The sequence below is a fragment of the Cimex lectularius genome, unplaced genomic scaffold (genome assembly GCF_000648675.2).
Source record: "Cimex lectularius strain Harlan isolate CLEC.00 unplaced genomic scaffold, Clec_2.1 scaffold42, whole genome shotgun sequence".
Taxonomy (NCBI): domain Eukaryota; kingdom Metazoa; phylum Arthropoda; class Insecta; order Hemiptera; family Cimicidae; genus Cimex; species Cimex lectularius.
Genome location: NW_019392754.1, coordinates 2,319,577 through 2,391,665, shown reverse-complemented (window position 1 = coordinate 2,391,665; position 72,089 = coordinate 2,319,577). Strand labels below are relative to the sequence as shown.

Below are 72,089 nucleotides of genomic sequence, written 5' to 3'. Positions count from 1 at the left end.
GAAAGAATTGTTAAAATCCTCATCCAACTCCCCCCAAAACCTTTAAAAAATGTACATCGTGTCCCGTGATCAGATATCAATACTTCAGGAGGATATCGTATATGTCACATTGGAATACAAAGCCTGTTTCTTGACTGTATCAGAGTTATTTTACTTTTCAACTACAGCAGCGGTTTATGACTTTATTTAAAGTGCCCTGTATTTCATAAAATGTTTTTCCTACTATAAATTGGACTTCAACAATGCAAAGTGCAATGAAATAGCATTCATTTGTGCTTTTTCTTGTAACCTTAAGCAAACACAATACAAAATCACTAAGAAGATAAACGTTTCCGAGTTTCAAAAGTTCCTGACTAAAGTTTAAGTAAGGTTTTTTCGGTTCTTTAAATACTGAGATATATTACAAAAACGTTTCCCCCACTCGTGAGCTTGAACCTCGTGTATTTAATTTCTAAAAGGTCAGTTATAACCAGTTTAAACTTAAAGTTTAATTGCTAAAAATTTGATTCGGTTATAAATGGTTTAAAACTTAAGTATTTAAAATGTTGAAACTTTTATTAACTAATAGTAAGTACCAGTATAAATATATAATATTATATAAGCAATAATCACTTTTTGGTACATAAGAAAAAACAATAAGATGAGATTGATCCCCCATGAAAATCACATGGTGAGCTGTAATAAATGAAGCCTATTCGGTACATGTCACAACTAAGGACGAACGCATAGAAAGGATTCAGGACTGCTGTGCTTTTACGAGAAAGAAGCAGGATCAAATTTTGAGAGCAGTAAAATCTGTCAGAAAACGATGTCAAACTTTTTTCCTTTAAGAAGGTAAACATTTTGAACAGTCAATTTTTAGAAGCTGCTTGTTTTTTGTTATATTCAATATTGTACACAGAGCCTTTTTTTATTACATTCATTATTTATTAATATTTATTTAGAAATCATGAGATGCGGTCTGGTGTGATGTAGGTTTCAGAAAAACATTTTCTTTATCGTGCCACCGTTTCGAAAAGGTTTTTCTGAAACCTACATCACACCAGACCGCATCTCACAATTTTTAAATAAATATCGATTAACGGTCACTAATCACCATATAGTTATTTATTAATAGAAGATTCAACATCCTACATTTTTAAACCATTTGTGATAAGATCTAATCAAATTTTTAGCAATCAAACTTGAATTTTACAGTTGTGATAACTGACAATTGTAAAATTTACATGGTTTTAAAAGTCATTAGTTGAGGCAACTTTTCTGTAAGCGCCATATCTCTCATTATTTAAAGTACCAAGGAAATCTTAGGTAAACTTTAGACAAGAACTTTGGAATCTCGTAAAAGTTTATGTTCTAACTAATGTTGCACTTTGATTGGTTAAGACAATAAACAAATGAATCTTACAGGATTTTTAATGTTCTTTTCATTGTCGTAATCAAAATTTACGGTATGATTAATATTTTAAGAGATTCGAGGACTTTATAGGGAAAAGTTGTGACAGGTTTGAGTAATCTGAAAATTGAAATTTATTCGAATAAAATTGAGAGACCGTCCGGTCAATAGGGAACTTTTAGTCCTATTTGATATGTAGTTTAACCTCCTGAATTAATGAAATCTCTTCATGAAACACCCCGTATAGGATGTTTTCAATGAAAGTTGCACAACGGTAGATTGCATGTTAGACTAAAACGACCGTTCTAAAATACAAAAAGTTGATGAAAGTTACTCAATTCATCATGTATTTACTATGGACATGATGGATGGTCATGATTTGATAACAGCTGAAGTTCTTCAAGAACTTCTCAAAAAAGTTCAGACTTTTTTATTTGACGCAATTTTGGGAACTATGATGGAAACTTTCTTATACTAAATTGATCCTAAAGCCCCATAAAAATTTAAGCTCCCCATCATCTTATCGTCTTATTAGTTTGTAACCCATTACTTCTAAATTATTCGAAAAATTAATTTACTCTCTATTACTACTTCAAACAACATCTTACCAGACCATCAATTTGGCTTTCGTACCCACATTCCAGAACTCATCAACTTCAAAGAGTTACAGCTTTCATTACTTCATTAGCAGAAACTGTACGCGACTGGAATGTTTCTGGATGTTTCTTAGCCCTTCGACAATGTATGTATGACATGAGATATTATTATACAAATTAAAATTTTACCCCAGGCCTATTATCTAATTACACAGTCATACCTTAAGGAGAGATTTTTCGCGGTAAACTGGGTTAAATAGACTTCCGATATGGAAGAAGTGCGTGCAGGTGTGCCACAAGGATCAACACTCGCTCCGCTGTTGTTCACAATTTCTAATTTTGATATGCTCACAAATAAGAATGCATATACCGCCACATACGCAGATGACACCGTCATATTAACAAGTCTCTTCTACACAAGCTTCACTTATGTTAAAAACCATGTACAAAAATTAAAAATGGAGCATTCTTTGGAAAAGTTTATCCCCTCAAAGTAACAACGTACCAGCTGTACACTCCTTCGTGAGATTTATAGCACATACTTGTGCTATGAACCTGTTCCTCAAGCCGACAGAGGTAACTAACTATTTAGGACGTAAATTTGATAGGAGACTAACTTCGAATCCACACACACGATAAAAAAAAGACAATCAACAAATGATTTAAAATGTACGACCTACTCAACCGACAATCGAAATTACTATTAAAATCAAAACTTTCGACACACACGCCTACCCAAACCTATTTGGATATACGGGTACCAAGGTTATGGATCGGTCAAGATTCCAATATTCAAAGATTACAAAGTTTTCAATTCAAAATTTTAAGACTAATTGTTTCTGCCCCTTTTTACGCAAACAAACACACACTTCACAGAGATCTTCGCGTACCAACAGATGTTAACTCGTGTTAACTCGAAGAGAAATGTCCAGTAAGATCGCGAATGTCTCCTTCTTTTCTTAGCATGTTAAACGTTAATTTTTTCTCAATGCTGCGCTTGACGATTGGTAGAACCAAAAATTAAGCTATAAGGCTTGTTGTTTATTTCGGTTTTCTTTTGTGCTAAATTGTAAGTTGCCAGAAGTTAATAAAAAAGGAAAATTAATCAACTCTTTCATTCAAAATGCACTCGAAAAGTACTAACAAATGACACCTTCAATTCGAGCCGACATACCTAACTTGTATCATGAAGTCTAACAGCCTACAACTTTATAGGATAGGGGATGTATCTATTATGAATGAGAGAGAGGGTGATAACAGGGTTAACACAAAGATCGTGAATATCGAAACATAATACAGACGTTTTCATACCAAATTCGAAAATCACACTAACACACAAATACTAGGGGTATTCACCCCCCTCACACTTTCTGTTAACTCTGTTACTCTGTCAGGTCCTGTTAGGTCGAGAAAAATGATGACGTAGACTTGTAAGAATCGGCTAGTTAACTTGATCTAACAGGCCAGGGCTGATGTTAGTTGTTACGTCAAAATGTAGTCACACTCCTATCCGTTAGGGCGTAGGTAACAAACATGGCAGCCATTTAACAGCTGTTTTTTGTCTACACGTATTTTTATTCTTAAATACGCATTAATTAAATCAGACTAATACATTTCTTTAGTTAATTTCTAACCTGTCCTTACACTCTCATTCATAATAGATACATCCCCTATCCTATAAAGTTGAAGGCTGTTTAGACATTAGGTACAAGTCAAGTATGTCGGCACGAATTGAAGCGTATCATTTGTTACTCCTTCTCGAGTTCATAGATAGCCTTTTGAATGAAAGAGTTGATTAATTTTCCTTTTTTACTAACTTCTGGCATCTTACAATTTAACGCAAAAGAACACCAAAACAAACAACAACAAGCCTTTAAGGACTATTATAGCTTTATTTTTGGTTCTACCAATCGCCAACCACAGCATTGCGGAAAAATTAACGTTTAACATGTCTAGAAAATAAGGGGGCGTTCACGATACATTTCTCTGTTCGAGTTAACACGAGTTAACATCTTACAAACATTGTGATCACCCCTAATATCAAAAATCCCCTTTCCTATAAAGTAGTAGTCTGTTAGACGTGAAGATACAAGCGAGGTAGGTCGGCATGAATTGAAGCGTGTCATTTGTTACTAATTTTCGAGTGCATTTTGAATGAAAGAGTTGATCAATTTTCCTGTTTTATTAACTTCTGGCATCTTACAATTTAACACAATACAAAACCATAACAAACAACAACAAGCCTTCAAGGATATAGCTTTATTTTTAGATCTACCAATCGCCACGCGCAGCATTACGGAAAAATTAACATTTAACATGCTAAGAAAAGAAAGGGGCGTTCACGATACATTTCTCTATTCGAGTTAACATCTAACAAACATCGTGAATACCCCTGCTATTACTCTTCCCCACAATTACCACGTAAACGTCTGAAAAGAATATAGATAAGAGACTTCTTAAATGATTAATATGATTGTATTAATCTAGAGCCCCTTTCTCTACAACGCCCAAAATGCCAAAATCATAAATTGAAATCCGATCTGCTGGTTGTCTATAAAAATAAATTAAGTAAAAAAATTAATATCCTGCAAAGGTAAAATATTTAAAAGCTTTTTATATTTAGAAAATTGCCAATTAGCAAACTAAAAAAAGTGTGAAAAGAAAGAGAGCGATGTTCGGTTTAGATGAAGATTGCAGGTCAAAAGGTATAATTGAGTGGTTTGGATGACTTAGTAACGAATACAGAGCCGGGGATAACAGGGGTTGGTGTAAGTGGTGCAATCAATTCATTAGGGCAGGCTCCCTAATGGGCGAAGGGAAACGCCAAGACCACTGCCCGTCATCCAACATCCAAAAGGGCCGCCCTTATTTACGCTCTCCCTTCTATTACCGATAGGAGACGAAGGCAACCTTTCAGAGAGATCATTGGCGTCGGACGTGACACGATTTTTGCATTAACAGCTTTTTGTTTTTATTTTGATTGATTGAGTTTCGGAGAAATTTTTATATCGCTGTTGCAGACGTATGTGGGAATGTTCCGCACGGGGTACACATAGAATAATGATGGTGGTTCCTACCTCCGGAGGGAATCTCGTCTTTCACGGACGGATCCGGGAGGAATTCAATTACTGACGAGCGAGGTGACAATTTATGAGTTGTATTGAGCGACTCTGATTGAGCCCGCACAAGAATGCAATAACCCCAGGGACCAGACATATCGGCATTTTATTTATGGCCGCCCCCGGAAATCCAGGGGTCGCCTCTATTGTTCGGATTTAAACGACTTTGAAATTTAGATTTTGGCTTCAATCCTCGCTCCTCTGCGGAATGACAAATCGTTTGAGGACAGAGAAGACTTTCACCGAGTGAATTATTAATTTCATTTCCATGGGATTTTCACTTAGCCCGATTGAATTCCTGGGAAAACACACCTTACATTATAATGAAACCCAATTGGGATTGAATTGAAACGAGTTATCTGATTTGCACACCTTACTTTGTCCTTTCTAAAAGAATGCAATGAGAAGCAAATATTACCCAACCAATTACAATTTGCAAAAATATTACCTGATATTTATTTCGCCATTTAATAACATAATTACAACCCAGTTTGTTCTGTGCAAGGAATTTAACGTTTTTAAATATGAATTATCTTCTCCTTACCAGTGGTGCTATTAGAATTTTAGTAAGTTGGCGCGTTAAGACAACCATTTTATTACACATTTTGAAATTCCTTTCTCTTCTAACAAATAATAGGAGAAACTCAAAAATTTCATCGGTCGGGAAATATTCCGAAAAATATAGGAAAAGTAGATTTCCTTCACAAGTCGATCATTTCAATTCATGCTGTAACTGATTGTTGTTGTTTAGTCAGTTTTAAAAAAATTTGCATATTTTATTATTCAATTAAATTTTATATTTTCTCCTTTTTTAGCCAGATACACGATAAACTGAAGGAAAATTTCAATATTTTCAGAAGGAATCGATAAATTTTGAGGATTAATTTTTTCACACATTTTGTAATTCCTTTCCAATCTAAAAAAAATTAAATCAGAAACTCAAAAATTGTTTAAAATTTCGTTTAAAAAAATTCATCGGTTCGGCCTGGAAATATTTTTGAAAAATGCAAGAAAAAGAGTTTTCCTTCAGAAATCGATCATTTCAATGTTTGTTGTGACTGATTGTTGTTGTTTAAAGTACGGTTTTAAAAAGATCAACACAAAATAAATTTTCATATTTTATGCAATTAAATTTTAAATTTTCTCCTTTTTAGCCAGTCTCACGATGAATTGAAATTATCTAGTTTTGAAGGAAAATTTCAATATTTTCAGATCGAATCGATAAATTTTGAGGATTATTTTTTTCACACATTTTGTAATTTCTTTCCAATCTAAAAAGATAAAGCAGAAACTCAAAAATTATTTAAAATTAGGTGTAAAAAATTCATCGATTCGGTCTGGAAATATTCTGGAATAATGCAGGAAAAAGAGTTTTCCTTCAGAAGTCAATTCAGAATTCAATTTATGTTGTAACCGGTGTCTAAAGTCAGTTTTTAAAAACATCAATACAAAATAAATTTGCATATTTTATTCAATTAAATTTTAAATTTTTTCTATTTTTAGCCAGGTATACGATAAATTAAAATTATCTAGTTTTGAAGGAAAATTTCAATATTTTCAGAACGAATCAATAAATTTTGAAAATTAATTTTTTTCACATATTTTGTAATTCCTTTCCACTCTAAAAAAAATAAAGCAGAAACCAATTTTTTTTTAATTAGGTTTAAAAAAATCAACAGAAATTAAATTTTGATTTTTCTCGTTTTTTCAATCCAGTTACACGATAAGTTGAAATTATGAGTTCTGAAGGAAAATTTCAATATTTCCAAAGGAATCGATGTATATTGAGTATGATTTTTTCACACATTTTGAAAGTCCTTTCCATTCTGAAAAAAATTAATCCAGAAATGCAAAAGTTCAATCATTTAATATATTAATAAATGATATTAAATATATATGTTAAATATATATGATTAATATATTAAAGTTTCAATTCAGAACTCGATAATTTCGATTCATCCTGAAACTGATTGTTAATTAAATAATAATAAATTTAAATTACATTCACACAACAGATTTAGTTTAGTCAAACCCAGAGTAATCGAATTTCCTCGAAGTTATTGGAGTTAAGTCCCTTTATTCACGCTAATAAATTACTTTCACACTAACCCATTCACGCTGATAAATTACGTGCACACATCACAAGTCATTCACATTACTCCACAGTACTCGATATTCCTCGGGGTTATTGGGCATAAGCCCCTTTATTCGCGCTAATAAATTACTTTCGTACTAGCCCAGAGTACTAGAATATTCCTCGGAATGATTGGGGATAAGCTCCTCCATTCACGCTAATAAATTCCATTCACGTACTCAGACCCTCTAGTCCAGAGCATTCGATATTCCTCGACGTAATTGTGAAAAAACATCTCCATTCACGCAAATAAATACATTCGTTCCAATAAATAGCACGTATCACAACATCGAGACTTATATGCAATTAAAAATATTTAGGGTATTGAATCAGCGATCTGTGCTTACTACAAGGCAGACTTAGTTCTTTGCATTCTGTTCTTATGAGTTCTACCATGACAAGTTCTCTACAATGGACACATGCGTTGTCTCACGCCCTTCCGGAAATGTACGTGTGAATAATTGTGGGAATAAACACCTCCATTCAAGCTAATAAATTCGCTAATTTCGTGGTCCGCTTGACCAATTAATATATTACAATTAATTAAGGTTTTTAGTGGAGATGAAAAAAGTCAATGGCACGAGCGGGATTTGAATTTAGCTCAACTAAAAACCTTAATTAATTGTAATATATTAATTGGTCAAGCGGACCACGAAATTAGTGAATTTAATGAATTAAAATGAAGTATACATCACTATAGCTCTCCGTGGCCATTTCATTTGTCGCCGAGAATCCAATCCGATTACACGACATTTGAAAAATGGCAAAAAGGAGGGAAAACTCAAAAGGTGGGGTTGAGATAGGAAGTGTCCGAATGGATCGAGGTCACGATAGCTCAAGTGGTAGAGCAGCGGCGTATTTAGCCGAAGATCGTGGGTTCGAATCCCGCTCGTGCCATTGACTTTTTTATCTCAACTAAAAACCTTAATTAATTCTAATAAATTACATTCACACATTCAGTCACACTAGCCCAGAGGACTCGATATTCTTCGAGGTAATTGGGAATAATCACCTCCATTTTCTCTACTAACTAGAATTACTACTATAGAATTACTAGAGTACCGCTACACATTACGTAAATAATTAATTTAATTATCATAGAATTTTATAATCTAGGCTAACCTTGAGGACGATGCAAAAAAGATAATTCATACGATGCAGATTTTTTTAAATTTAAAACATTAATTAGTAAATTTAATGAAATTTAACATTCGATTATTGCAATATTAATGTTAATTAATATAAAGCACTCGTGCTTCAAATATTCCTCGCGTCTAGCTAATTATTTATGCAAAAGCTTCATACGTAAGCGCCAGATTTTTTTTAATATTTTAAATCGTGACTGAAAATAAAGTGGCTTTATTTGTTAACTTTAACAGATAAAATGAAAATGCAGTTAAAAGTTTGGTAGATGGATGTCGATAAATTAAAGCGACAGATTGTTATATTTTTACGGGTTTTTCTCATCCGAAGAGGGTGAATATAACATCATTTTTTCCTCTTCTCTCTCAGTTTTACTAAGGGAACTTATGGCCTTTTGTGCCGCTAATACAAAAGTCGTGTACTCCCTTGTTCTGCTCCTGCCCCTCCGCCGGGCCACGGATCCGTTAGTAAATACAATTAATACACCGCCTACTCCGTGACAAGTAAGGCAACGGCAGAAAGTGTCTGACCATTTAAAATTCAAATTTTGTTTTTGACGTGGCATGTGTAGAGAAAGCTTTCAAACCGTCAGCCCACCGGTGACTAATGACTGAGCAGACGGTGTCACACAGCTTTTTGACATTCCCTCGGCCCCTGGTTCGGGTTTTACGGACAAAAACCTTTTTGTTGCTTGACTCTTTAGTACGGAAGAAATCATTATAAATAGTGCTCCTGACCGGAAAGTTTAAAGGGGAGACTTTTGTTTTTACTTTTCACCGATATTTGCTCCCAACCATTCCCCATCCAGGGTTTACCATTTCTCTTTTGTCAATAGAATTTTTTTTACATTCATTTTTACACTAGGATAAAATAATTCACTCTACCATATTTTACCCGAAAATGCCTAGAAATATTAACAAAAGTAACTATATGCAAAAAAAACTTTGTTTTATTTAAACAGAGAGTAAAAAGTCAAATTATATAAATTTAAATAAATAAATCAAAATATATAAATTAAATAAAAATTCATTATTATTTTTTATCTTACAGACCGATTTTGCTGAGTCCGTCCGGAAACTCAATTCTCACGTTATATACGCGTTAGAGGTGTTTCTCAGGGTAGCATACTTGGCCCATTTCTTTTTTCAATATACAATACAAATATTGTTACACATTCGCCGATGTTCCAGCGATTCTTACACGTAACTTGGACCCCTCAATTAACACTCAACATTTTCAACAGCTAAATGGGTCCGTAAAGTGGAGAATGGAAATAAACGTAACGAAAAGCGTACAGATAAATTTTATCATACGAAAAAATAAGGGGGAAGCACGTCCTTTAAGAATGGCTCCATCCTTTGGTACACAGGTGAATCTAGAACACAAGAAGGTACAGGGGCAGGTATATTCGGCCCTGGAACCAAATACTCAGAACCCATGAGAAAATACACCAGTATCTTCTAAGCTGAGATCAAGCAATCGAGAGATGTACTCAACTCAACCTGAATAAAGGGTACAAAAACAAGAACATAGCTATCATGTCAGATAGCCAAGCAGCCATCAAAGCATCAAACTCGAATATCATTAGTTCAAGGATGATGCAGAACTGCAAAACCAAATTAAACATATTAGTTACGCAGAACAAGGTCAGCCTCTGCTGGGTCCCAGGACACATGAGAGTGGAAGTTGCCCCCCCCCCACATTATAAATATTTGCCCCATCTTCCATTTCGTCATGTTTATCGACGTAAACCACTATGTGTGGTGTTTAGTGACCATTAGTCGATGATTATTTGGAGATCGTGAGGTGCGGTCTAGTGTGACGTATGTTTCAGAAAAACATTTTCTTTATCATGCCAACGTTCCGATCTTTATTGAGAAGGCCCTGAATATGATCTCAATAAAGATCGAAACGTTGGCATGATAAAGAAAATGTTTTTCTAAAATCTACGACCTAAAAAAACCTTTTTTCTAAAACCTCCCGAACTCCAAATAACCGTAAACCACTATTTTGTCATAGTTTCATAATTATGTAGAGATCCTGCGTCGTAGGGACTCCTTATGTGTTATTATCTTTGTGCAAATAATGAATATGTATATATTGACATTAAGTATTCTATGAAAGATGTTCAGATGTATTATTTCTATCATTTTTTGACTGAATCATTCTAAATGAACAACTTGGAAAATATGATTGATATAGATGATATCTTTTGCGTCCTAACCACACGGATACTATTTGTGAAAATGTATTAATCTATAAGAATATAATAAAGAGAGAAACGTGGTTTATGGCCAACAGGAAATCTACATCAACAATTTTTTTAGAGGCGTTCCTCATGATCATAGGAATACTAGTTTTGTTATGTTATTTTTTTCTTTTTTCGAGGGTTCACAACAGCAGAGGTTATATCAACCCTCGGGGTGCCCGTGAAAAAAATCCCATTTGTAAGTATGTCGAGTTCGAATGCAGAGCCACTGGATTCGAACGCGGGACCTTTACCTTACAGTGATGAGCGCCGTGTTAACGCCTAAATCGTTGCGGCCACCGAGGCCCCTATGTTATTATTACAATATCAAGTAAAGATGTGAACTTTTTAAGCATTCATCTGCATATGTCTTTACGTCGCGCCGGCTCGGTTGGCTGTGCCGGCTTGACAGGATACTGTACAGTAGTAGAAGTACCACAATAGCTGGAATAATGAAACAATTTTCCGAAGGAACTGGGGGACAGGATGTAATCGGATATTCCAACAAAAATAAGGACAATGGACTTGGAAGAAAGAGAATGTAACGTTTACCCAAATCGACCAAAGTGTTTCCATCTTAGAATGCTCTTACATTCCTGGGTCTCCTGTTTTTCAGTATCTGCGAACGATAAATGGTGAAGAAAAGGAAACAAATACAGCCTTTTGCAAGGTGATGAGAATTGGGAAAATAACGTTACGGGTTCCGTGAGTTCTCAATCAGCCTTTCAATTGAGAGGATTATTAGCATTGTCTTTCGTGTAACGATTAACGACAAACATATACAAATATACATATAGAATACGTATACATATATGTATATACGAATATGTGGGGTTACATTTGCGAAAAGAATGTTTCTTACAGGAAGTGGATTTCTCAAGAACCGGAAGTTCCGATAATCAATTTATCTTGATACACACAGAGACAAAACAGAAAGTGTGGTATATTCAGGGGCGTTGTAAAAATAAAAATAATGAAAATCAATCGATAATGTTTCTGTACGAATAAAAATTTCGCAATTATTCAAATTTTCATACTACCCGAGAGATTGTTAGTTTTTTCATATATTAGTATACTCATTAAAGATATACAAGATACCGTAAGCAAGACGGAAACGGGTGTCTGTCAGGATCGAAATATCTATAATTATTTGAAAGAGGCTTTCTGGATTAAAAGAACCAACTGACATTCTGTCACTGGCGAAAACCCCTTAAAGCAGGTGATCAAGCAGATGGTTTGATATGAGATTACCACCTCGTCTTTACCTGTTATAAGATTTTGTTAAGTTAACAGAACAGACTAAAACTCCGATCTGAATAAATAATATATTGTCGAGACAGTGAAAGAGTTGGGAAAAAAAAATTATGCTGCAACGGAGGTAATTAATTCCTTTGATAATCAGACAACCTAGCTACGAGGAGCATTCTGCTTCCATTTAACATTTAATTAATATTAATTATGTTAAAAGCAACTAAGGAGGCTGTGTAAAAAAAATAATATAACTACCGGAGAAATAACGTCTAAGTAGTTCTCATGGTACCTTCTAATACCGTTATTTCTTCCGGATGTTTCACACAAAATAAAGAATGAAAATATATTTGAATAAAAATATTTACACCACGGTTTGTGTATTTATTATGTAGCAGTAGGTTGATGTGTATTGTTCAACATCAGTTTATGAACTTAATTGTCCTACTTTATCATTAGAGCAAAAAGAGATTTTTCCGTGATACTGATATCTGACCAACGAAAATGAGCACTAGCTTTTTTTTTAACTTTTGCATAATGCAATTTCATTAAGGGTGTTGGAGAAAAATTTCCCCTAGCTAATGGTCGGTCAGCTTTCTCGCCCCCGTTCACGTCGACTTAACATCCACGACAATTTTTTTCCCAGCTTCCAATGAATATTTAATAGTCCAAGAAGTGTCGTCGCTCGTCCGATTCCATATTCCTAAGTGCATACTCAGAAATGCATGAAATAAAAATGAACCTGTGAAGTCTTCGGACACAACCCCTACCCAATTTTGGGTTTAAAAAAATATCTCCTGCTCAGCAATGCAGCAATGCTCTGACACATAGTTATATAGTGAAATCTCGATACTTCGTATCCCGATACATCGTATGAAAGTACTGGTTCGTTGAAAAAATTTCGTTAAATCGTATAAAACCAATGCATTTCAAAGTCTACAAAACGTCTTATAATTCGTATTTTATCATTGGGATCCCGATAAAAGTATGAATAATAAATGGTAGGGTTTCCTTATAAGGATGGACCGAGCACCTTGTCACCTAGGCCACAACGGTCTGTTGTGACCAGTTGAGGGTGTTTTCGTGATTTTGTTTGTAACATCCGATACTACTGTCTCAACTAAACAATGTAAGCATCTTGTTACTGCCATGAATATTGCTGACGAAACATAGAAGAAGGTAACGACCACAATAAAAATTGCTTCGGCACTTATGGTTTCCTTAAGGAGGATACATCGCCCATGCGAAATGAAATCCAAGACCCCCATCGGATGTCATCTCCTGTCACAAAATGAAGAAAATCCCGCAATTCTTCAGGACTTGGTTAACGACGTAGATGGTGAAGAAGAGGAAGAAACAGAAAAAAATTTGTGAGTATCAGTCATCAAGAAATGAATGGACCAATCGCACACGTCATTTTTTAATGAAAACGCGATTGTCACTATTAAATTGCCAATAGACAGCACATATTTACACATTTTTTGGGAAAGAAAAATTGATCAAAAATAATAAATATGTATATATAAAATAAAAACTTTATGTGTGGTGTTTAATGACTGTTACTTAATGATAATTTGGAGGTCGTGAGATGCTACCTGGTGTGACATAGGTTTTAGAAAAACATTTTCTTTATCTTACCACGTTTCGATCTTTATTGACATCATCTCAGGGCCTGGGATTTGCATACATTGTTGTATTTTGCAAATACATATAGGATGTGAAAAAAATGAATTTATCCAATGCTTGAATATTTTAGATTAAAAAAATGAATTTATGCAATGCTAGAAAATTTTAGATTAAAAAAAAATAATTTACCCAATGCTAGAAAATTTTAGATTAAAGAAAATTAATTTTCTAGCATTGTATAAATTCATTTTTTCATCTCAAATTTTCTAGCATTGTATAAATTCATCAATGCTAGAAAATTTTAGATTTAAAAAAATTAAATTATACAATGCTAGAATATTTTAGGTTAAAAAAATTTATTTATACAGCACTAGAAAATGTTTAGAATTTCTAGCAAATTTCTAAACATTTTCTAGCATTGTATAAATTCATTTTTTCATATCAAATTTTCTAGCACTGTATAAATTCATTTTTTTAATCTAAAATTTTCTAGCATTACATAAATTCATTTTTTTCACATCCTACATGTATTTGTAAAATTTAAACAATGTTTATAAATCCCAGGGACTGAAGATGATCTCAATAAAGATCGAAACGTTGGCACGATAAAGAAAATGGTTTTCTAAAACCTAAGTCACACCAGACCGCATCTCACGGCCTCCAAATAATTAATAAATACTTTACTTGCATGCATACATGCAATATACTAAAAAAATCAAAACTTTCTTTATAACGCATTTTTCATGTTTACCCTCCATACACCATAATCTCGGTATCCTCCGTCCCTTGAACAAACGATGAATCGGAATTTAACTGTATATGAATAATTGAGGGAAATAAAATAAGGAATTCATCGTCTTTTAAGTTTTTACTTTTAAGATTTTGGACGACTGTAAAATATTTAATATTAATAACTCCCAGAAATCTAATAAAACTTCTTGTTTGTTTTTGGATAAAAGTGAACGGTTTACCTTTACTTATAGAAATAATACCTCTAGTACTACTATAGTACTCTCTAGTAACTTAATAGTAACTCTCAACCGTACTCCACAGCAGCTACTGTCCACTAATAGACCACGGCCACGTATGGTTGTACGCCATCTTCAATGTTTTCGTTCTAATAATTTTTTAAACATTTATCAATTTATTTATTTTTAATAAAATGTTCTTAAAATGTTCTTCGATGTACACCAAGACTTCGAGAGGGTATATTACTGGAGATTCATTGATATCGTACCAGCTACCCTAAAATCCTGTCTTAACAATCCTTACTTCTAAATATCCTAAAAAACTTACTACTAACAACTATCATACAGGGCAGCGTGCTCGCTCCACTGCTTTACTCACTTTAACATCCGACATGCCTTTTGACAAAGAACCCGACACATCTTTTCGTAAGCGAGCCAAAACGTCTACATGGCAGTTAACAAACGAGAATTATTTTAGAGGTATTTTAAATTATCGATAAATTTTTAACGAATTTTTCAAAAATTCTTCTGTTGGTTGCGATTAAAGCTTGAAGATATCACACGTCCAAACACAAGAACCTTTGAAAATTAGACATTTGATAGAAAAAGATCTGGGTGATATATTATATTACAATTTTCCCAAGAATTGCCAACCACTGTTACAAATCAAGGCGAAATTTCAACAATCCCGATCGCTAAGGACCAGTGGTGAAGGCGTCAGACTGTCGGCATGATCCCGCATCGTAGGTTCGATTCCCACCGTCGCGTCTGGATTTTTCTGACGTATAAGATGAGAGATGGCCAAAACGAAAGTTGATACGCAACTCATCCACTATAATTATTTTAAAAATAAATTCACTAGTTTTCGTGGTCGACGTGACCAATTAATATCTTTCAATTAATTAAGGTTTTTAGTCGAGATAAAAAAGTCAGTGTCACGAGCGGGATTCGAACCCACGACCTTCGGCTAAATACGCCGCTGCTCTACCACTTGAACTATAGTGACTTCGATCCACTCGGACACTAACTTCCCATCTCAACCCCTCCTTTTTAATTTTCCCTTCCATTTTGCCATCTTTCAAATGTCGTGTAATCTATTTGATTCGGCGACAAATGAGATGGCCACGGAGAGCTTTGGTGAAGATTTAAAAATAAAGATCCGGATCTGGTATCAGAGACTCAGAATTCGGTCCTATTTTATTTTCAAAACGATACTGTCAACTCCCCAATAAGTCCTCATCTTCGAAGGACCCAGTAAAAAGTGCAATCAACATAAGATTTATTGCATGAAGCACTAATTTCATTTGTGGTGATTAGTGATCGTTAATCGATAATTATTCAGAAATCGTGAGATGCGGTCTGGTGTGATGTAGGTTTCAGAGTGAGTAGAAATATTTTGATTGAATATAAAAAATATATTTTGCATTGTATAAATTCACTTTTCCACATCCTAAATGTATTTGTTAAATGTAAACAATGTTTAAAAATCACAGGCCCTGAAGATGATCTCAATAAAGATCGAAACGTTGGCATGATAAAGAAAATGTTTTTCTGAAACCTACATCACACCAGACCGCATCTCACTGAATAACTAATTTCATTGTAAAGTTCCACCCATTAGGACTACTGACAATAAAACAGTGCCATTGGAGCATTTTTTCTTTATATTTATGTGAAGTGGATGATTTCAGTTCCATAGTTATTTCAAAAATGAATAGTTCAGTCATATAACTAAATTACTATTGCAAGCATTGCCTTACGTTCTGACAGAAAGTATATTTGATTTTTAAAATTGTCTAAAGCGATAAATTTCTTTCGAGCACCTGGATTTAACCAATAGCGCACCGCCATTTATCCGAAGACCTGTTTGGACTCTTCCAAATATAAATGAGTTCCCGAGGGAATAAATGAGACCTGGGATTGACTCAGATAGAATCTAAGTGAGAGGGCGGACCTCAACTGTGATCAATTACTTGTATTTATAACGGGCTTGTCAACGGGATCTGTTAATCATACTAATGATTAATGCAACCACGCCGACGGATAAAGAAAAATCGTTCGAGCCACCGTGTCATATTTGGTATTTTTAAATAACGCCCTTTTAAATTAGTATCGCTAAATTCGAAAGGTGGAAAAGTTGTTATTTTCAAAACACAAACGCATCATAATTGACAGACTATAAAATTAAGTTAGAGAAGAACATTTTAACTCGGCTTAACAAAATGGCCGCACAAAGCTAGTAGCTACAGTCATTCATTTTTGTTATGTAGTTTTGTCATTGATTATTTTATCAGGTTACAACTCATCGCATATCTTTATTTCCTTTAGAGTTGAGCTTATTGATTAGGATGGTTGTGCTTTTTGATATTACTGCATCATTATTATGCTATGTTGCTATTCCTCGACACTTTTCAGTAAGAAAACGTAATTTGTAGCCCTAAGGCGTTCTAAAACATTAATGCTTTCAGCTGAAATATCGATCGAAACAGTCCGAAGATAATAAACAAAATTAAAGGAGCTGTTTCGTTCTTTCCTATTTACTCGGTAATTAGTAGTACAAATTGGAGCAAGTGCTATGGAGGACTGTTCCTGAGAACTGAACATGAAATAAAAACCTGGAAACAATAACCAACGCTCAGTTGTTCACTGGATGTATCACTCCTGTGGTACAAAAGTTTGGTCACCTGTCATAAAAAGTGGTTTTATAAGAAAACAGGAGGGGACATGGACGGTGGTTGGACAAGGAAGACATACCTCACATACGCCCAAACCAAACCTACAGTCAAAAAAGGGAATTTCGTTGGAACACGTCTTAAATATTCCAATATTATTTTTAGCTAGCCAATTTTGTTATCATATTAGACGTTACAGTTTGGTACAAGTACAATTACCATAGTAAGCAAACAAAAACTGATTGACCCTACACAACCCCTAACATCGAAATTGGATAATTCATAAAGATTTTAGATTAGATCAATTTCAAAATTATTAATAAACGCCACAACAGAAAATATAAACCCTGAGGGTCTTTACACACTGAGAGGGAAAAAGTGGCATATAATATTTTTAATTGTCCCTTAGACAATCTTCCATTGATTATCTTACAATATTTGGTCCGTTTTAAAGGATTAGAAGTAAATAACACTGATAAATTTCAACTGGATTTTGTAAATAAATCTTTTATTACTCAATCTCTTCTTTATTGATTCTGTAAAGCTTCTTTCTAACAGTTAATTAATCTTTTTATGTAAGGTTTTGGTTGAAATGAAAAAGTTAATGTCACGAGCAGGATTCTAACCACTTGAGCTATCGAGCTGAAGGCCGAGGGTTCGAACCCCACTCGTGACATTAACTTTTTCATTTCAACCAAAACCTAAAATAAAAAGATTATTAATTGAAAAAAGTAATTTGGTCAATAAACAACTAAATATAATGGGTTCTTTCTAACGTTCCGGTGGTTTGATTATCTTAGGTTATACCATTTTTAAGTTTCAAATTTGTTGGAATGATGGTTTTAAGTAGTACAGATTCGACTAGAAACATAAAATTGTTGGACGATGGTGAAGTGTGTGTGGCCAGAGTGCATAACATTTCCAGAAAAACTGTCTTCCATCGCTACCAAGATACTGGAGGTTGCTCAAGAAGGCATGGTGAAGATCAGTTCTCCAGCGTTTCACATATCATACGTAGTACTTTGTTTCGAATACTACGTAATCACATTCTACCGCGGTTGAGATCAAACAGGACTTCAACATGTTAGAAATGTTAATGTCAGTTTACGCACAGTAAGGCGAAGACTTTCAGAAACAGGATCACTTGCCAGAAGGACTGCCACTGGTCCAGAACTTCTGACAAGACACAGAACAACTCGGTTAAGACGAGGTCTCAAAGACCTCTTGTGTTCGGATGAGTCAGTTTGAGGTCTTTTGACGGTTGAGAGAGAGTTTGGAAAACAGGAGAGGTATACATCCCCGCAGCTTTCACTCTGGAGAAGCTATGGATGTGGTGGTGTTAAGGTTAGGGCAGGCACTTAGTGGCTCCTCGGAAGGGGCGTCAATGTTTTGAATGGCCTGCATGTGGTCCCGATATAAACCAATCAATCGTACATCTTTCGGACAAGTTGTCAAAGAGAGTAAAAAGTCAAAAGAGAATTTCCATGAATAAAGAATGGAGCTGTAGGAGGAGTATGAAAATATTCCACAATACTACATTCAAAACCTCATAAAATCTATCCTACGTTGAATGCAAGCAGTTATTAAGACAAGACGAGGAAATACTCCGTAATGAATTGGATCATTTCTTTTCATTTTTTCCATAACAACGTTTTTGGTAAAATTGCTTTTCTTTTTTTTTATTAAGCTATATCTTACATTTTTCTTTAAAATTATCCAATAAAAATTATTAGTATTGCAAGTATTTTCTTTAAAAAACGAGGACTAAGTAAGACGAAGACTTTCAAAGGCCTGCCACTGGTCCAGAACTTCTGACAAGGCTCGGTGAAGTTTCGCATCAATTGGTATTAGCAAGATTGGACTAAAATCTTGTTAAAAATGATAAATGATGGAGTGAGTGTGGTGTTCAATCCTTTTTAAAAAGATAGTTCCTACTCACAGTAAGTTGTTTTGCAACGATCCGGATTTCGAGCCTTTTAGCTCATCATCAGGTTGAAGGACTTCTACAACCTGATGATGAGCTAAAAGGCTCGAAATCCGGATCGTTGAAACAACTTACTGTGAGTAGGAACTATCTTTTTAAAAAGGATTTAAAATCTCGTTTTTGGATGAGTCAAGTTTTTTTTACGTCTTCTGAGCCGAGAGAAGGTTTGGAGAACAGGAGAGCGATATTCCCCGCAGCATTTTCACTCCGGAATTATGGAGCAGTGGTGTTATGGTTTTGGTAAGTATTTCTATGGAAGGTCGCACAAACTTGATCTTCATCGAGGGTTCCCTAACAGCTGCACGATATATTGAAGATTTGTCATCAGGAGAAGTTGTTCCTTATAGGCTACCAATTGGCGACGGTTTTGACGGTTTTATTTTTATGTATGACACTGGAAGGCCCCACAAAGCTAGGATCGTTGGTGACTTCTTGGGACGAGTTGTCGAAGGAGGTAAAAGTTGCCCAGTGATGCCAGAGAATTTGCAGGAATTAAGAGACGCTGTTGGAGGTGAATGAAAATATTCCTCAGCACTACATTCAAAACCTCATAAAATCGAACCTACGTTGAATGCAAGATGTGATTAAGACAAGAAGAGGAAATACTCCGTAGTGAATTGAATATTTTCTTTTCATTGTTTCCACAGCAACATTTTTTTTATTATTTTTTGTATTTAGCTATAGCTCACATTTTTTAAAAAGTATCGGTAAACAATAAAAACTAAAAATTTTAGCGATTGAAAGTAGTTACTTAAAAACGAGGTTGGCCATTTTTATTTTGCCTCTCATTGTATTTAGAAATTGTATGAAGTTAAAGAAGAAAAAAACTTCCTTGGACAATGATTTCCGTAATGCTCGGAATCTAACATCATCACGGGAAATCCCCCTTTTTGGGTTATCACCGTCTCCAAAGTGCTCGACCGGAAAATGAGCTGGTTTCAGATGATGGAGACACCCTGCTGAGAGGGCTGCCGTGATCTTATTACGGGTAGCTCGAAGGGGGCGGGGATTAAAGGGAAAATAAAACTTGAGGGGCGGTTCATCAGTGGGGCTGCCCTATTTAAAGCCTCCGACAATAAGGAAAAAAAGGAGACTTTAAACACTTTCAAATACAAATGTTCCGTTGCTGGTCGCACCCAGCCAGAAATCGTGGCAGTTATCAAAATCTTCGGCGACTGTTATTCCTAACCAAAAAAAAAAATAAAACCGAACCATAGTTTTATGGAAAATGAATTAAAAAAGTAGACATACATGTTTATCTAATTATATTTTTTTATACAGTGAAATTCGCTCGTTGGACATAAACAATCCAAGAACCTCCTAGCGAGTTTCGAAATGAAAGAACAACAGAATGCATCAAAGGATGCAGAAATGAACTTCCAATTTCAACAGGATTTCTAACAGGATACTGCGGACTGAACGGCTTTTGAGGAAGATAGTTATAAACCAACAAGGTATTTGCAGATTCTGCAAGGAAAGAGAAAAGGCACCAATTCACCTACTACCAAATTGTAGAGCTATACTTACAGGAGGAAGTACTTAGTTATAAACCAACACGGTATTTGCAGATTCTGCAAAAAAAAAAACGGAAAAGGCGCCAATACTACCAAACTATGGCGCTATACTTACAGGAGGAAGTACTTAGTTACAAACCAACACGGTATTTGCAGATTCTGCAAAAAAACAGAAAAGGCGCCAATGCATCTACTACCAAACTGTGGAGCTATACTTAAGGAAGAAGTGCTTTGCTATGTACAACGTAACCGTAGAAGAAATTCAACCACTGAAACCTCGCCTATTGATCAAATTTCTTGATAAACTAGGACTCCCCGATGTGTTACATGTACAGATCGGGGGATAAAAAAAGCTTAATATTACATCTACATTTATTCATATGAGATGCACTTATGTGCTAACAAGATAAAGTTTTTTTTTTACTTCTTCCCTGAATAATTTGCTAAACACAAAGTGTCTCCCTTAAAAAGACCTTTCTAAACCTACAAATATTTATGATCTATGCAAGATGTTATCCCAAATAAAGTTGATTATACGCTGACAGGCAAACAATTCCACCCAATTCATTTTTTTATTTTCTCGATAAAAGAAAATTCTGCGCTTAATTTGTCTCGTTGTTTTTACCGATAAATATTTGTTTATGCAATGTTTTAAATTGGGAATATCAATTAAAGGTAAACCCACTTAATCCTTAATCCAAACAAGGATAAAGGATTTTTCAATTTTTACTTTTTACGAAATTTAAAATCTTTATTCAATCTCATTTGAATTCTGAAGCAATAAACTGTTTAGTTTTCATCTATGTTTTCTTAATTTCGATTTTTAAACTTAGAAATGCCACTTAGTGCTGAGGATGTTCCGCGTGGTGTGGCACTTATTGATGATAGACGTTCCATTATTGCGATTATTGCCATCGAAGTTCCCCACGAAATACTGTGAGACGTCGTTAGATGTTTTCAAGAAACTGGGTCCTACCATAGAAGACCCGGTTCTTGACGTCCTAGGGTAACAGAACCATAGGATGACCGTTGTTTGACTTTGAGAATTTTGCGAAACTGCACCTTAGGTGTTGTTCAAGCGATTCAGCTCCAGGAAGTTCGAGGTGTTCAAATTTCGGAACGCACTGCTCGAAGAAGATTAAATCAATATGGACTAATGGTTTTGCACCCTGTAAGAGGACCAGAATTGACCAGAACACACAGGGTTGCACGGTTGGCATTTGCTGGAGAACACAGCCATTGGTCTTTGAATGATTGGTCTGCTGTACTTATTACAGATGAGTGTAGATTTGCTCTATGATTTCCAGATGGGCGTGAAAGAGGGAGGAGAAGGCGAAATGAATGATATGAAGGCTGTAATTTTTCCCAGAGCCAACCTTTTACATGTAGCTCACTGATGGTTGGGCGGGATTTTCAATAGACAGTCGCACAGAGTTGGCTGTTGTTCATGGAGGGTCTTTGACGGCCACTCGCCGTGTGGATGAAATTTTGGAACATCATGCGTTGACTATCCACGATGAAATCAACGACAATCCTGTTCTAATGCACAATAATGCCCGTCCACGTGTCGCTCGCAGAGTACAATCAGCAGCGTAACATCAGGATCTTAGCCTGGCCAGCCCGTTGCCCAGACTTGAACCCCACCGAACAATATACGGTATAACCTCAAAAAACGAATAAGCGCACGTCCATCACTTCCTGATACACTCCACGATTTAGTAAGATTTCTTCGTGAAAATTGGCTAACCTCCAGCAAAGAGACATTTCCAGAGCCGAGGCGTTTTCGTGAGGAGGAAATTCGCGATATTGAAATGTTAATTAAAAATCTAAAAGAAATTTTATCTGTTCGTATTTTTTTATTTTTTTATACAAATCAAGTTATATTACAAGTGGGTGGTGTTTTTTGCCTGTCAGTGTATGTGAGACTTTCTCTACGATCATCGAACAACTCGTGTCTTCGTTCCAAAGATTTAACAAATTTCCTTCGTCCTTGGGCTGTTCTTAGTTGTTAACAGTTTTGCTCATAATGACAGGATAAATATCATGGTTTAAAACATGGTTAGCTGAAGAAAGAAGGAAACGAAGAGAAAGAAAAAAAGAGAAGAGAGGAACTTCTTTTCATTAAGAATTAAATCACTCTATTTTGTCACTTATTATCCCACGGGGTGAAAGTGAAAAGTTAATCCACCCTTCGAATTCCCAGGGTTGTTTTCAAGAATGCTAAATCATGTTTTAATTCCTGTTGAAAAGGAAGAAGGCCTTCCGTTGGCCCGGGGCGGCTGCGGGGGTTCGGCCGGTGGAAGGGAAAAGAGGACGGTTTGAAAAGGCATTATACTCCCAACACTCCTATAATTTATTGCAGTTTCCAGCGGTCCATAAAAATCCTTTTCGGTTTCATCCAGGGGCCGAGGGGGTTGAGACAACTTTTTCTTACCCCATTTTCCGTGTCTCCCAGTCATTCGCACCCCTTCCCGCCACCCCCGCAGCAACACTCGCTATCGGATTTTTCCTAAATGGCCTTCCCCTCGGCCCCACTGAGGAAAAGAAAAGAAGAAAAAAACAGTGAAAAATGATTTCCTTCATCTAACTGAAAGCCGTGAAATTATGAAGTCTACAGTGGCTTCCCCTGTTCTTACATCTGTATGACATCTGATATAGAGCGAAATACCAACCAGTACTCTATTTGAATAAATAAATGTAAATTCTTACAGTATTTTTAATTATTAAAAACCAAACATTTGCTCATTGATAATAAACAACAATAATTACAATGAAATAAATAAAGGAATCCACTTCGACAATTTGATCATTTATACACACAAATTTCAGGGACTTCATCTCTTCATGGATTGCCCTTAAGTCATTTCTCAATGATGTCAATCTTAGGACAAAATAAGGGAATTAGTGAGTCTTTTTCCAATAAACTTCGACATTCGGTTATTATAAAAGGTACCAGGGTTAAAAGGAAAGGCTCTGAGCCCTTTTCCGTCGCCTCATTAGCTTTGTTCAGGATTGGTTAGTCGTCAGTGTAACAAGTCCCGGGAACCGATATCCCTTCGACAAAAGCTCCTAATTAAGAAAAGCTCTAATCCGATCGAAAGGGAGAAGCTCAATTAAAGATATGCAGATTCCCCCTCCCCCACCCATGGCCACTGTTATACTTTTCTCAATTAATTACAGAACTTCTTTGCTCCGTCTTACCCCGCCCACACTAATGGAATATTTTAACATAATTAAAGCCCTCTCAATTATTGTCTCAAAGCAAAGAAAAATGATTAATGCCCCTCTGGAAAACCACTTTTCTCATTCAGTTTTAAGAAGTTCTTCTTAAAATATTTGTCCATCTCCCTTCCGCAGAGGAAACCGAGACATTTAATTCAACTTATACTAATTGTGTTTCGTTTTGGATTAAAAGTACTCTCTGGGATAAAGTTAAATCGGATTAATAATAATTAATTCTGTTGAACGGTAGGCGAGGTCAGAAAGCGTGCAATCAAAACTGCTCGAGATACTTTCCGAACGGCATTTTACTTAGATTTACTAATTCTAAAGATTATAAAATCAGAATTTAAAAAAAAGGGAGGTTACTACTAAACAACAGATCTAAACTCCCTTGACAACAAAATACTCATATTCAAATGCTGAAACCAATATGGACATGTGGCATAGGATTAGTATACAACCAAACATTACAATCTCAGAATTCCGACCCTACTACGTATCCTTAGATCCATCCACCCATTCTATAATTCCAAACACATCATGCATAACGACCGAAATGTTCCCCATATAAAATAAGTGGCGACATCCAGCTACAAACAATTGAACCTCCAATCCCACTCTATCGTTCAAAAATGGCGGATCGAAGTTGACACGACAAAGTCTCAAAACATAATCCTTAGATCCATCCACCCATTCTATAATTCCAAACACACCATGCATAACGAACAAAATGTTCCCTTTATAAAATAAGTGGCGACATCCAGCTACAAACAATTGAACCTCCAATCCGACTCTATCGTTCAAAAATAGCAGATCGAACCAGACACGGTAAAGTTTCAAAACATAACCTTCAGCCTCCGCCCCATCGCTCTACCTCCAATCGAATATAACTTCACCCCATTCCTACGCAAACGGCATCCGTTACCTTGGGCTGTACTAGACGACTATCCTGTAATTCCTATGCACGACTTAGAATAGAACAGAACCGACGATACCGATTAATTAAACGACTACAGGGCAAAATAAATAAACTCTCCCTACAAATCAACACTGAAACCAATAGGGACATACATCATGAACCTCAATCCCAATCTACCATTCAAAAATTACGGATCGAACTAGACACGACAAAGTCTCAAAACATAATCCTTAGATCCATCCACCCATTCTATAATTCCAAACACACCATGAATAACGACCAAAATGTTCCCTATATAAAATAAGTGGCGACATCCAGCTACAAACAATTGTACCTCCAATCCCACTCTATGGTTCAAAAATGGCGGATCAAACTAGACATGACAAAGTCTCAAAACATAATCCTTAGATCCATCCACCCACTCTATATTTCCAATTACACCATCCATAACGACCAAAATATTCCCTATATAAAATAAGTGGCGATATCCAGCTACAAACAACTGAACCTCCAATCCCACTCAATCGTTCAAAAATGGCGGATCGACCTAGACACGACAAAGTCTCAAAACATAATCCTTAGATCAATCCACCCACTCTATATTTCCAATTACACCATCCATAACGACCAAAATGTTCCCTATATAAAATAAGTGGCGACATCCAGCTACAAACAATTGTACCTCCAATCCCACTCTATCGTTCCAAAATGGCGGATCGAAGTTGACACGACAAAGTCTCAAAACACAATCCTTAGATCCATCCACCCATTCTATATTTCCAATTACACCATCCATAACGATCAAAATGTTCCCTATATAAAATAAGTGGCGACATCCATCTACCAACAATTGAACTTCCAATCCCACTCTACGGTACAAAAATGGCAGATCGACCTAGACACGATAAAGTCTCAAAACATAATCCTTAGATCAATCCACCCACTCTATATTTCCAATTACACCATCCATAACGACCAAAATGTTCCCGATATAAAATAAGTAGCGCCATCCAGCTACAAACAATTGAATCTCCAATCCCACTCTACGGTTCAAAAATGGCGGATCGAACCAGACACGATAAAGTCTCAAAACATAGCCTTCACCTCCGCCCCATCGCACTACCTCCAATCGAATATAACTTCACCCCATTCCTACCGAAAACGTCATCCGTTGGGCTGTACTAGACGACTATCCTGGAATCCCCATGCACGACTTAGAATAGAACAGAACCGACGATACCGATTAATTAAACGACTACAGGGCAAAAAAACTAAACTCTCCCTACAAATCAACACTGAAACCAATAGGGACATACATCATGAACCTCCAATCCCAATCTACCGTTCAAAAATTACGGATCGAACTAGACATGACAAAGTCTTGTTCCAGTCCACAAGTCTTGTTTCCATGGCAAAGACCTGTGGGGTTCAAATAGGTCAAATAAACCTTCCAATCCCCGTAGAATCCTAACCCTTTAATCACGGACCTATAGACCTATAGACACAACCATCGTCAACGTCCTGTTTCAACCGCCCCGCACATAACGGCCTGTTCAACCTAAAAAAGGATACGACATCCAGCTATCAAAAATTGAACCTTAACCCATCTATTCACACGTACAACACTCACATAAATACTCCAGATCTCTTCCCAACAATACTGCTTCTCGATTTCCTAAACGGCAGTGACCCCTTATAACCAGAGAGTGCGACTGATGATTTCTGATTTAAGATAGCTTTGCCGCTCGATGTATTTTTGTTTTTTCCCCTTTTATTTTGCATTATACCGTTATCTATGAACTCTTTGCGCTTCGATCAGATTGTTGCTCATTTACTCAATAACAATAATAATACAAACATTTTATAAAAAGTTTTGTCTGTATGTGGTACAGAATGTGAGGCTTTTATGACGGATCAACTTTGGATGAATGGCAAATAGTCACAACATAAAACACCATTTCTTTACGGATCGCGTGAAAATGTTAAATGATTATAGAAAAATCATAACTGTTCGAATTCTTGTACGAAATAAATGTTAATTGATTATGCTAGAAGTAGGAGAAATTTCTTCGAAAATGTGTAATTTCTATTAATTCTTCTTTTTATGTAAGGTCTTGGTTAAGATGAAAGGGTCAGTGTCACGAGCGGGATTTGAAAAAAACGACCTTCGGCTCAATACGCCCTGCTCTAACCACTCGAGCTATTGCCGTGGTTAGAGCAGCGGCGTATTGAGACGAAGGTCATGGGTTCGAGGCCCGCTGGTGACACTCTTTTTCATCTCAACCACGACCTTACAGAAGAATTGAAATAAGTAATTTGGTCAATTAGACCACTAAATATAAATGGGAAAATATGTGATGTTTCATATATCAGTTTAATATACCAGATTTTTTTTTAATGAACTCAGGTGATCCGAATTTAAATTTTAAATTGTTCGATTATTTAATAGTTTCCCTGTTGTAGTGAAAATGACAAAATTATACCACTTGTGTTTATTTGTTTTAGTCGCTGGCACAATGGATCGTTCTTCCTCAACGGAAATAGCAAAGCTGTTCGGTAGACGGTTAAAGTCTACAAGAGAAAATCGAGATTCTGGTGAGACGCAGAACGTGGAGAACATGAACGAGCGGCTCATCATAAGGGTGACGGAAGAAATCTCTGATATGCAGGTCCCGAAATCGGCCGGTCTGATAATCAGCTTGAGCAAAGTGTTGACGACATGTTCCAGCATCGGCCCCTTCGTCGATAGACGTGTCCAACCATTCAACCCGAGAAAACTGTCTGTCATGACGGGAGGACACAGGTACGGAGCGGACAACATCATCTACCGCGTAGACAGGATCACTCCGCATAAACGCTGCCTGGAATTGAAGCCGTCGGCACTCATCCAGTACGACGTGGCCGTCCTGCAGATATTGAACCAATTTTTGCTACTGGAGGGCAGTGCGCCGTTCGTCCCAGTCTCGAACGTGGACGATTCGGCGTTGAAACTGATCATCCAGAGCAAGCCTCGGTGTTTCGGGATCGGCCGAGGTGGATTCTCGGGTCGGACGAAGGACGAGACGAGCAAAGTGGAAGTGCAACTCCTGTCCTTCGAAGAGTGCGAAAAGAGACTTTGCGATTACGACATCTCGACCTGCGTCGACACGAAACGCATGGTCATCGCTGCGATCCTGTGCGGCGATGCCAAAGCAGGATGCTTACTCGACCGAGGGTCGCCCTTGTACTGCGGCAACAAGATAGTTGCGATCGCTTCGGTCGGCCACTGTGTGGGCACTTGCGGCAACCTATCTGTCCCCATTCTCTTCACCAGGGTTGAGAAGGTCAGCGAATTTCTCATCAAAGAAGGCAGCGGAGGCGTTATGAACAAACGAGATCCCATCCTCCTAGAAACCGCTTTAGCCTTGCTCTGTGTACACGAAATTTATCAGATATTAAAATCAATTTTTGCTTACTGAACTGAAAAATATCTATAATTGTCAGTAAATGTTCAAATTAGTTTTATCTCCCCACATCTGGTTAAATCAATTTATGTACATACATACGTTATTGGATTGATTTACAAATCGAATGAAAGGATTGTTTACATAATCTGCAAAATTGGTTTCCAGCTCGAATCCGAAATTTTAGAGTTTTAAAACTTCGTGTAAAAATCTTGACAATACCATACACACACTTAGATTACTACTTGATGCATTTTTAAATAATTTTTACCCGTTCCTACGATATAGCAAAAAAAACATGGAAAAAGGATCATTTATGTACATATTTTTTTTATAATTACTGGTGGCTAAGCTCGAAATATACACCTAATTGCATCAACCGTATTTAAAACAAAAACCTGTTATAACAAACATTTGACCAGATTTCGAATTGGCCCCACCATACTAACCCTTGGACATTAACAAAAGAGAAACGCCTTGAGAGGCACTCAAATAATTGTAAAACACTCATTGGAACCAATTTGGTTGCACAAGGTCTGGCTTGTTCATAAATCGCCCTAATAATGAAAACTTTAAAAGATAGTTCTTACCCATATTTCATTGTTTTCAACTATCCGGATTGCGAGCATTAAACGCTCACTATCAGGTAGAAGGAGTTACAAACACTTATCTCGTCATGAAACAGAGACGTGTTTGAAATTCCTTCAACCTGATGATGAGCGTTTAATGCCCGAAATCTAAATTGTTGAAAATAACCAAACTTTGAGTAAGAACAATTTTTTAAAGATCATACATAAAGATAACATACTCACCCAACCTTATCATAAATAGAGATTCTAAGACATAGCGACAATTTTATGGGATAACTGAAACAGATAAAGGCATACAGTCGCATTTGATGGCGTTCTAGACATGATTTTTCCCATCTAGAACAAATGTATTTATTAGCGTGAGTGAGTGAATGGATTTGAAGCGGTATATAGAGTAATGCCCAGGTAGGGATGGCAATCTTTAATCTATATATCGATATATCGAAAACTATATATCGTCTTCACCGATATATGGTGAAAAATGTATCGATATAACGAAATATTTAATTTTAGGTATATTAGACTATTTTATAATATTCATATGAGCAAGCCCAACTGGAAGAAAAGAACGATATTAGTAACGCATGACAATTAATTAAGGTTTTTAGTTGAGATGAAAAAAAGTTAATGGCACGAGCGGGATTCGAACCCACGACCTTCGGCTTGATACGCCGCTGCTCTACCATCTGAGCTATCGTGACCTCGATCTACTCGGACATCAACTCCCCATCTCAACCCCACCTTATGAGTTTTCCCTCCTTTTGCCATTTTTCAATGGTGGGAGAGCAGCGGCGTATCTAGCCGAAGGTCGTGAGTTCGAATCCCTCTCGTGACATTAACTTTTTTTCATCTCAACTAAAAACCTTAATTAATTGTCATGTATTAATTGGTCAAGCGGACCACGAAAGTAGTGAATTGATATTAGTAACGTTAAAAATATACTCATGGTCATGAATAATTATATAATTCGTATGAAGTAGTAATAAAAAATATAAAATAAAATAGATAAATAGATTAAGGTTATGAAAAATACGGTTTTTAAGCCTTTCGAGCATGTTTTACAAGTTGCCACTTGTTTTCCTTTTTCCGGTGCATTTCCATATTTCCAAAAAACACTTTTTTGACTTTTTTTCCCGGAGAAAGTGTCATCATAAAAAAGCATTTGAAAATTGTGTGCAGAAACGTAGATACAGATGCCCATGCCGACGCAGAAGGCATAAGTTAGGTTTACTCATGGATCACGTTTAGACAATTAAAATTATATACATTTATCGATGTCTCATGCCAGACGGCAGCCTCTAATCCAATTTGACGTACTGACAGGGATATTTTTTTAAATTATTTATCCAATAATGCATAAGAAAAATTTATAGTCAAGTTTTTGTAAATTAATTTTTTCGTAAATAAAAAACGAATATATCGATACATTTCAAGTATTTATACTCAAATATGTCGATAAAAAAATACACTCGATATATGTAGAAATATATCGATATGTATGATATATCGATATACCGTTACCATCCCTACCCCCAGGCCCACCAAACTAGGTTTCCAATTAGTTAATTGTCATGAATGAATGTATTTATTATTATGAATTAGAGTGACCGGTTGAGTCAGTGTAGGTGGGATTGAGGCAGAATGTAAAGTATGCTATTTTCTAAACTATTCTAAGGTCAGGTTTTAATTCACTTACCACTTAGTTATTTATAATGGATATGTTCAGAAAATTAGAAACAATTAGAACGGAAAGATCGAGAACTTGCTAAACTTATTCAAAAACGTATGAACCTTCCTGAATACATAATGAACTGATCAATGCAGGATCACTTTACTAGTTTATGTTTCATTCAAAGCAATTTGGACTGTGCCTAAATCAGCGAGAATTGACCAAGTTAAGTGATCAACTGTCGATGATTTCAACTTGTGCGCTTCGATCCTAGCCGAACAAACTTCACTAATTTTTAGAATTTGTTAACTCATTCAGCAGATAAAATTCTTAAAATGGAGTTTAATTTGTGGAAGATTTTTTTAAATTAAACGCAGAATCTTTTCAAAATCAATAAACATTACCACCCCAGATCTCGGCAATAAATACAGCAACAGAATCGAACATTATCCTAAATAATTCATTTGACACGGATTTAAAGAGAAACCCGAGAATAAATCCTTTTTGGAGATATTTGCAATAAAATTGGAACAAGGGAAAACAGAAGGATAAAGAAAATCTTTTTGTCTGGAAAGTAAAGGAGCTGAGCGACAAGTTAATGTCGTTCCAAACCCTGGAACAAGGGCCAATAACCAGAGCGATATATAAGCTGTTAAATCAACTAAGAAATAGCCGTAGGGGAGGATCCAGTCTGCTTGATCATCACATTTCTACCTCCCTCTTACATTTCTAAGTTATTACTACAGATATACCATCGATTTATTCGGTTTCTAATAAAGAACAGTAGAAAAAGATGACAAACCCTTCCGAAATAGGGGGAGGAAGAAATTGTTTTTCAATTTTATTGCCTAACATCTATAATTGATGGGCACACTTGAGCAATTACAACTGGAAATCGAGTGGGGCGAATGGAACTATATGTGTTGAACCGTTTTTGAAAACGTAGAACGATAATATATTTTTTAATATTATTAAATTCAGTACACTTTTCGTATTAGTATATAGGTCATTTTAGTTGTCCAGACAATTGATAAATATAAACATTGTTATTGCTATAGGACCCGGATATGACGGGTTTACTGTGGAAACTCAAGAAGATTCTTCCCTGTACCTTTTACCTTTTCTGCGATTCTATCTGACAAACATACTGTTATACATACATTTTCTCTTATATTCCAGTAAAATCTGGAGTAACCTTAGGAAGTACCCTTAGCCCGATCCTTTGTACAATATACACTGCTGACCTTCCTTCTTCCCCTAATGGGCTATTTTACAGAGGTGAATCCATCTCTGACCCGCTGGAATTTCGTCACGCATGAGACGTGTCCAGGATGCTAATGTTTAGGAAGTCCAGTTTTCCTTCTTGTAATATCTTTCCGCAAAGCCACTTTTAGATAGCTCTTCGGAGTCTTATAAGTACCGTGCGCTAACCGATTGAGCCACTGGGGAAGGCTACAACGACGAAGGGTGGTACAATGTGGTTAAAGCTCGGGATGCAAGAAAGGTGTACCTCGTGTCCTCATCTACGTCCCTTTCTCAATCCAGGTTCCTTCGTTCTTCCCAGCGAACTCTGGTGTAGCCCTGAGGGCGTGGCAACCTCTCTAAAGCACAAGCTGTACTCGTGTCGGCCTCGGGTCGGCATGGGGCGACGGGTGCTTTATCAAAGGCAAACGTGGATTAGGGTACCAGACCTTGTCTGCATAGACGGGGGAGGGTGCATAACTACGGTACTACGGGGTAACAGAAATGTTCCAAGGTTCAGCCCCTGTTACTCTGGGAGACTAGGCTGATGTATTTCAGCTTAGGTAGCCCTTTGCGCGCGGCATACGGTTCAATGCTTAATGCGGACTCGACCACTCGGAATGGCAAGCGGGGGGGGGGTCTTGGCCCCTCGGGGCTGAGCTGCCTCTAGACCAATGCTGCGGCAGTAACACACTTCTGTCGTATGCGGAGGTGCGTCAGCTCTCATCTTGGGAATCAAAACGCCCGATAAGGCCGGAAGACTAGGTGCGGACGTTAAAGATCCTCATTGTCCTTTTAAGGACGACCGAGTATACGGGAAAGCAAAGCCCTTCGGAGTGCATTCGATGTAGGGCGCTGTTTATTGGTCTTTGCAGCAAAAAGGGAGGAATACGTGTTCCACAGTTTCACGATCGCCACACTCTTTCAGTCTAAATTCATGTAGCTTGTCTGCGAAGTCACCATGGCCAGTCAGCAAATACAGTCTTTTCCGGATATCCTCTATTCTCACTCCAACCCATCTGTTGTAAGCTCCTATCTGTAAACTAACCTCACCCCATTAGAACATGATGAATGGTGAATCAAGTGAACGAAAGTTAGTAAGTTTGAGTCACTGTCGTACTAAGAAAGTCATTGTGCCTCCCATTATGACTGAATGACATACTTATACTGACTGCTGACATAGTACGATACCTTGGATTGAACATCGATAAAATACTAACGTGGAATCCACACACTCGCCTGAAACGACAAAAAATGAATCGCCGTTACAAACGCTTGCCGAGACTGCTCGACCAATAATCCCGTTTACCGTTTACAAAATTCTCATTCGTCCGTCCACTATGGAGTAGCAGTTTGGTGCTCCACCCGACATTCCCATTCATCCCGTATCTCTCTAATCCAAAATACTAAGATAAGAGCCCTTTATCAAAAATTCCCAATACTCTTCCGTACACCCAAACTCCTCCACTAACAACTTTCTACACTAACCCTGCCTGGAAATACTCCACGTCGGCTGAAGAAGCAATGGCTTAGTGGCCTAGGGGTTTGCTTCAGTGAGGGTGTGTCATATCATGTTTAATTTTTTCATATTCTCTGTGATTTACCAAATTTACTTATTGTAACTAAAGTTGCGGGTGTGCATAATAATTATAATTTTAAAAACCTGGCAAATTTGTATATGTCCAATCCTTAATATTTCTCAAAGGATTTTCCAACTGATTCCATTTATATTTTCATTTGTTGGTATCCATTTATATTCAATTTTGGTTCGATTTGAGATTGGTGTGTCGTTTTAGCTTTAGATGTCTTTCACTTTTTATGGGTGACACAATGACAGATTTGTGTAGTTAGTACGTTGTGTTAAATCTGTTGAGACTTGAGGAAGATGTTTTTAAGAAAATCCACGGTGGACGTTTAATCCGCAGTGCATCAAGCCAGTCCGAAAGAGAAATCAGTAAATCACAAATCACGAGATTCCATCCAGGTCTGTCTGACACATTACATTTACACCCCATCCGATAAGAAGGTGAGCTCCTTGCGTTTCATTTGCATTTCCCTCATTTAGGCATAATTAATAATGTCGTACAATAAAAATATCATTTGTCCCTTTTGAAAAGTGCGTCCTTCGTCCGAATCGTAAATCAGACACGCCGGACGCAAATAAATCGGCCCCCTTTCATGGGGAAGACTCGTAAAACTGCTCACACCCTCCAAAAATCTATTTTAAAAAATTAGCCTTATTGTTGGTAAAGGGTGGTGGGATGTCACAATGTGTCTATTGTAAAAAGCACACCCCCCCCCCGGAGTGCATGACGTGGAATGAATCAAAAACGAACGTCCCAATACTATGAGCGAAACCGAAATTTTATAAAATAATAATAATGTTTATTTAATAATAAAAAAAAATATATACGAAACAAAGTAATTTAACATTGTACAGCAAGGTAAATACCGTCTGCAGTAAGTTGATGCACATCACTACTCCAACAAAAATATAAGAATTAAATATGTAATTGAAAGTAAAAATAGAAAACTTTTATGAAAACATGAAGAAAAAAAAATTAAAAACAGGCAAAAACTAAGCTTGCCGCGTATTTGATCAGTGCTAAGCAATTCTTTCCATCAAGAAATTCAATTAGCCGGGTTCTGCTGAGCTTCCTGTGTCCATTATGGAGAAATCCAAATTCAGTGAGATTGGCAACCTAGAAATAGACGTCATCCTCCCTCTCCCCGAAGTTACACAAAGCACAAATTGAAACCTCACGTTTTCCCTAAGGAGTGTGGTTAAATAGAGCAAGTTGCATCCTAACTTGAAAAACCAACTTAACTCAATGGCTTAAAGCTCAGTTCTATGACCAAAATTAAAGACAACAGTTGAGAAAATACCCATTGGCAATACTCCAGTGATGTTAAAATGGTGGTGTGAACTATGTAATTTATTAGCGTGAATGGAGGGCATATCTCCAATTCTGAGATTTCATCTCCAATTACCCCGGGGAATATCGAGTACCCTGGGGTAATACTAACCAGGTTATCATGTTTTTATCTTGATTCTGTATACTTGTGTTTAATAAATTTGAGGAGTACTGTCCTTATCCTTGTATAGTAAAAAACGGTTAGATTGTCTAGCCGACCGCACACACTCCTCACGATAACATTCGTCCATCCTCTGACCGATGACCAATAACTGAGCACTACACTTGTCCCTATTTTCTAAGTTTGAACCGAAATCGCATCTCTCCGCCAAATCAATCCAGTGCTTGAACAATTTTGTCATTTTATAACTTCCAAAGTTATAATACGAGAAAGGCGGTGAGCAGGCAAATATAGACTTTTAATGCAGTATCTTACATGAAGGCCGAAGGTGAAAACTTTAACGAGAGAAGTCGAGGTCTCAATCGTTAACATATACTTAGGTGTCATGGGGGGAAGCCGAAACAACTTTTTAATAAAAATAAAAAAAAAACAACGCTGAAATCTTTCCACCAGCTCAAACCGTTGAAACCCCCAATAATGAGCGCCATAGACAATTGGTCGCGAAATCATCCATCACTAAACCATCCAGAAATTTTATAGTCTCTACTTGTAACGTCTGACAACTTGTACTATGCAGTGCGATTTTCAAATTGTTTAAGGTTTTGTCTTCATTACACACTCTTATTAATTAATCTGTTTTTAATTTGCAGTTACAAGTACCTTTAACAAGGTAACATGTATCAAAGTGATGGGAAAAATATATGTACAAAATTAAAGACAGTGGAAAAAATACCCATTGGTAGTACTCCAATGATGTTAAATTGGTGGTGTGAACGTGTAATTTATTAGCGTGAATGGAGGGGCATAACCCCAATTGTGAAATTTTCCTCCCCAATTACTCCGAGAATATCGAGTACTCTGGGGTAATGCTAACCAGGTTATCATGTTTTTATCTTGCTTCTATGCACTTGTGTTTGTTACTTGTGTTATTTACCCACAATTGACTGGAGAAAGAGTAAATGAAATTAGTAGGTTTAATAAGAAAAGAAATGCAAGGCTAAGAAAGAGAGTACTGGCGATGACCAAAGTAGTTTGCCGGCCTAAAAACTCAAAAAAAAAAATTCCCAGATGAGTTTATACAATCAAACAACAGACTCAAGAAACAATACAATAAATTCGAAAAGTAGCACAATATTCTACAATAAATAAGTGACACAGGGCGACTTTTACCCCACGCGGAGCAGTTACAGTTAGTTATGTTTTTGTTGAAAATCACTAACAGCTGTAACTTGGAGGCAAAGGGGGAAGTCGTGCCATTAGTGAAGGGGAAGTGAAAGGAGATTTGGACGAACAAGGAGCCTGCGGGGCGATAACTCAATAACCGAGGGCTATATCCTCTTCCTGTGCTGACCAACCCCATCGCGTCCCACTTCCGGCCCTAGATCCCTCATTATGGATAGTATTGATATTTATGAAATATTATTTTCTTCGCCCGGTAACTTTTAACGGTTGCCGAGTTGATAAAATATCGTTTAACGGTGGCCAACGGCAATTTATTTAAGAAACAACACTGTTGTATTGTTATAAAACTAGTACCAGTTTTATCAGCGGTACAAGTAACAAAAGATTATTTTCTCGTTTGAAACGGTACTTAGTTTCTTATTGAGTAATTCAACAAAGCCGCGAGTAAAGACGGACCCAACCAAGGCGGTTGAAACATGACTCGCAGACCAACACATCAACTTAACATTATTTTTCTTAAACTTTAATTTTCTCCCGGACAATTTTGGTATCAAAATAAAATATGATTAACGGAATTGCCCTAAATAATTTCCTAAAAAGTAAAGTAGAGCGTTTGGTAATCAGACCTTGCCTATAAACAATTTACCAAAATTTGTTTATTATTGAAAATAATCTATGGATAACTTAATAATAGAAATATTCCAATTATATTTAGTGGTCTATTGACCAAATTACTTCTTTCAATTACTTTTATGTAAGGTTTTGGTTGAAATTAAAAAGTTAGTGTCATGAGCGGGATTCGAACCCACGACCTTCGGCTAAATTCGTCGCTGCACCACTTGAACTATCGTGATTTCGATCCACTCGGACACCACCTCTCCATCTCAACCTACAAGTATTATAAAATTATTCTTTTATTATTATTAAGGATTATTTAATAATAACAAAACATCCAGATGAAAGATGATTTTTCATCACGACAACAAAGCCCTTGTCTACGAAGTAAAAACATTTTATAAAACCAAAAATATTTCCGATTTACCTTGTCCAGCTCCATCACCAGATCTATTGACAACTGCTAAGTACTAGCAACAGCAATTTCAGACTTGAGCATAAAAAATTTGCATCGTAGAAAGAAACTAAATTTCTTCCAAACTGAAAGGTGAGTTTTAGACAACAACAATGATGTCCAGATGAAAGATGATATTTCATCAAGACAACAACGCCCTTGTCCAAGAAGAAAAACATTTTATGAAACCAACAATATTTTTAAGTTTTGCAAAAACGTCGTTTCTTTGGGCCAGGAGCCTCTTCAGATGCACCCGATTGGCGATTTGCGAATCAGATTTTGACTTTGTTTCGTACAAGAGGGGAAGGTAGGAAACCAGGTGGCAGGGCTGTACTAATCCAAGCAGATTTTTAAAAGAATGAATTTTCTTTCAAATAAAGATCTATCGTGGGCCGGAGGAAAAAAGTAAACACTTGTTGGTCGCAAAAGTAAATTGAAATGTCTAAAAGAAAACAATAAAATAGAGTACTCACCGAATGGCTGCGATGTCATCCGCCTTGGTCGTCCCAAGCGACCTTCATGATGATCTGTGGCTGGCTAAAATCAAAATTCACCCTATGCTTTAGTCAAAGGAAATATGTAAATTTAACCAAACCTGGCATACCTTTAGGGCTTCGTCCGAACCCTTCATGAAGAGATATGAGTTGAACGGCCATCTTGACGCGGCACTCACGTTAACCTTTCTCGAAACTTTTTGGGCGAGCTGTTCGCTGAAGTAAAAAAATGCAAATAACGAGATAGAAATTGAAAGCAAGGAAAACTAGTAGTTAAGAGATATTAGCTATTTCGAAATAAAATATACACTAGGCAAATTAGTCCTAATACCTTGAGGGATATTGGAAGGGCTGTTAAGAAAAATGCAAGTACAGTTTCAAAAATTATCGAAAGATATAATGAATTGGGTGGTCCATCCAACAGAGCGGTCACCAAAAATGTATCAGTTGTATAAACGTGAAATTTTAAAAACTGTCCTTGGCAAACCGTGGACTAGCGCCCCAATCATTGCTAAGGTCACATGACTATGCTGTAACAGTTACTCCGCAAACGGTGAAGAACAAGTTACGAGAAAGTGTTTTTTTCGGCCGAGTTCCCAAGAAGAAACCATACAACTGTGTACAAAAACCACCATTGTTTTCGGAATGCGTTATTTTCTCGGATGAAAGTCGATTTAACATCTTTGGGTCAGACGGACGACCGTGTTAAACGTGGGCCTCATATTTTTCGTTTACATTGCTTTATTAGCTTTTCGCCATACTTTTTGTCGTCCAGCAGTTACACCATATTGACGTGGCAAGTTCTCAACAATGGTTGGAGCGATAGTCCATGGTTTGTCAAGAACAGTTTGTAAAATTTCAGTCCTTCCAATTTCCCTCAAGGTCTTACCTTGATTTCTTAAGGAAACAATTAATTCACGAATGGGCTTTGGTAGTTCCATCATGAAAGCTAATCACACTCTGAGAGGATTTTCATTCATATGACTTGGTTTCTGACCTTTGTCCTCTGGCCCATTGCGAGTATAATCAGTTATTGTTGTTGACACGCATAACTGTTATATTTTGTTAAAATAAAATTTTAATGTTTTTTGGGTAAAATAAGAGTAGTTTCATTATGAGGAAATAATCTATTTTAGACAGGGGGAGCATGAGTGTAAAACTTAGGTTGAGTGTTTTTGGCTTTGCCAGACTTTGCCCAGTGTATGTTGAAAACAATTCGGAGACCAAAACTGTACTAAAAATTGCGCAGAAACAAAAAAAAACTATAAAAAAACATCGAGCGTAAACAAGTTGTATCAAATTAAGAAATGTTAGAATTATTGAAAAAAAATGAAGGTTACACCGCTACAGAATGGTCGTAACTGACCGAAAGATGCCAGGACGATCGATCCAATTCAACTCTACAGGGTTAACTGCAGTTTTGATTAAAAAATATTAACATATTATAAAAATACGTATAAAATATTTATTTAAAATATAACATAAACTCATAAAGCGATAATCGTAGTGATTTTGACACGGTTGTCGCGTTGGCCGGAGCATCGTCCCCCGACTGACAACCACTAACCAGTGTAACCTCCGTTCTAACCTGCTCGTGCCACATACGCCTACTTTTATGAAACGTTCGATCGGATTTTCCCAGTTTTCCTCAACGAAATGCACTTTTCCATCGCTCTTCTGGCGTCCCTTTTGAGCCTTTTGGACTTTTCCGAAAGTTATTTTGTCACCGTCGACGCCCACAACGAAGAATGCTTCTTCGAGAAGGTGAAACTGGTCGAGCCGTTTGCCCAGGACGAACGGCTTTTTGCCTACAAATGGCCTTTGTTTTGTACTATCCAGTGTCAAAAAATAGTGACAAATCTGTTTTTTAAGTTTATTATAAATAACTGCATAAGTTAAAAAAAAGTAGAATAATAAGTTAAAACGCAATAGTATTTATTATAGCCTTCGTTTTGTGCGCGGCCATAGTTATAAATTTCATTGCTTGTTGTGCTAATACCCTTTTTTCTTGACAGGTGGAACAGGGAACAAAGATGGGTCTGATGTTTGAAACGTCCGAAGGTGGTTTCTTGGACATTGACGTTAAGATAATTGGTCCGGATGGCGCTTCGATTTACCAGGGCGAGAGGGAGTCGAGCGGTAAGTATACGTTCTCAGCGCACAAATCCGGCGTTTACACGTACTGCTTCAGCAACGAGATGTCGACCATATCGCCCAAGGTTGTAATGTTCTCGATGGAGGTCGGAGAGGCCCCGACAAACGAATCGACGGATGACGTTCATAGCAATAAAATCGAAGTCATGATCAAAGAGTTGTCGCACGCCCTGTCAGGAGTGAAACACGAACAAGAGTACATGGCCCTCAGGGACAAAATCCATCATGGGATAAATGAAGCCACCAACAGCAAAGTCGCCGTGTGGTCTATATTCGAAGCCGTGATCCTTATCGCAATGACCATCGGGCAAGTCTACTACCTCAAGAGGTTCTTTGAAGTCAGACGGGTCATCTAGTTTGATTTCCATAATTAAAAGTATTTGGGACTATTGGGTTTTTTTCTACTCATCTGAATCGCATATTCACTTTTTTTCTGTTTTCAAAACTATTTATTATTTATTTTGTATAAAAAGTCAACAAAATTTGGAAAAGATTTTACTTGTAAATATCCTGTATAATTTATCTGGCAACATAAAATAAAGACTGTCCTGTCATCCATAGTTTTTTTTTTCTTTTTTGAGAAATTGTACAGTTTTTATAATAAAGAGTATTCGTTATATTACTGATTACTGATTTATATAAGCTCAAATCCGTGTACACATATAGATACACATGTGCCACTGAGTTGAACTTATCATTTCTCACAATCCTCCGGCAATTCCACCTTTTGTGATATACAATAAATTACCAGCAAGCCTAAAGAATCCCCCACTGCAAGTTTTGGCAGTACAGGGTCAGACTTGATCTTTTTAATCCAACTGCTGAGATTGGACTCCAGTGGCTGCCAATAGCTAGTCATTAGGTGTTTTTACTGGGCCCTTTAAGAGCTGTTGTATCCTTCGTTCTGTGATGTAGCACACCAGTTTCAACTTTAGGAACTTGATTAGTAGGCCCGGTTTCAGTGGTTACATCTCTTCTATTTTTACATTGTATGTTCCAAAACACTTCCTTCTCTTGGCAAATATAGCATCGTATATTTTGTACTCTTATTTTCTTTTTATACTATCAGTGGTGCTCATTGATAGGGTGGATTCATATGCCATAGAAGGGATCGGATTCTATCAGCAGTATAGCCCTTTTACTTGCCAGGATGTCTGCTTTCTTGTTACCTTTAACTCTCACGTGGCCTGGGACCCAGCAGAGAGTGACTGTTTTGCATACTTAATTTGTTTCGCAATTTAGCACCATCTTTGAGCTAATGATGTTTGAACTTAGTGCTTCAATCAGACATGATAGCTATATTCTTGTTTTTGTACCCTTTATTTAGATTGAATTGGATCTCTCGATTGCATGGACTACACTTTGGAAGATATTCAAGTATTTTCCCATGGGTCCTGAGTATTTGGTTCCAGGATCGAATTCTCCTGCTACTGTACTTTCTTGCTTTCTAGATAGATGGTGCCATTCTTAAAGTGTTTTTCTCTCTTTCGCATAGTATGCTTCTTTTATGGTACCTAAGTTTATTTAAAAATTTTCATTAAACTCAAACCTGTTCAAGTCATGGTCATCTTTTGGGGACATGAGTATTGGATGATCTTTCATTAGACTGTTACTTTCCCTCCATTTTATTTTCTTCCCAATGTAGGTTTCTCTTTGATAATACTGATAATAGTTTTCTGTGCTGCCATTATCATGTGGGGGAGGGGTTATGCCAGTACCTTCTTCATACCAGCTGTGGGACATTCTCATCGTTTCAGTTATACAGATTTGTGCAAGTCTACGTTTTTCTGTGAGTTCTCTTCAATTTGTTATTTTTTATACTTTAGAACATGTAGAATAAACCTAACCATCATGGTGTACATCCAGAACAGGGCTTCCGTTCCGCATCAGTAATTTTTTCCTGCTATTCTTCTGTACACCTTTAAAGCTCCTGCTTTCTTGATGTGTCGATACATTCCTTAAATGCCAAGAGATTTGATCTCTTTTCATTTCTATCACAGAATTATTGAATTTTATCTGCCTTATGTGATATCTAATTTTCTTTTCTGAAAAACTGACCATGGTTGTTTTATTGGGGTTAATCCCTTGTTACACCCAAAAGTTGTTTCGGGTCAGAGCAAAATTTATCCCGGTAGCTCGCCAGGAGTGGGGGGGTAATAGTGGAGGGGCAATACACAAACTATATTAAACAAATAAAATTAAAATTTAAAAAAAAATATTAAAAACCAAAGAAATATTGGTGAGTTGGGCGCCACCCCATTTTATGCGTCCAGAGTAATGGGGAACTCCTTTAACTAAAAAATATATTCTTGTTTGTACTCTAAATAAATTTGAGAAAAATAAATAAATAAACAAAACAATCAATATATGAGAGGAAAGTAGTATTTTCTATTTAAAAAAATAAATGATTTACTTTATTCCATGGCGGACACTCGCCATGGGGGGGGTGCATTCCAGGCAAGGCCACTAGGCTTGGGCCAGGATAAAGCCAGCCTAATACGGCGGGTCCTGATCAGCAACCTTACCTTCTTATCGCATTCGAATTCCCTCTGCTTAAATGATTATTCATATATTATTCAAAAAAATAAAAAATTGATTTTGGGGCAAAAAAAAACACTCCTCTCTTACAAACATGATATTATAAAACTCTTTTTTTTTTTTTTTTTTTTTTTTTTTGTCCACCCTAAACCGTTCCGTTGGTTTTACACCGTTCACTTGTGATTTTTAGCCTCTCTTGGATTATGTCGTAGAGGGTTTCTTTTAATTTTCCCCTGGGAGGTAGGACTATCATCTTCATAGCCCTGACCCTTTATCCCTTTGCGGACCACAGTTTCAAGCAATTCATCGACTGTTCCATAGGAGAGGTATAGTACTCCTCCTTGCGGGAATCCTTTGGTTATGCTAACTTTATTGTGTCTTTTTCTACCCTTGACTCAGTTTTTCTGATTTTTAACATTTCTCTAATCCATCTAGAATTCTAGATATTCAAAGGCTCATTCAGTGCTCAGATCGCAACTTGCTTTGCTTCTAGCATTTCTTTCAGGTCATTGATTAACTGGTACAGTGCAATTTCTGTTATCGTCCTGCTCAGTTTACACATGTTCTTAAATACATTCTTTCTTATTTTATTTATTCAGTCAGATGGTTGGATACTCGATATTCCTCCATCACCCTTTACCCCTATTATCTAACTAGCCTAATTGAGGGTCGATGGGGTACTGAATATTCTGCTATCGGCCCTCACACTACACATTCATGAGGGATGTAGATATACCTCCAAGAGGGACAACGGTGACCGAAGGTTTAGGCATTGGCACGGTGCTCATAACTGTAAGATATAGGCCCCAGGTTCGAATCCAGCAGCCCTGCATTCGAACCCAACATGAAATGGGCTTTTTTTCAAAAAACCTGCATCCCGAGGGTTCATATAACCTCGTAGTTGAAATACCCTTGTTTAAAAAAAAAACCTCCAAGAATCGGAACAAGGGACCCAAATACTCGCTGCCATGCTCATGTATAATTCTCATATCAGATGGCATTCCTATGCACTAAATAGAGCCAATGAATTGCACCCAAGTAAGTGGGATGCATCATGCAACATTCTCTACATGCTGGATACGTAGCTTTGGACTGAAAGTAACTGTAATTATGTCAACCTCATATGGCCTATTCTTAGTCGAGTAAAGATGAGGAGTCAGATCCTGAGGGCCAACTATCAACAGTACTGTTTTACATGAACGCTGTAATCGTTATATTTATTTATTTTTGTTTTCTCCTATATTAGCTCAATTCTGCACATACATGTATACAATATTGAGCGATTTCTTGCTGCAAGTCGTGAGAATCATCCACTTGGGTGTTTTGAAGTTAGGCTCTCCGGACTGTCAACAGCTAGGTCATTTCATCCCTCAATGCATGCAGTTTTTAAACCTAAGCACCCTCTCATACATTCATACTGAGATTTCCTCCTGTAGTAGGAAAGGTTAGCCTGTAATTTGATAGGCAGAGATTGGTGATCTCCCATCCGTTAGGACAGTCATTCAAATATGGTGGTGGAGTAATCGACCAATTGAGGGTTGATGGTGATACTCATAGGCCACGATTGACCATTTCAAACTATACTTTCACTCTTATAAATACATTCACCTAAACTGGATATAATTAAACACCTCTATTTCCTCCTAAACCTAGAAAAGGAAACCCAAAGACTTGCTGATGTTCACAATCTTTATTTATTTAGAGTTATTTATTATAAGTTTTGCAACATGTTCACACCATCCTTTACATGGACTATATGGTCATTTTTAGCTTAGAAATAAACACACTTTTATTTGATATGTTAATAAAATTTTGCCTGGCTTTCTTCAAATGATTTTGGCATTTAAATTATCAAAAACAAAAGAAAATTTTTTTCTTAAAATTATGGGGTTATATGAACAATCGGGGTGCCCTATGCACCCACCGACACCCCTGTTAATAGATTGGGTTTTTGTGAAAAAAATAGTGCTGATGAAAATTAAGTCCAAATTTGTTATTTTAGTTTTATTAAACATCAGCAAATCAGTTGGAATGGGTTCCATGGGTGGTAAAAAAATGAATATCCAACACTCTAAAAGAACCTGCGGTTTTGTCATTACTGATCATTTTGGTCTGGCTATTCTCGCAGGTTTGGTATGTCAGATATGATTCGGCATATTGCCATCTTCTGCAGTAGGTTTGTGCATTGTTTGTCCATAGCGAAGTAGAATAGTGCTTGTACATGTGAAAAATTATGCTTTTTTCTAAAAACCTGTTAATCTGTAACGTCCATATAGCTCGAGAGAAATTCTTATTTGATGGTGATATTTGTTTTATATATTTTGCTTCATACTATCAAATGTTACATGCAAGTGACAATTTTTTTAAATTTATATTATATGGCATTACTAATTATAACAATAACCGCAGCATAATATTTAATGATTTTCTACGATAAATTGATTGTTATCTTCAATTATCATTAATAAATCTTGACATCAAGGCTGATGACGAGTAGGTCAACTGTAGCAACTAAAAAAATATTTAAATTTAGGCTAATTATTTTTGATAGTTTAAGCTAAGATATCGTACACTGGTCAATGTTGTCAAATTGACAGGATAGAGCTGGACGGCGATTAAAGAAACAGGCCTCAGCGAACGCACCATTAGCATTTGGCCTATTTTTCTGTAATTGACATCGCCTTTGTACCATTCACCGCTGTAAAACCCCATACCAACTTCTTCGCTCTAAAAAAACACAACATGTTAATCTGGATAATTCTTTTCTTTTTTTAAAATAAAAGACGGACTGCAGCTTCCAAATATGCTCCACAGTAGCAATATAGGACATTTTCGACCATACAATAGCCAAGGTAAACTACAAATTTGACAGTGAATAATGCATCTTTTGTCCCCTGAAATTAAATTTAAACTAAAGTAATAAGTTTATTTAACAATGCTCTATTTTTTTAACTTACATAATACTGAAAATGAAAAACTGTAATTATCATAATCAACAGGCCAGTACCAAGTTGGGCAGTAATGAGGAAATTATACAGGTCACGAATTTGATCTCCGACCCTGAAAATTCAAATAAGGAGATATTAATTTATAATTCTAATTGGTGCGCATTTCACAAGCATACTTCATCAAATGTTGATGATCTTTCAGACATATGAGTAAATGATCGTTCATGCGTTTGCTAACAGCTTCTGAACTGTTTATACTATCATCCTCATAATTTTTGAACGAATGGATTGCTGAGAATCTCTTTTTGACAAGAAAATCAGACCTTCGGATATTGCTGAGCACAAAACTTACTACTTTTAGGTGACCCCATAGCAACATAACAAGCTGTATAAGTATGCACTCGTGTAGACTGATGACAAAGCCTGCCCAAGCACATACTATAAATTCAAAGACATAGACACCTTCTGACCAAGGCGTTACTGTGTAGTTAAAAGGATACCATCCTCCTAAAATTTTATTGGGTGAGTTTGTTTCCATATTATCTAATTTTATGTTCAATTCCTCTCTGAAATATTGCGACCTAAGGACAGGGATAAAATTCCAGACGAGGACACAAGCTGTGTTTGCTGTGATTCCAGCCACGCAAAAATAGTTAGAGCGATGGGCAATGTTTTTCATAATCTCGTTGGCTTCTTCTTCTTTATCTTTTGGGATGCAGTTCAAGAAGTCTTTTCTCATCATGTTTAGTATTTGGCATTGGCTTTCTAAACCGAACCAGAAAACAAGGACCTTCAGCACCGATTGTATACAAGAACAGGGATTCAAAACGAACATAGTCGCTGCTTGAAAATCGACTTCAATCACAAAGAAACTCGACAAGCTGAACGTTATGAAAGGACAGAGAAATATCATAGTGATAAACACACCGATTTTCAACATAGCGTTCTTTCTGCCTGTCTCTCGGTATTCATTGATAATTGTCCACAACCCGCTGTACTTCATGTAATTTACACTGAGACCATCGACGAGGTCAGATTCCTCCAGCCGCTCCATAGCTAATGGAAGCAAAAGGAGCAACAGTCAACATTTGTAATATTAATGGATACAATCTTGAATAAGCAATAACAGTTAATGGAATAACAAATGGCAAAGGATAATTACTGCTTTCCATATATTAAATATTAAAATCTAATTTGTTTTGTAATGTTATATTTAATGTGGCTTTTCCAGTGAAAGTTATTTTTAAATGCAATAAACTTTTTTTCAGAGCTCTCTTAATCAATTTTATTCAATATTGCAGTATTGGTAATTATTCGATTAAATAGCTAGTTATGAACTTACAAAAGTTTAAAGAGCAATTGATGATTTTTTTGCTCTCTGAAAGCTCAGGTTATATCGATGAGCCAAAGTTTCAGTTTTACATCACCAAAATATGAGTTCCTTTCTTCCTCATCTGTACTTGGAAAGAATAAGTTGTAAAATTAAAAAAAAAAAACTTCTTCAGGCACTATGCATAATTATGAATAATTATGAAGGCTCATTGTTATTATTACTCCATATTTTTAGCAGTTATAATTGACATTATTAATTATTTCAATTAATTATACTTTTTATCTAAGGTCTTGGTTGAGATGAAAAAGTTAGTGTCATAAGCGGGTTTCGAATTCACAACCTTCGGCTAAATCGGTTCGAATCTCACTCGTGAAAAATTAGTGTCACGAGTGAGATTCGAACCGATTTAGCCGAAGGTCGTGGATTCAAAACCCGCTTATGACACTAACTTTTTCATCTCAACCAAGACCTTAAATGAAAAGTGTAATTAATTGAAATTATTATTACTTTCAAAGTTGTATGAGAATGAAACTAATTTACCCTCAGTGCTTGCTTGATTTATAATAATTAATAAACTAACATAATTTGATAGTTTTTCTTTGCGAAAAGCACAGCTTTTTTTTAGGTAGCCTGATGATTTTTCTTCTTCAGAGAAATGTGATCTACTTGTAGCACCACACCATAACCCATCATTTTGGTCTTTTCATAATCAACGGTTTGGTTTGTATGACGCCTTTTGCCATCTTTACTAATGGGCCTGGTGCCATATAGCCAAACATTAAACAAATCTGAAGATGGCAAATTGCCGAAACATATCTAACAACACAAACCAGCGAGGAAGCCAGACCAAAAATAAGAGAACGTGTGTTTCTTAGTGTCCTATTGTTTCATAATTGTAGAAGTCATGAGGAGCGATTAAGAATGAGGTAGTTTAGAAAAATACCTTTTTCATTTTTTGCCCACGTTTCGACCTTTATTCGGGTCATCTTCAGGGCATAAAGTGTGGCGCTTTTCTTGTGGTGTCATATTGGTTTTGTGTGAAGGTGTTTTCTACACAGTCCACAACACTCACACAAAACCAATATGACACCACAAGAATAGCACCACACTTTATGACTGAAGATGACCCGAATAAAGGTCGAAACGTCGGCAAAAAAATTAAAAAGGCGTTTTTCTAAACTACCTCACTCTTGACCGCTCCTCGCGACTTAAACAAATTATAATATGAGTAGCTATGCATGGATTCCATTCCACTCAATCAAAATAACAATTTTCATTGACGGTATTTTTCACCAGACCTACCTAAAATCCGCATACTAAAAAATGAGCTTTATTAAAAAACACCTCCACCCCCAAGGGTTCATATAACCCTAGTCTTAAAATACCCTCGTTTAAAAAACGAACAAATAAAAAGTTTATCATAGCCAAAATAATTTAAAGAATGCGAGGTTTTATTAATATACTATAGACGAAAATAAACGCACCACCCTTAAATTTTAACGTATATAGGTTTATTGTTATTTTGCGTACCAAAAATAAGTTTGATTGTTAAAATAAGACATTTAAAATCAAATGTTTATTACTTCATTCTGAAAAAACAATTATTGAGAAAAGGAAAAAAAAAATCAAAAACCAAAAGGTGAAATAAAAACTTTTTTGTCCCCTTGTACCGAGTATTTCCGCCTCTGGCACGAATCACTTCCTTGGAAAAGATTTCTGGTAAAATCCTGAGGAATTCTTTCCCATTCATCAAAAAGAGACTTGGTGTCAGGACCTGAGTTTCGCCGTCGTACTCGTCGCTTAAGTTGGTCTGAAATGTATCCGATTGGGTTCAAATCTGGATTTCGAGGTGGCCACACCAAGCTATCAGTTCCACCCTCATTCAGGTAGTCATCCACAATACATGCTCTATGGGGCCTGGAATTATGCTACAATAACAAGAATCTCTCACCGTTGTGGAGGGGGGAATGGAATTACATGTTCTTCTCATGTCTTTTAAGTACCTCTGTGAAGTTAGAGATCATCCTCGCACAACAATCAATTCGGTACTGGCGTCCAAGTAAATGCCACCCAGAGCATTAAATGACTCGCCGTGGAATGCCACCTAAGGAACCAGACACCATGGGCCGTATCTTTCTCCTGATCGTCCCCATATGAAATTATGCCCATCTGAAGATTTGAGGACAACCTCTGTAAAGAAAACTCGTTCTCAATCTTCCAACGTCCAATTCACATGTACCCGTACACCCGGACATTTTACGAAGAGGTCCACGAGCCGGGTGTCAGGCCCTGAAGTTATTTTCATTGAGCTTTCTTCCAGTAATGGAGGAAATCGAAACATTTCGAACTTGTCTTGGGATTTCTTATCTCATTTTCCGTAAATCTGCGGTTTCGTATATCCTGATGACGATGAATCTATCGTCTCTTTGGTCTGTAGACCTAGGTCGACCCTGCCCTGCCTTGGGAAGCCCTGTTTTTCTGAAGCGCTGAAGAACTCTTTCTATTGTAGAGTGATTTTATACTCTGTCTCCTGGCGAATTCGCCTAAGCTGTATTCTTCCTCTTATAATGTTATGACCCTGGCACTGTCATACTCACTCAAATGGCTGACTATAGCCATTGAAATAGGTTTAAGAATAAGAGTAATATCGAATGAAATCAACGAAGGAAAAATATTAGCTGAAAGCGATCTTTTAGGGGTAGCAGGATTGGATGTCCACAATATTTTAATTCCCTAATTTCGTGGTCCGCTTGACCAATTATCTCAACAATCTTTTAATGTAACTTTTGATGACTGTTGAATTATAATTGAGATGTTTGCATCAGTGTGTGATGGGAATATCGGTCGACCAATATTCCCATCAGAATTATAAACACAACCCTTAATCCAAACAAGGATAAAGGATTTTTCAATGTTTCCATTTTACGCATTTTAAAATGTTTATTCAGTCTCATTTGTATTTTGAAGCAATAAATCGTTTAGTTTACATCTTTGTTTTCTTAATTTCAATTTTTAAACGTAAAAATGCCACTTGGTACTGAGGATGTTGCGCGTGATGATGGGCATTCCATCAGGTGTGGACGCCCTAGGGTAACAGAACCACAGGATGACCATACTGTTGGTCAAGCGATTCATCAGCTCCAGGAAGTTCGAGGTGTCCAAATTTCTGAACGCACTGCTCGAAGAAGATTAAATCAGTATGGACTGATGGCTTTTCGCCCCGCAAGAGGATCAGAATTGTCCAGAGCACACAGAGTTGTACGGCTCCCATTTGGTCGAGAACACAGTCATTGGTCTTTGTACGATTGGTCTGCTGTACTTTTTACAGATGAGAGTAGATTTGCTCTACGATCTCCAGATGGACGTGAAAGAGTATGGAGAAGGCGAAATGAAAAGTACGAAGCCTGTAATTATTACGAGGGCCAACCTTTTCAACATAGCTCAATGATGGTGTGGGCGGGAATTTCAATAGACAGTCATGCAGAGTTGGCTATTGTTCATGGATAGTCTTTGACGGCCACTCGCTATGTGGATGAAATTTTAGAACATCATGCGTTGCCTATCCTCGATGAAATCAACGACAATCCTATTCTAATGCACGACAATGCCCGTCCACATGTCGCTCGCATAGTACAGACAACATAAATTCACTAATTTCGTGGTCCGCTTGACCAATTAATACTTTACAATTAATTAAGGTTTTTAGTTGAGATGAAAAAAAGTTAATGGCACGAACGGGATTCGAACCCACGATCTTCGGCTAGATACGCCGCTGCTCTACCACTTGAGCTATCGTGACCTCGATCCACTCGGACATTTTTTTCAACTCAACTAAAAACCTTAATTAATTGTAAAGTACAGACAAACTTCACCAGCATAACATCAGGGTCTTTGCCTGGCCAGCCCGTTCTCCAGACTTGAACCCCATTGAACATTTATGAGATAACCTCAAAAGACGAATAAAAGCACGACCATCACTTCCTGATACGCTGCTCCACGATCTCGAAAGGACTCTTCGTGAATAATGATATAACCTCCAGGAAAGAGACATTTCCAGACTGGTAGAAAGTATGCCGAGGCGTCTTCGAGACGTAATTAAGGCAAGAGGAGGAAATACGCGATAATGAAATGTGAATTTAAAATCTAAAACAAAATTTATCTGTCCGTTGTTATTTTTCCTTAGCAATTTACAATTTTTACCTTTTTTTGTTACCTATACATGATCGTATACTATACAAATATGTAAACGTGATTAATGTGTCACCCAGCGCAACACTAGCACTAATGCCAGTACTAGAACACATGCTTTGAGGAGCCAGCCATTACTGGCACTCAGTGTCTATGATTAGGTAGGTGTTACGGAGATCCCGGGTCCACCGTCGGTTGAGGTATGGTTGGGATGGTTCGAAAGGTTGGTTTGGAAAGTTTGGACCGGATCAGTTCCTTGGCAAAAGGAATGTTGAGGTCTTTGTCTTTGTGGATAGTGAGTTTAGTGACATAATAAGGAGCTTTCACAATTTGTTTAAGTACTTTGGATATTGGATGGCTTGGCAGTACCCCGCAGTTCCACTCCGTATGTCCATTTTGGTCTAAGTAAAGTCTTGTACAGTGTTAGCTTTGTCTTAGTTGTCAAAGTCGATTTCGGTCTTCGAAGTCTTCGTAGTAGACCAAGTCTTGTATAGTTGTTTTTTAAGTCTTGCGTGGGGATTCCAAGTCATTCTGCTGTCCAGATACAGTCCCTGATATGTTACTTGAGCTACTTGAACTAACTGAATGTTACTTGAGTGGAAACTGGTATCTCTTTGTTATTGATGTACAATGGAGGGCAAGACTGCTTTTTCAGCGTAAAATACACTGAGTGCATGTTTCTTCGTTCAGTCTTGTCTTCCACTTCTTTCACCAGTCTTCGATAAGCTCAAGGTGTTCACGGATGCTGGAGGTAGCTTGGATGAAATAAGTTTAGATTATTGCTGATCCAACGCTAAGGATCTCCAACAATGGCAGTGAAGAAGGACTAAAAATAAATTATTATTACTATGTATAAGTCATTTTTACAAGCCCAAAAGATTCGTATTGTCACAAAGTAAATTAGAATTTAAAATTTATAGAAAACAAGATAGTAGTTAGTTACCATTTGCCATTTGCTATTCCATTTACTATGATTGGTTATTAAAGTTTGTACCTATTAATTTTATATATGTTGTCTAATGCTCTAATAGCGGCCATTAGCAATGGAGCCGTTAGAGGAATCGGACCTCGTTGAGGGGCTTAGTGTTAATTACATGAAGTATTCTGGATTGTGGAAGATTATCAATGATTATCGAGTGACAGGCAAGAAGAACATCCTCTTGAAAATTGGTCTATTGATCTCATTCCTTTTTCCTGGCCATTATGTGATGTTCAGCTTATCAAGCATCTTTTTTAGCGAAGTCGACTTTCAAGCGGCGACTATGTTCGTTTTAAATCCTTGTTCAGGCTTGCAATCGGTTCTGAAGGTCCTTGTATTCTGGTTTGGATTGCACAGCCAATGCCAGATACTTAACATGATGAAGAAAGATTTTTTGAGATGTATTCCGAAAGATAAAGCAGAAGAGGCGAAAGAAATTATGAAAAAGATTGCAATTCGTTCTAACTATTTTTGTATAGCGGGAATCAGCGCGAATGCAATCTGCGTCCTAGTTTGGAATTTCATTCCCATCCTTAGATCGCAGTACTTCAGAGAGGAATTGAACATAAAATTAGATAATATGGAAACAAACACACCGAATAAAATATTAGGAGGAGGATATCCTTTTAACTACACGATAACACCTTGGTCAGAGTGCGTCTACGTCTTTGAATTCATAGTATGCGCTTGGGCAGGCTTCGTCATCAGTCTTCACGAATGCATACTCATACAGCTTGTCATGCTGCTTTGGGGCCACATACAAGTCATAAATTTTGTGCTCAGCAATATACGGAGGTCGGATTTCTTGGTGAAGAGAAATTTACCAACCCGTCTGTCAAAAATTAAGGAAGATGATATCAACTCTTCGGAAGCTGTTAACAAACGTATGAACGACCATTTGCTTAACTGTGTAAAAGATCATCAACTTACAATGAAGTGCGTGAATAAAAAGTGTAAAGTAGCTAACAAAACCAAAAATATTTTAACGGACTTTTCAGGGTCGGGGATCAAATTCGAGACCTTTATAATTTCCTTATAACTGCCCAACTTGGTACAGGCCTGTTGATTATGATAATTTCAGTTTTTCATTTTCAGTATTATGTAAGTTTATAAAAAAAAGTATAATATAGAGTATTGCTAAATATGCTTATTTTAGAATAAATTTAATTTCAGGGGACAAAGGATGCGTTATTCACTGTCAAATTTGTAGTTTACCTCGGGTATTGTATGGTCGAAAATGTGCTATATTGCTACTGCGGAGCGTATTTGGAAGCTGCAGTCCGTCTTTTATTTTAACAAAGAAAAGAATTATCTAGATTAACAAGTGTTTGTTTTAGAGCGAAGAAGTTGGTATGGGATTTTACAGCGGTGAATGGTACAAAGGCGATGCCAATTTTAGAAAAATTGGCCAAATGTTAATGGTGCGCTCGCTGAGACCTGTTTCTTTAATTGCAGTCCAGCTCTATCCGGTCAATTTGACGACATTAACTAGTGTACGATATCCTACTTGAACTTACCAAAATAATTAGCCTAAATTTAAATATTTTTTTTAGTTGCTACAGTTGACCTACTCGTCATCAGCCTTGATGTCAAGATTCGTTAATGAATAATGGACAATTATTGCAATCATCAGCTTGTTTTATTGTAGTTCTTATTATTATAGTAAATGCAATAGCAGAAATAAAGGTAAAAATAGTCTTTGGCAGAAACATGCAAGATTTATTTTTCCTTTTGGAATTATAAGGATTTCTTAATTTTTTTATTTAACCTTACGTCTATTTTATCCTAGCTCTCGATTTTCATGTAGTTAATGAAGTACTTCATTCTTCACAAGGGCATGGTATGGACTTCATTGCTTCCTTTCCTAGCTCCTGCAGAGCAGTTACTACGATATGCTCTGTCTCCTTTAGACATAGTAACTAGTCATCTGTTAATAGTTCAACAACAATAATAATGCGTGTGTGGTGTTTAGTGACGGTTAGTTAATGATTATTTGGAGATCGTGAGATGCAGTCTGGTGTGACGTAGGTTTTAGAAAAACATTTTCTTTATCGTGCCAACGTTTCGACCTTTGTTGAGATCATCTTCAGGGCTGAGTGTTTGTTTTGTGTGTAGATGTGTTATTATTGGGTGTCGTGTTGAGAGATGCTTTCTACACAGAAAACAAACACTTTGAGCCCTGAAGATGATCTCAATAAAGATCGAAACGTTGGCACGTTAAAGAAATGTCTTTTAAAACCTACGTCACACCAGACCGCATCTCACGATCTCCAAATAATAAATCTATATTGGGAAGAATGTACATTACATTTAAATTTATAACAAAAAATAATATTTTGGTACATCCCTGCCGAAGTTTTGTCTAGACAGCAGGAGATTTTGGAGATCATCAAAGAAATGAACAGAATATATCTTTGAAAAACGAAAATGAATATAAAATTAAAAACAAATAAACAAACATAATACATAGTAGCATGAAAAAAACCCAACCAAATTACATCTGAACCACAAAAAAAAATTGTGTAGTTTTTTTTTTACTTTGGAAAAATGTAAGTTAGCCAATGAACTGTGTCTTGTGGTATATTCACTGATGGAACTTGTAGCAAGATTATTTTTATATATACAAACATCAATATTTAAGAAAGATTTGGTATAGATTCATTACTTTAAATTCACTGTATAATTTTTTCGTATTATATCTATACGGTTTACGTAAATAAGTTTAAGAAGTGAGATTATAGTCTTTTTTTTACGAGGGTTCGCAACAGCAGAGGTCATATAAACCCTTAGGGTGCCGGTGTTTTTGAAAAAAAAAAAAAAAAAACATTTCTATGTCGGATTCGAAAGCAGGCCGCTGGATTCGAACCCGGGACCTTTACCTTACTGTGATGAGCGCCGTTTCAACGCCTAAATCGTTGAGGCCACGACACCCCCCCCCCATCCAGTCTTAGTGTAATATTTATTAGTACCTCCCCACAAAACAATATCATAAGCTTTTATGGATTATGCAAGAAAAAAATATATTGCCCTTAAGAGTTCAATTTTCATTAAGTTGCGTAAAATTCTAAATTTATAAAAGAGCTTTCTCAGACGGGCAACCAAAGAATCAATATGTAAAGTAAACCATTTATGTTTTAGTGGTCAATTGACAAAGTTACTTCTTTCAATTAATTCTTCTTTTTTTGTAAGGTCTTGGTTGAGATAAAAAAGTCAGTGTCACGAGCGGGATTCGAACCCATGACCTTCGGCTAAATACCACTTGAGCTATCGTGACTTCGATCCTCTCGGACATCAACTCTCCATCTCAACCTACATGCGAATCCTGATTGTACATTTTAAAATGGCAAAAAGAGGGAAAATTCGTTGTAGGTTGAGATAGAGAGTTGGTGTCCGAGAGGATCGAAGTCACGATAGCTCAAGTGTGGTAGCCATCGGCGTAATTAGCCGAAGGTCGTGGGTTCGAATCCCGCTCGTGATATCTCAACCAAGACCTTACATAAAAAGAACAATTAATTGAAAGATGTAAATTAAATCTCAAATTCGAATTCAATGTCACACCAGGATATCTAACACTGTAAGCAAAAGGGAAAGGCAAGAGAGGACAGATCATTATTATCACAAGTATGAAAAGCAAATTTTAAATTATTAGTATTTATTTTCTTTTTCAATCAACAAGAACCTTGGTTGTTCGTACACCCCGGCAAATTTGAGTAGCCTCCACCTCTTCTTCCCGTTTGGTGCGGAGGGTTCAGGTCTCTCTTCCAACTCTCCATATCACTTCAAATGGCAGGATATCGTAAGGATTAAAAAAAATCTTGGTAGTTTAAATATATATTTACAGAAAAACATGTGATAAATTAATTACAGATATTGACTGGTGTAAATTTTATATACATTATCACATTTTTTTAAAAACTTCGAATGCGTGGCAAGGAGTATGTCAATGAATAAATTTAAAATCCGCTCAGTCGGTTGTACGTCGTACTCAGTGTTATTACAACGAATCAAAAACATAAATAATTTATTCGGGATAATCGTATTATGTATAGAAATTTGTCTCATACAGACTTTTTATTCTTTTTCCCTCGTTTTTTCCTGTTCGAAGAGAGCAACTCGCACGCTTGTTGAATCTCGTAAAACATTTCCTGCGCTTTGACTTTTTCTTCGGCGTCTTTGACTTTGTCGGGATGGTACTTGACCGACAGTCTACGGCAAGTGGTGTTGATCTCAGTCTGGTTCGCTCCGGCCGAGAGGCCAAGCACCTAAGAAAAATATTTTCGATAAATTCCAGATCGGAAATGCACTGAGAAAAATTGCAAATGACAACTTTGCATTGAAAGAAGAATTATAATTGATTTTATTTCCTTGAAATTCATTAAATATTTATTTATAATGAAATAAATCGGCATTGATAAAATAATCAGTTCTTTTCTTCAAGGCTAACATAAGACATTTTAAATTGTATATTGTTCTACTAGTTTTTATCTTGAAATTGATAAGATAATATTCGATGGAATATTGTTAAAAATAAATGCTCATAAGTGTAAAAAAAAATGTTACGAACTTACATTAAATGCGTTTTGTTCGCCCAGAGGATCCAATAGTTCGATGACCTTTTTCAGGATTTCATCCCATCCGTGCGTATTGCCGTAGTTGTAGATGTCCAAAAGGCTTTGGCTCAAGTCGTTCCACCACGGAGAAGTGAAGAAATGGTGAATCGCTTCCCTTATAGGAATCTCGTTGTCTTCGTCGTCTGTGATCGAAGCGTTGAAGTAAATGGAAGAAGTCCACAGCGCGAAGTAGACAGACAGGCATAGCAAGACGACCGATGCCCTCCTGTGACATTGCCAGTTACGTATTTCTTATCAAGACCGATTCACAATTTCATAAGTCATACCTAAAATATAACTAGTGTACCGCAGAAAGTTTTTTTGAGGCTTGATCTTTCTCTTCCACTGCTTCGACTTCATTTCAAAGGCGTATGTACTAGCCATGGTCATAAGTGTGAACGACCAATCTTCATTATAATATAAATAAAGCGGGTAAAAACCATATGCAGCAAGTAGCGGCCACTTAATAGATCCCTCCTCATGTCCTATATTTCCAACTGACCATACACCTTAAAAAAAAGTATATTAAAAATACACAAACTTGACAAGATAAGACGGTATACCACAGACTTCTTAATAATAAAATGTTATTATTGTTCGTTGTACTTTATTACATATTACTAATTAACTTCCTTGGCTCCATATAGAGAGCTTGTAGGAATGCCACTCGATATAATTGTACACGTGCACGACATCGAGTTTTTTGTTCCTTTCCCCATTTTTAGAGGTAATAGGACTGTTTTAACTGTGTACAATACTTATAAATGTCTTGGGTCTCTATGTATATTGAAATGGAATGTATTTATTAGCGTGAATGTGAAGTGACTGAATACTGAGTAACGACCCTCAATTAGCTTAGTTTATAATTTGTGTGGAGTGTGATGTAGTCCTTGATATTCCTCCATAGCCGATAGGTGGCCTAGAAGACGTGAAAGGTGCCATTCTTTGGCTCAACACAGGAGACGGGTCATCATCACTTGATTAAGAATAGGGCATGAGAGGTTGACACACGGACACTCACTTCTGGGCCAAAGAATCTGGGCGAAAGGTTGCTCGAATTGAAGGGTGCCAATCTTTGGCTCTATATAGAGAGGGTGTAAGATACCACCCGGTGTGAGTATTGTACATGAGGACGACAGCGATTATTTGGTTCGCCTTCCCAATTTTAGAGAAAACAGGACTGTCTTACTGTGTATAATACACAGTATAACACACTACAAAGATCTCATCTCTTGTCTCTCTATGTATATTGAGACTGAATGTATTTATTAGCGTGAGTAGTGTGGCAGAATACCGAGTACCCCATCGACCCTCAATTATGTGCGGAGTGTGATGGAATACTTGATATTCTTCCATAGCCGAAAGGTGGCCTAGAAGATGCGAAGAGTGCCATTCTTTGGCTCCACATAAAGAGCGTGTAGGAATGCCACCCGATATGAGAATTGTACATGTGGACGACAACGAGTATTTGGTTCCTCTGTTCCGATTTTCAGATAAAACAGGACTTTCTTACCGTATACACACTGTAAAGATAGAGATTTCGTTTTTTGTCTCTCTGTGTATATTGGAACTGAATGTATTTATTAGCGTGAATGTCTAGCGTGGCGGAATACTGAATATCCCATCTAATTGAGATTAGTATATTTATATAGTGTGAAGATTGTGATAGAGCACTATTTTTTCATAGTTGATAGGTGGCCTAGAAGACATGAAGGGTGCCATTATTTGGCTCCACACAGAGGACAGGTTATCCTCACCCGATTAAGAATAGGCCATGAGAGATTGACACACGGACGCTCACTTCTGGGCCAAAGCCCGTGAATCTGTCCGAAACGTTGCTTGAATTGAAGGGTGCCATTGTTTGGTACTACATAGAGAGGGTGTAGGAATATCACCCGATATGAGAATTGTACATGAAGTCGACAGCGAGTATTTGGTTCCCCTGTTCCGATTTTTAGAGAAAACAAGACTGTCTTACTGTGTGTAATGCAGTATAACTCACTATAAAGATAAATACATATCTCGTCTTTTATCTCTGTGTATATTGAGACTGAATGTATTTATTAGCGGGAGTTTGTTTTATGGCAGAATACTGAGTACCCATCGACCCTCAATTATGTGTGGATGTGATGGAGTACTTGATATTCTTCCATAGCCGACAGGCGGCATAATAAACGTGAAGTGTGTCATTCTTTATTTCTACATAAAGAGCGTGTAGGAATGCCACACGATGTGAGAATTGTACATGAGGACGACAGCGAATATTTGGTACCACCTTTCCGATTTTTGGAGGAAAAGGGCTGTTTTGGTGCGTATTGAGAGTGAAAGTATTTATTAGCGTTGTTATGAGAGAGACCGTAGGTAAACTGTTGAGAACCCAAACGACTCAATTAGATTATTTACGAAATATTTGTGATGGGTGATGGAGGAATATCAAATACTCCTCCACCCTGGGTGAATGAGTGGTTTTGAAAACTGATTGTTTTTGGGCTGAAATGACTCAGGGTGGCCCATTCTCGAGGCCTGCGGGAAGTTTCTTATAAATTGCACAAAATCTGGAATTGCCAGCTCGTTATTGAGTTATACATTATTAATGTAACACTGCCTATCCTCGCGGTTTCGGTCTTTGAGGCATATTTCAGCTTCTCACCGTCTTCAGCGATGCATCTGATCACGGTAAATGAAGATGGCAAGAAGCTAAAACACATCTGACAGACCAAAACTGCGATGACTGGCAGGCGGAAATGCCCAAACTAAAGGTTCTTCAACCCGGATGAGCTCTAGATGAAATCTCAGAATTGACCTGGTTTAGCTATTGATTGAAACAGTAATTTGAAAAAAAAAATCACTAAATGCAACATTATTATGTTTTTTCTGCAGGTGTAATTTTTTTTTAAGTTTTAATAAATTGATAGTTGAGTTCTTCTGATGCTATAGTGGAATACGTAAAATTTCTCTAGCAGGCAAGCTTGTAATAACAATAATAATAAATGAGTTTTATTACTTAACAATATGCAAAATAATTATATTGTTTAAACACTAAACAGTATAAAGTCTGTCCGCAAGACAAGCTTTTATAATTTTTCATTTGGGGTGTAGAATGCCAATGAATTTATCAAGTACTCTTAGTAAATAATTATCAATCGCTCTTATATATTGTTTTTATCATGACACTCAAAACCTGAACCAATGAATTAAGAAAAGAAAGTTATAAATATTTTTCATTCAAATTCGCGGACCGTCCAACCGACCATCATTGTGTAAGAAGCAAATTTAAAGATTGTTTGAACTTACCTAAAGCGATGCCCAATGGCACCAAATGGTACAGAAGATCGGTGTAAGGGTTGCTAAATTCTTCTTTTGGTATGGCCATGTGGATCATTGATCCCCAGATGTAAGCTGTGAAGACACAACCGCAGTTCCTCCATAAGGAGTAAGGTGGCTGTAAAAATTTTTTAAAATTAATTTTGTCCGTCAAGAAACTGGGAAAACGTGACACCTACAGATTTGCTATTTCTGACTTTATCGGAGAACTGGGACATGTAGTCGCTGTCGTGGTTGGCCGCTTTGACGTAGCTCGGAATGTAGAATAAATCCCTGAGCCACCCGGCTAGATAGCCGCCGAAGCTTGAGAACCATAGGAAGCCTTGGATGTCCCGGCCGAGGTAGAAATGGTGGAGGCCGAAGACTCCGAAGAACAACCAAAGGAAGTAGGTGACGAACAGACTCTTCTCGGGCATTTTTCGACCGCCGGACAGTGCACTAGTGAGCTGGCAGAGAGCCTGTCAAGTCTTGTTCGATAACGGTACTTATGAACGGGAATCTCCTACTCCAAGGCGGCCGTGCCACCACCACCTCGGGACCATGACGTCGATCGCAACCACTGAGCGAGACTCCGGTCTCCGGCCACCTTGCGGTACTCTGTATGACGACGCCATGTCATTGTCAAGTGTCAACTGTCAAGTGGCAACCACACTTCACTGAAGTGGTGACCGTGACTTTCCGATCATCGTACTGCCATCTAAACTTCTAAAATTTTCAAAACTAATCCGAAGAAATTTTCTTTGTGGAAGATAAGCAAAAGATATCCCGCAAAAAAATGTTTTTTAATTATAATAGCCTTTTATAGTGGCAATTGTCAGAAAACCACGATCCAATTAGGAAATTAATTTTCATTAATTAATACTAAGAAAAGGAGGAGCTTACCCCAATTACCCTGAGGTCTGTGGGTGTAAGAGGTGCATACTATCAACTGACGTTGTTACACTATCATTTTTTTAACTCCTACCATCATTATTGTACCCTTCTAGTTACTTACTCCCAACGTTAAATTTCCACCTTGCTGTTAGGATAAAAGGCAACCACCCATTCTGGAAAGTTACAAAATAAAATTATAGGGCTGCTACCTGAGGGCGTTTGTGGAGCTGTTCAAGTGGGCATGACAGGTGGCATCCAAACAAACAAATTTGAATGGACTGCTCGAAAGACTTAACTACTACCAGGACGTACACAATTAAACTGTGTGGTTCAACCAAGAGTTCCAACCTCCAAAGAATCAAGTCACTCCAGTCCTAAATCTTTGAATCACTGTACTTGCCCCACTTTATATCCAACCAGACCTGCAGATCCCACCATAAGTCAATGCAGACACTTCCATAGAAACCTGGACCCTCATCCCAACCACCTAAAGCGATGCAAAATGGAGGTTAAGACTCAGAAACTGTAACCTCGTGTACACATTAATACAACTAATCTGGAAGTCCGATATTCAACTGTTTGTGTCGAACCAAGCGTTCCAAACTCCAAATCCAGCCACTATAGTACTAAATTTTTTGAACTATTGCCAAAGCTCTTTAAATCACATCAACATAGACCTCCAAATTCATTTGTCCTCGAAAATAAAAGAAAACATGAATTCATAATTTAGAGCTTTAACCCAACTCCCAACATCTGCCCTAAACTCTTGATCTTCTTAAGACGCCTTAAGTGCCTAAGGCCTCATAATTTCCCCCCTGGTGAGTGTTGTTATAGGAAGAAATTGCTCAACTCACAATACACAAAAATTAATTTTTTCTGTTTAATTTATGACTAATGTATTTCAAGGAAAAAATAATTAACACAATTTTATTCAAATAAATTTATTTGTATCAAAAATAATATAACAAAAACAAGTTTTACATACTTTATATATTTACAATAGAAAGACAAATTAAACAGCCAGATAATTGACCTTTCAAATGCAATAATAACACTTCAAAAATAGATTTATTCATAAAAGATGTTTTATAAATATTTTCCGGTTCGACGATGGGCCCTGGTCAACAAATGCTAAAGAATTGACAATACCATTAATAAAAGTTTCACCGAGCACATGTCTCTTTGTACAGCTTAGGAAATAATCCTAAGCACACTTGAGCTTTTTCTTATTGTACTATTTTAATTTTATTTTAAAAACTCAGTTTCATTGTCATCTGGTGAAATAATAGAAATGCTAACAACTGATTTTGATTAAATAAGGCTAAATTTTGGCTAAATAAGTACGTTACAGTTGAAATCAACAGTCAATTTAAAAAAAAAAGAAAAAAATCGTAGAGCTTTTTAGTCACAAGTATTGCTCAATAAACTGAACCATTACAATAAAGGAACTTGTCATTAAAATCTAGCACCTCTGTTCTTCACATTGTCTAACGGTAAATAATCATTTTCAAAAAACGGCAACAACGCTCAACTCTTTAGTTGTAAAGAGATATATAAATAATCTTAAAAACAAATTGATTATTTTTATTAGAGATCAACTTCTAACTTTATATCGCTACTTTCAACAGAATTATCGGAATCAGAATCACCATCATCATCATCACTTGATGAGTCTTTTTCGTTATCACATGATGGATCGAAAGCAAACGGCATTGAAAAATAGCGTGTAAATGGTTTGGGCTCTGAATCTCTGTTGGTTTCTGATTGGGACTTTTCTTCAGACTTACCAACATCACTTGAAACTGGTGTTTGCTCGTTACCTGCTTCAGATTCTCTTCGTACCAACGCCTTCGCTTTCTTACGCTTCAGTATCAGAGGCTTTTGGTCCGTCTCGAGCAGCTTAGACTTAATTGTACGCGACTTATGCGGATACACACATGACTTACCTTTGGGACAGCTGCCCATTTCGGCGAATATCGGGCAAATGTATTCATGCCTCTTTGTGCACTGAAATTCCAAAACGTATGAATAAACAAATGTGAACGTTATCGCTTTGACTCACTTTGTAAACGTCGGCACAAAACCCCTGGAGAAAATATGTACAGACTGGGGCCTTTTCGTTCACTTTTATGTGCAAAAAGGGGCAGTCTTCTCGTTTGCACAGCCCGGCCAAGTAGTGCAAGCATGTCGGCATCTTCTCAGGCCTAACGTCATGAGACAGCAAGCAATCTTTATTACTGCACTCCCCTTGGAGCAATCTAAACATTATTACAAAAGGTATCAAATTCTAAACAAGAATAAAGAGAGAAAATAACTAAGACTTCTCCATTCTTTCTAATACTGTCTAAGTTTTAATTTACCCCTTCTACTAATTAGAAAGAGTAATCACTGAAAAAAACAACTAATGATTATTCCACAAAATGAATTTTCAATATGCAATAATTGCTGAATAAGTTCCATGGTTAATAAATCCAAGAAAAAATCCAGTTGATGATTTTGATTTTTTTTTTAATTTTAACGAGGGTTCGCAACAGCAGAGGTTATATCAGCCCTCAGGGTGCTAGTGCTTTTTGGGGGGGGAAAGAAAAAAAAGCCCATTTGTAAGTAAGTCCAGTGGCCCTGCATTTGAACCTGGGACCTTACTGTGATGAGCACCGTATCAACGCCTAAACTGTTGCAACCACCGACGTCCCAATATTGAATTTGACTTCCATAAAAGATTGATAAGGAAGACATGAACAGGATGTTTGTCGAACAAAATTTTCGGACAGACATAAGTACCAAAAAATACCAAAAAAGGAAAAGGGAAAGACCCGCCCGTTGATAACTGCACTTCTGGTACACTGATGGATCTGGAAGGCAAGAAAGGGGGCAGGAGGGTTCGACACAAACCAAATACTCAGAACCATGGGAAAGTATGCCAGTATCTTCCAGGCCGAAGTCCACGAAAGAAGTGCTGAGTTCAATGAACAAAGGGTACAAAAACAAAAACATGTCAGAAAGGAAGCCATCAGTGCACTAAGCTCAAACATTATCAACTATTGTAAAATTAAATTAAATAAATTATGATTAGAAAATAAAATTAATTCTCTGCTGGGACCCAGGAAATATAGAAGTAGATGGAAACAAGAGAGCAGGCTGCTATACTGCTGAGATTTTCAGCCCATCGGTATGGAGTGACAGGACAATACGAAACTTGGAAATGGCAGAATTCACTCACAAGAAACAATACAAGAGGTTTCGAGTGAGTTTCATAAGGAAAGAAGCAACAGAATGCTTCGAAGGAAGCAGGAAAAATAGAACACTGTGGACTGAACAAGCATTTCAGGAAGATTAGTATAAACCAACATGTTCAGATTCTGCAAGGAAGCAGAAGACACCAACGCACCTACTAGTCTTGTTAGAAACAAAGACAGGTCGAAAAGGAGGAAACAGTGGAATTCACTCATTGGACACAAACAAACCAAGAATCTTCCAGTGAGAACGAAAGAAGTAACAGAATGCATCAGAAGAAGCAGGAAAAACTGAATCCTAATGGGACAATGCAAAGTGAATAGGCAATGTGGTACATGCAGATTTTCCAAGGAATCAGAAGAGACACCAATGCACCTTTTAACAAACTGTGGTTACACTTACTGCTTTCACCCCGAATATTATATCTATAAATTCACTAATTTCGTGGTCCGCTTGACAAATTAATATATTACAATTAATTAAGGTTTTTAGTTGAGAAAAAAAGTCAATGGCACGAGCGGGATTCGAACCCACGACCTTCGGCTAGATACACCGCTGCTCTACTACTTGAGGTATCGTGACCTCGATCCACTCGGACACCAACTTCCTATCTCAACCCCACCTTTTGAATTTTCCCTCCTTTTTCCCATTTTTCAAATGTGTAATCGGATTGGATTATATCTATACCTACACATTAGATAAATCCCATAAAAATCATAAAAAAATAAATAAATAGAAGGAATAATATTTGTACATTCACTGTACATAAATTATACAGTATTCTGGCCTAGTATTCAAGTGGTATGTATATTTATCATAATATTCAGCCAAAGCAAATTCCTTTCACCTATTGTTTTTATAATAGAACTCACCTCCTGCAAATTGCCACATATTTTGGGTCATGGATCTTTGTGCATGTGCCCTTGTCCTTCCCTTTGCACCTTCCGAATCTGTTGAAAAACGCGCAATGCTGATTGTTCTTCCTCAGCAACTTGGTCAGGTTGTGGATAATGCGTCTATTCCTTAACCTAAAGTGTTAAAAGAAATTTAAAGAACCTAAAGTCCACCTGTTACTTAAAGTTTTCCATTTAACATACTGATTTTGCTTCGCATGCTTGCTTCCAATTTTCCCTGCCGGCTCTTTAGCTTTGTGTTTCCAAAACGAGTGATTACTAGCAGACTTATTTTTAAGACTTGTGTTAAGCCATGTGAGATCAAGGATCGACATTTTCGGTACGTTAGTTCTGACTTGTCTTCTGTTTTCGATGTGCTGTTGCAATACAGATTTCCTTATAAGTTTCGTCGTGCTTACTCTGCTGAACTCTCCGCTTGATGTGGAATTGCTAGCCAATGAAATATCTTTCTTTGATGTGCGATTCGTCCTTATTACTTTGTACCGAGTAACAAGAGACCTTCTCAACTGAGGCTTACCGGCTTGCTTTTTACTTTTTTCAATTTTCGCCTTCAAGATTGACCTTCTGATTATCTTCCGAGCATTGATCCTCTTAAATTCAGATGATACTTTTTTTTCAATTTTACGAGTGTAAATTGAATTGTACTCAGCTTTGTTCAGAGGAGTGGTTTTTCTTATTGAATATTTTGTTTTGAGTTTCACTCCTTGTAACTGTCCTGGGTTTTTGTTTTCAACCACAGTCCTGTTTATATATTTGTATTTTGAAGGCCCTGTTTTGTTGGGTGCTATGGAAGGTATGTTTTCTCCTGGAGGAAGCTTCGTGCCATGCGCATTCTGATACAAAGAATTTTGCAGGACTAAGTGTTTTGTAGGATCAGGTACAGATTTAGCTAGTCGAATATTTGTATTTGTATCGACTAAAAAATTCCTATTGACATGTATCACAGAGGGCTGCTTAATACTAGAAGAGGAGTGCAAGTACGTCGGATTTATGTGAATGTTTTCCATTTTACCGCTTTCACCCGGATACTTGGTAACTTGGCATTGCAAGAACTTCGGATTGTAATAAATTTTGTTCTCACTTTTCTTAACCAACTTTTTACCCAGATTCGAGCTTTCATAATTAGCAGTTACAAACTTCTCCTTGTTAATTAGCAGGTTTCTGCTACAGAGAGGATTCACGTGGATATTTTTGGGAAAAACCCCTGATTGGCTAAATTTATAATTCGCTTCTGGACTATTTACGACGACATTGCTCGGAATCTGGTACCTATACCGGGATTCTATAAAAATAACGTTTACTATTAAATTATTAAATATATTTAAAAAAATGGTTTATCCCAAGAAGTTCTACTTCAAAGCCCACTACTTACGATACTCAGCATCACCTGCTTGGGAATCATCAGCCATTCGCATAACCTGAAATAGTCAATTAAATGTTACTATGATACAAAATCTTATTGACCTGAGTACTTTGATAAATATATGAAAACTATTTTTTAAAATAATTTATTTAAAGGCTACACAAACCAAAATACAAATAACAAATATGTGTTTTTTCTCACAAACACAGATAATTAAGAGACCAGCCAATGCTGACACTCAATACGAGGCATTAAGGGGTGAGGAGATCTCAAAATCAATTAAGGCCAATTCAGTTCTTAGAAAGGAAGGTGAAGACATGGTTTGGGAAGAATGGTTAGGATGGTTGGTATTGAATTTTTGGAAGCATTGGACAAAAGGCTATTGAGGTCATGGATAGTGACGTGGTAAGGAGCTTTGACTATTTGAGCGCTTTCAATTAAAAAAATTGGATGCAGAGGGACCTTGGCAGAACCCCACAGTTCTACTTCGTACGTCTAAAATGGTCGTAGAAATGCATCGTATTGTGTTAGATGGTTTCGATGTTCACAACTACATCCTAAAATTCTTTGTAGCTGTCAGTCTTCTGTTAAGTCAGTTGTATCTTACGTTTTTGAGGATTCCGTGTGAATCTGCTGTGTAGATATAGTCCTAGGTATTTGACTTAAGTGGAAGTCAGTAGCTCCTTGTTGTTTATGTACAGAGGAAGGCAAAACTGTCTTTTCCTCTACTTGAGAGTGTTTATTGTCTTTTTTATGTTTTGTATCATTTTCCTTCCTTTTTGTGCTTTTGCTAGAAGATAAATTTTACCCAGGACAAGAACTTGAATTACTAGATAAACCCCCATGCCCTCTTTTTCACGCTATCACCAGTTTTTTCCCCATTAATCATAAAATTTCTGCATTTTGGATAGATGTAATTAAAGAAAAGAGTACACCACAAGAAAGCTTACTAAACAAATTATGAATGAACTTATGAATTTTATGAAATAAATTACAAAAAACTTAGTTTTGCCAAGCTCTATCATAAATTTTTCCAACAAGATTGCAGTCTTTTTTTTTTTTACTAATTTTAAATAGTCTTTGCCAAAATTACAATGTGTTTTATATCATTTTCCTTCCTTTTTGTGTTTTTTTTTTTTTTTATTAAGTTTAAGTTGGGGGATAAATTTTGCCCAGGACAAGAAGTTGAATTACTAGATAAACCCCCATGTCCTCTTTTTCACACGTCGCCTCCTTTTTTTCCCCATTTATCATAAAATGTCTGCATTTTGGCTCAATGTAATTAAAGAAAAGGGTATACCACAAGAAAGCTTACTAAACAAAGAAGAAAAATTGCAATTGAAAAATGGTAAAAAGGAGGGAAAATTCAAAAGGTGTGGTTGAGATGGGAAGTTGATGTCCGAGTAGATCGAGTTCACGATAGCTCAAGTGGTAGAGCAGCGGCCGAAGGTCGTGGGTTCGAGTCCCGCTCGTGCCATTGACTTTTTTTATCTCAACTAAAACCCTTAATTAATTGTCATGTATTAATTGGTCAAGCGGACCACGAAACTAGTGAACTAAACAAAGAAGTTGTTATGAATTTTGCCAAGCTCTATCTTAAATTTTTTCCAACAAGATTGCATGTCTTTTTTTTTACTAATTTTAAATTAAGCAGTTGTTGAAATATTTAGGTTTTTTAATTTTTTATTTTATTTTTTTGTAAATCTCAAAAGGTTCCTTTTTAATGTAAATTTAACACTTTTGAATTCTTTTTTTTTTATTTTTCCAAAAATGTATAAATCTAGGGCTACAAGTAGGTGTATGATGAAAACCGTAGATACGTGGAAAAAACATAAAACGTTGAATATATGCAAATGGTTTTTTGATGGTGACCACCCAGATTTTGTGGAATTCCATAATAGAATGATGGGTTGGAAGTAAATAGTCTTTGCCACAATTACAATGTGTTTTCTATCATTGTTCTTCCTTATTGTGCTTTTTTTAAAAGTTTAAGTTGGGAGATAAATTTTGCCCACAACAAGATGTTTAATTACTAGATAAACCCCCATGACCTCTTTTTCACACGTCGCCCCCTTTTTCTCCTCAATTTTTTTTTTTTTTTTTTTTTTTGTAAATCTCAAAAGGTTCCTTTTTAATGAAAATTTAACACTCGTTTGAATGTTTTTTTTTATTTTTCCAAAAATATATAAATCTAGGGCTACAAGTAGGTGTATGATGAAAACCATAGATACGTGGAAAAAACATAAAAAGTTGAATATATGCGAATGGTTTTTTTGATGATGTCCACCCAGATTTTGTGGAATTCCATAATAAGATGATGGGATAGAAATAGTCTTTGCCACAATTACAATGTGTTCTATATCATTTTCCTTCCTTATTGTGCTTTTTTTTTAAGTTTAAGTTGGGAGATAAATTTTGCCCAAGACAAGAAGTTGAATTACTAGATAAATCCCCATGACCTCTTTTTCACACCGTCGCCCCCTTTTTTTCCCCATTTATCATAAAATATCTGCATTTTGGTTCAATGTAATTAAAAAAAAGAGTATACCGCAAAAACACTTACTAAACAAAGTTTTTATGATTTTTGCCAAGCTCTATCATAAATTTTTCCAACGAGATAGCAACATTTTTTTACTTACTTTAAATTTAGCAGTTTTAAAAATATTTTAGTATTTTTTACCCAAAATTAAATTGGAAGACCTCAAAGGGTGCCTTCTTAATGTAAATTTAACGTTCTTTTCAATATTTTTTTATTTATTTCTCCAAAAATGGATAATTCAAGGGCTACAAGTAGATTTATGGCAAAAATTGTAGATACTTGAAAAAACCAAAACGTTGAGTACGTGCAAATGGTTTTTTGATGGTGTCTACCCAGATTTTGTGGAACTCCATAATAAGATGAAGGGATGGAAATAGTTTTTGGCACAATTACAATGTGTTCTATATCATTTTCTTCCTTTCTGTGCTTTTTTTTTTAAGTTTAAGTTGGGAGATAAATTTTGCCCAAGACAAGAAGTTGAATTACTAGATAAATCCCCATGACCTCTTTTTCACACCGTCGCCCCCTTTTTTACCCCATTTATCATAAAATTTCTGCATTTTGGTTCAATGTAATTAAAAGAAAAAAGGGAGACTGCAAAAAAACTTATTAAACAAAGAAGTTTTTATGAATTTTGCCAAGCTCATAAATTTCATAAATCATAAATTTTTCCAACGCAACATTTTTTTTACTTATTTTAAATTTAGCAGGTTTGGAATAATTAGTGTTTTTTTAAATCTCAAAGGGTGCCTTCTTAATGTAAATTTAACGTTCTTTTCAATATTTTTTTTATTTATTTCTCCAAAAATGTATAATTCAAGGGCTACAGATAGATTTATGGCAAAAATTGTAGATACTTGAAAAAAACAAAACGTTGAGTACGTGCAAATGGTTTTTTGATGGTGTCTACCCAGGTTTTGTGGAACTCCATACTAAGATGACAGATTGGAAATAGACTTTGCCACAATAGGCAGGCTATTGTGGAAAAGACTATTGCCGACGAGTTCCAAAGGGTTGAGCATCTGACCGTGGCTCGTGCGAACTTTTTTGTCGCATTTGAGGTGTAGAAGCACCCGACGAACACAGTCGTACAAATAGCGAATCACCCCCTGTATAACAACAGCCACTCGGACATGATATCAAATCAAACAAGTTCAAAATTTCTCAAAATTATTCCTTTTTCACCTTGCGTTATAAAAAAATAGTACATGAACAGCGGGATAATTAATTACAACAACTAAAAATGATGACATTTGGAATACTCACGGTTAAAACAAAATGGTAAACCTAGCTATATATATTGAAAACCCTCAAAAGGCTTATTAGTGAATGACTAAGCAGAAAAAAAAAGAAACACTTCAAAAACAATAATCATATGGCATGAATGCCATGATAATAATTATTTTATGTTTTCTTATGTGTCTTGTTCTTATCTTACATTACATTGAAGCAACAAAAAATTAAATTAATAATAATCTAAGAGTAAAAATATTGCTTTATGGTCAAAGATCAGAGAAACCACTTACTCGAATTATAACAACATTCGTTGAAATGAAAAACAGAAATATTCAATTCAAAAAAAATTTCCAAGATAGGTTAAATGGATTTAAATCAGTTGGCGTTTGCTCAAAGTTAAAAACTTGATTTTCACGTTGTTTGGAAAAAAAACTGATTTTATTGAATGCTAGAAACCTACCTGATTTGGGACGAAGGTAGCCCTAAAAGGGAAGTACTGAGCAGTCGTGACATCACGTATGACACAGTCAAAGGAAAGAAACGCAGGCCAAGTGTTTAAGAATTTAGGAATTAAAAAAAAAAAAAAATCACATCCTCAATAAAAAATAAAAGTTCTATTTCCAAGAGAACAGTAATGATTTTGATGATAATGAAATTTAATGAATTTAATTTAATGAATCAAATTGAATCTTTTAAATTAAAAATCAAATTATTTTTTTTTAAACTCATGTTTGAAAATTTTTCCAAAGAAATTGAATTTTAGCCAAATCATATTGAATTTTCTTTCAGCAAATCAAATTAAAATTCTTCCAGATGGCACTTTATGGAAATCCAATTAGTACTTTCCTAATAAAATTTAAACGTTTAGATTAAAAATCAAATTGATTTTTTTTGTAAATCAAATGATTGGTAGTAGTTTCAAAATGAAAATTTTCGAAAAAATGTACTTTTATCCGAATCACGTTGAATTTTCTTTCCGAAAATCAGATTAATCTTCTTCCAGATCAATTCGAACTGTGGAAATTTAATTGGTAGTTTCCTAATTAAATTTGAAGATTAAGATTAAAAATCAAATTAATTTTTTTGTAAATCGATGATAGCATTTTCCAAATATATATCTTTTGTTTTCAATAAAATTGAACTTTTTTCCAAATCGCGTTGAAGTTTCTTTCTTAAAATCAAATTAAACTTCGCCCATATTTAATCGAACTTTGTGGAAATCTAATTAATAGTTTCCTAATTAAACTTGAACGTTTAAATTAAAAATCAAATTTTTTTTGTAAATCAGGTGATTGGTAGCAGTTTCAAAATGAAAATTTTCGAAAGAAATAGAACTTTTTCCAAATCGCGCTGAATTTTCTTTCTGAAAATTAAATTAAAATTTTTCCAGATCAAATCGAACTTTATGGATATCCAATTGGTAGTTTCAAAATTAAATTTGGATTTTTTTTTTCAATAAAATTGAACTTTTTTTCCAAATCGCGTTGAATTTTCTTTCTGAAAATTAAATTAAAATTTTTACAGATCAAATCGAACTTTATGGGAATTCAATTGGTGGTTTCCAAATCAAATTTGAACATTTAGATTAAAAATCTATTTTTTTTGTAAATCAAGTGATCGGTATAGCAGTTTCCAAATGAAAAAAAAATCCAAAGGAATTAAACAGTTCAAATCGGGTCGAATTTTATTTCTAAAAATAAAATTAAACTTCCTCAAAAAATTTGAAACTGAATTGGATATTTTTTAGGTCAAAGTAAAATTTTTCGAACCAAATTAAATTTTTCAATTCAATTTGAACTTTTTCCAAATAATATCCAACTTTTTCCAAATGTCTTTTTCAGTTCATTAAATTTTTTAAAAACCAAATTGAATTTTTTTCCAAATCAAATTGGAATATTTCCGAAATAACTTTGAACAAAGAAAATCATTTTTTTCCTCCTAAATATATTTCTATCACATAATGTTTCTAATGTTTTTAAAAACGAATTAAATTTTTTATAAATAAAAGGAAAATGAACATTAACAATTAGAGTTGAATTTTCTAACAGCAAAATTAACCTTTCCAAACTAAATTACTTTTGCGAACCGAATTAAGTTTCTACAATTAAATCGAACTTTTTTTAAAGCAAATTAATCTTTTTAGAAATTAAATTAATTTTTTCGCATCCGCTTAAAACATCAGAAATTGGAATTTTTTGAACCAATTAAACTTTTCAATTTAATTTGACCTTTGCCAGGTGATAAAACTTTCCAATCCCGTTAAAATTTTCTGGAAAGGAAATTGAACTTTTTCAAATCAAATTGAATTTTTTTTAAACAAAGGAACAAAAAAAACAATTTTTTTT

General features: G+C 36.2%; 5 protein-coding genes across 5 annotated transcripts; 2 read left to right on the top strand and 3 right to left on the bottom strand.

The window, feature by feature from the left end:
* The first annotated feature begins 38,980 nt into the window (after positions 1 to 38,980).
* Positions 38,981 to 40,225, top strand: LOC106673957 (transmembrane emp24 domain-containing protein 2). Its single transcript, XM_014406363.1, has 2 exons — positions 38,981 to 39,275; positions 39,527 to 40,225. Exons 1-2 carry the CDS (start codon positions 39,168 to 39,170, stop codon positions 40,019 to 40,021), a joined length of 603 nt encoding a protein of 200 aa, XP_014261849.1. The 5' UTR covers positions 38,981 to 39,167; the 3' UTR covers positions 40,022 to 40,225.
* Positions 40,226 to 44,457: 4,232 nt separating this feature from the next.
* On the bottom strand, positions 44,458 to 46,297 carry LOC106673575 (odorant receptor 45b-like). Its single transcript, XM_014405724.2, has 5 exons — positions 45,328 to 46,297; positions 45,161 to 45,263; positions 44,993 to 45,097; positions 44,775 to 44,930; positions 44,458 to 44,714 (listed from the first exon to the last, which is right to left on the bottom strand). The coding sequence occupies exons 1-5, from the start codon at positions 46,203 to 46,205 to the stop codon at positions 44,655 to 44,657; spliced, it is 1,302 nt and encodes a 433-aa protein (XP_014261210.1). The 5' UTR covers positions 46,206 to 46,297; the 3' UTR covers positions 44,458 to 44,654.
* Positions 46,298 to 51,679: 5,382 nt separating this feature from the next.
* On the top strand, positions 51,680 to 53,362 carry LOC106673804 (odorant receptor 22c-like). The gene is made up of 5 exons (XM_014406087.2): positions 51,680 to 52,587; positions 52,650 to 52,752; positions 52,825 to 52,929; positions 52,989 to 53,144; positions 53,205 to 53,362. Exons 1-5 carry the CDS (start codon positions 51,716 to 51,718, stop codon positions 53,259 to 53,261), a joined length of 1,293 nt encoding a protein of 430 aa, XP_014261573.2. The 5' UTR covers positions 51,680 to 51,715; the 3' UTR covers positions 53,262 to 53,362.
* Positions 53,363 to 55,498: 2,136 nt separating this feature from the next.
* LOC106673805 (dnaJ homolog subfamily C member 22) lies at positions 55,499 to 60,150 on the bottom strand. Its single transcript, XM_014406088.2, has 5 exons — positions 59,765 to 60,150; positions 59,556 to 59,703; positions 56,569 to 56,770; positions 56,220 to 56,487; positions 55,499 to 55,913 (listed from the first exon to the last, which is right to left on the bottom strand). The coding sequence occupies exons 1-5, from the start codon at positions 59,999 to 60,001 to the stop codon at positions 55,710 to 55,712; spliced, it is 1,059 nt and encodes a 352-aa protein (XP_014261574.1). The 5' UTR covers positions 60,002 to 60,150; the 3' UTR covers positions 55,499 to 55,709.
* A 1,866-nt stretch (positions 60,151 to 62,016) lies between these two features.
* On the bottom strand, positions 62,017 to 70,329 carry LOC106673802 (zinc finger CCCH domain-containing protein 3). Its single transcript, XM_014406085.2, has 6 exons — positions 70,205 to 70,329; positions 65,979 to 66,024; positions 64,790 to 65,888; positions 64,565 to 64,720; positions 62,521 to 62,716; positions 62,017 to 62,465 (listed from the first exon to the last, which is right to left on the bottom strand). The coding sequence occupies exons 2-6, from the start codon at positions 66,019 to 66,021 to the stop codon at positions 62,046 to 62,048; spliced, it is 1,914 nt and encodes a 637-aa protein (XP_014261571.1). The 5' UTR covers positions 66,022 to 66,024; positions 70,205 to 70,329; the 3' UTR covers positions 62,017 to 62,045.
* Between the last annotated feature and the right edge of the window lie 1,760 nt (positions 70,330 to 72,089).

Bases quoted from the DNA above. Each gene is read 5' to 3' on its own strand.
- LOC106673957 (XM_014406363.1), top strand. From the start codon at position 39,168: ATGCACTTTTCCATCGCTCTTCTGGCGTCCCTTTTGAGCCTTTTGGAC. The intron at 39,276-39,526 runs GTGAAACTGGTC...TTTTCTTGACAG, and splicing joins AAGAATGCTTCTTCGAGAAG to GTGGAACAGGGAACAAAGAT.
- LOC106673805 (XM_014406088.2), bottom strand. From the start codon at position 60,001: ATGCCCGAGAAGAGTCTGTTCGTCACCTACTTCCTTTGGTTGTTCTTC. The intron at 56,771-59,555 runs GTAAGTTCAAAC...CTTTTTTTTAAG, and splicing joins GCCATTGGGCATCGCTTTAG to GTGTATGGTCAGTTGGAAAT. The intron at 56,488-56,568 runs GTACACTAGTTA...GCAATGTCACAG, and splicing joins CCTCAAAAAAACTTTCTGCG to GAGGGCATCGGTCGTCTTGC.
- LOC106673802 (XM_014406085.2), bottom strand. From the start codon at position 66,021: ATGCGAATGGCTGATGATTCCCAAGCAGGTGATGCTGAGTATC. The intron at 64,721-64,789 runs GTATGTTAAATG...TTAACACTTTAG, and splicing joins AAGCATGCGAAGCAAAATCA to GTTAAGGAATAGACGCATTA. The intron at 62,717-64,564 runs GTGAGTTCTATT...AATAATGTTTAG, and splicing joins TATGTGGCAATTTGCAGGAG to ATTGCTCCAAGGGGAGTGCA.
- LOC106673575 (XM_014405724.2), bottom strand. From the start codon at position 46,205: ATGGAGCGGCTGGAGGAATCTGACCTCGTCGATGGTCTCAGTGTAAAT. The intron at 45,264-45,327 runs GTATGCTTGTGA...TTGAATTTTCAG, and splicing joins GATCATCAACATTTGATGAA to GGTCGGAGATCAAATTCGTG. The intron at 44,931-44,992 runs GTCCGTCTTTTA...GTGTTTTTTTAG, and splicing joins GAGCATATTTGGAAGCTGCA to AGCGAAGAAGTTGGTATGGG.
- LOC106673804 (XM_014406087.2), top strand. From the start codon at position 51,716: ATGGAGCCGTTAGAGGAATCGGACCTCGTTGAGGGGCTTAGTGTTAAT. The intron at 52,588-52,649 runs GTGCGTGAATAA...CGGACTTTTCAG, and splicing joins GATCATCAACTTACAATGAA to GGTCGGGGATCAAATTCGAG. The intron at 52,753-52,824 runs GTAAGTTTATAA...ATTTAATTTCAG, and splicing joins TTTTTCATTTTCAGTATTAT to GGGACAAAGGATGCGTTATT.